The sequence below is a fragment of the Lemur catta genome, chromosome 2, assembly GCF_020740605.2.
Source record: "Lemur catta isolate mLemCat1 chromosome 2, mLemCat1.pri, whole genome shotgun sequence".
NCBI classification, from domain to species: Eukaryota; Metazoa; Chordata; class Mammalia; order Primates; family Lemuridae; genus Lemur; species Lemur catta.
In genome coordinates, this window is record NC_059129.1 from 58,345,767 (window position 1) to 58,417,855 (window position 72,089).

The 72,089-nt window shown below is 40.7% G+C and overlaps 1 protein-coding gene, 1 long non-coding RNA gene and 1 pseudogene across 3 annotated transcripts; 1 reads left to right on the plus strand and 2 right to left on the minus strand.

The window, feature by feature from the left end:
* Window positions 1–6,710: 6,710 nt before the first annotated feature.
* Window positions 6,711–20,870, minus strand: LOC123632054. Its single transcript, XR_006733280.1, has 3 exons — window positions 20,481–20,870; window positions 20,340–20,385; window positions 6,711–6,722 (listed from the first exon to the last, which is right to left on the minus strand). It is a non-coding gene; the product is annotated as an uncharacterized LOC123632054 (long non-coding RNA).
* Window positions 20,871–23,191: 2,321 nt separating this feature from the next.
* Window positions 23,192–51,672, plus strand: TFAP2B (transcription factor AP-2 beta). 2 transcript variants are annotated; one of them, XM_045543722.1, is made up of 7 exons: window positions 23,192–23,499; window positions 27,774–28,232; window positions 33,007–33,067; window positions 40,119–40,338; window positions 42,032–42,150; window positions 44,262–44,403; window positions 47,196–51,672. In XM_045543722.1, exons 1-7 carry the CDS (start codon window positions 23,419–23,421, stop codon window positions 47,494–47,496), a joined length of 1,383 nt encoding a protein of 460 aa, XP_045399678.1. In that variant the 5' UTR covers window positions 23,192–23,418; the 3' UTR covers window positions 47,497–51,672. The 2 variants fall into 2 exon arrangements, with proteins under 2 accessions (XP_045399678.1, XP_045399680.1); XM_045543724.1 differs by lacking the exon at window positions 23,192–23,499 and adding an exon at window positions 26,236–26,546 and having other exon boundaries at window positions 47,196–47,836.
* Window positions 51,673–65,675: 14,003 nt separating this feature from the next.
* On the minus strand, window positions 65,676–67,175 carry LOC123632093 (annotated as a pseudogene).
* Between the last annotated feature and the right edge of the window lie 4,914 nt (window positions 67,176–72,089).

Below are 72,089 nucleotides of genomic sequence, written 5' to 3' on the forward strand. Positions count from 1 at the left end.
TGTTAGCAAATGAGAAATAATTTTTTATTCTGATTTATAACAAGAATTAATGTAACCTTCCCTTTTTCTATAAATTTTTTTTTTTTTTACCAAAACTCTCACATTACTCTACCTTCAAACATATCTGAAATATGTCCATTTCCTTTCAAAATACCAATTGTAATTCCCAACACCTTGGTAAGCTACAGAGTGTATTCTACTGCCCTCTGCTGGAAGAAGGGGTCAGTTTCTCGTTCATCAACTCGATCTCTGGAGCAAGTGGAGGAAATGGGTGCTCCCTTTGTAATGCATTTAACAGCTAGTTATTTATCACCTGTCAGCCAATGTACCAGATGATTGATTGATAGATTAGATAGATAGACAGATGATAGAGAATATTATTGACAGACAAAACCTGGTATCTATACTCTACAACTATATTAGATCTATTACAGGACTAAGTTGGGCTTTCACAAACAAACCTGCAAAATAAAAGTAGGATAACACTTTAAAAATGATAAGCATTTAATGAGTAGGGAAAATGGAAGGGTGGTTCCTAACTAATATGCAGATAATTAATAAAATGAAGCTGCTCAATATAGGGATGAAATCTAGGTTAGAATATAGAAAAATTGCTGTCAGATAAATAAAGAATAAAGGGATGGGTAACTAAAGCCTTTATCACAACATTATAATTCTTTTTTACATTTCTCTATCCATTTATGAGCTTTTCTGGATTGTAAAGTCCATGAGAACACTTAATGCAACATTCAGCAAATAATTTCACTACTCTGTGCCTTAGTTTACTTAACTTTAAGGTTTTAACTCTAACTTTATAAATATACTAAAAGTGACAGTGCGTGTTACTGTGTATGCGTGAATTTTCTAGTAATGTGGATGCTATGCTTTAACATAGCATGACTTTATTTGAATCATGGTTTTAATTCAAAGTTTCCACAAATTGTATGTGAAATATAATGGCTTAAACACTTAATCAGTCCTAGTTTGGGAACATGTTTTATCTTCCCTTGCCAATTACCTTTGATATTTATTTTTGAGTCTGAATGAGGTATCTTGACTCACTGGGTTTATTTGGACTCAAACACTAGCTCAGTAATTTTATTTCAATCCCTGAGCTAGGAATTAACATGGGTTCCAGATTCAAACAGTTTGAGTTTGAATCTCAGCTCTTACAAAGCATTTACTAAGTGTTAGAGCAAACACTCACATAATATGTACCATGCATTAACAGCTCCTGAGGGAAGCATTATTATGATCGTCATTTTACAAATGAGGAAACTAAGTCACAGAGAATGTTAAGTACCTTTCACATACTTAGTCACAGAGTTATTGAGTGATAGAGTCAGGATTCAAGCCCAGGGCTAAAGACTCTGGAATTTCTGCTCTTAAACTCTACATTATGCCGCTTATCATCCCTGAATCATATTTTCATAATTTATAAAATGATAATAAAGAAATGTAGATGGCTGGGTTTGGGGGAGTATTGGGGAAAATACATATAAAGCATAAAGTGTAGACCCTGGTACTTAGTAGGTGCTGAATAAAAGTGTTGCTAGTATTTTTTCCCTTAACAACTTGGTGCTTATGGATTACCTGACATTTACCCAGTTTCTAACAGCAACACAAAGTCATTCTGCAGAATTCATCTCTAGAAGAGAACCAAAAGGCCATCTTTCCCACACCCTTCATTTTAGAGGTAAAAATAATGATTCCCAGAGCACTTCAGAGATCTGCCCAAAGAAACATTAAAACTGGACTCTAGAAGCCACTGTTAGATGGGTTTGTCATTTCTATAATGCTGTTTGCTCCTAATATAACTTGCTATCTGATTAGCTCCACCTCTTGAAAGTTTTGTGAGAAATTCTGGACTCATTATTTTGTGAGCTCAGATAATCCTAAATCTAATCAAATCACGTATGTCAGTTGAAAAAGCACAACAGAAAAATAACTATAGTATATCTCATCTATTAGGTTATTACACATCATGACAGCTGACAGATAAAGGTTTTTCATTCCTTTCCTTGACTCAGACACTTTCTTTCTCCCTCCCTTGTCAAAGTAATTAGCCCTGAATTCCCAGGGCTAATTGGAAATGGTCATATGATCATACTTATTCAAAAGGAAGTTTCATGCATGTATTCAACACCCCCTGCAAAATTTCACAGGACCACCTGACTCTGAATTTTCTGAAGTCTCTGTTAAAAGGAAAATCCCTAGACCCTACTCCCGATTTGCTGAATCAACTGAATTGGTACTTCTGAAGACGGAGCGTGAGAATTTGTATTAAACTTGTACTCCCTGTTAAAGCATCTTAAAGTTTGACAACTACCACCTTAGAGCAGAGAACTAAAGTTGAACACAAAGGGAAGATTCCCAGGATTGAGTTTATTCTGATTGCTTGATTTTCTTTTCTGCTCCCATTCCCTCCCTCCTGCCCATAGTGTCTGTCTCTCTTCCTCCCTCCCTCCCTCCCGCCGTCTCTCTCTCTCTGTCTCTCTCTTTTGCCTTCCCTTCTTGGGAAAAGTGAAATCTGTGTAGGCTAGAAAATGCTTATAAATTTTAGAACAGTATTTGTGGATATGTAGATGTGTATGCTAAGGATTGTTGGTTTTGTTGTGTGTGGTTTTGTTTGTTTGTTTTTGAGACAGTCTCCCTCTATTGCTCCAGCTAGAGTGCAATGGTGTCATCATAGCTCACTGTAACCTCAAATTCTTGGGCTCAAGCAATCCTCCTGCCTCAGCCTCCCAAGTAGCTGGGACTACAGGTGTGGGCCACCACATCTGGCTATTTTTTTTCTATTTTTAATAGAGACAGGGTCTTCCTCTTACTCAGCCTGGTCTCTAACCTCTAACCTCAAGTGATCCTCCCTCCTAGGCCTCCCAGAGTGCTAGGATTACAGGCATGGGCCACCACATTGGCTGGATTGTTTTAATCACATTTCTTAATTTATTGCAGCATATTTAGATTCAATATCAAAATTACTTTCTAACACTGGCAAAATCTCCATGGAAATCACTAGACAGTTTCCCCCTAAAGAACACCTCATCTGAGATGAGGTAATCACACAGAATAAGGTCACCTCAGGACCTCACAGGGTTAGTGTATTTCAAAGAATCCTCTTTGATCAGTCTGCTGAGAAAATGAATCGGAGGAGAGAAAGAAGCATGGAAGAGCATATCCATATCTTTCAGGTAGCTCAAGCACTACCAGAAAGTTCAGGCTAAAGGAAGAATTGGTTGTGGGGAGGAGATGGGTAAGCTAATTGAGAGGATGAAGGAGGTCCATGAAAATGTGACCAACTGGGAGAAAATGGAATCTCACTGGAGCATTGAAAAGGAGAGAAAGATGCCCTTTCTTCACATGCCCCATGTCTTCCCTAGCTCTCCTTTTTTCTCACCTATCCATGACCAGGTGAGTTAGATGAGGCCTTAAGATGGCTTCCTCTTTTCATACCTAACTGAAATTGTGTACACAATCAGTGTGGATGTTACAGTAAGGTTTTTCTATCTCCATACTCACACTTTAACTTACGGGCAATCCCAAGATTTACCTAGACCTGAACTCAGATTACCCTGTTTGAACTTAATATTTAATGTATGAATCTATATGTGCCAAATACATAGAATAGTTGAAAATCAATTTATTCTCATGGATCATTATTTAGAAGCAATGTAAAATCCAGAGACCACAACGTATTAGAGTTGTCGTTCCTGGCTCACAGAGCTTTCTTGGGCAACAAAAGTTGCCCTCCCTGCAGTTTCAATGACATTAGGAGAGATGTCTTTTGTTTTTTTCCAGCATGCCTTCAACCCTTATTATTCCATGAACCATTCCACAATGTGTCCTCCCATATAGAATGCTTACATCCCAGGTTGCCTCAACTATTTGATGTGGTTCCTCCAAAGAATCAAAATGTTATTCTTCAGATCTTTCTTCATGTGTCTGCTGCTTCAACCTGTATAAGTAAATAACAAGTGGGAAGCCGTCATTATTCGTGAGCCACAAAATTATATGGTTCATTCATAAACTCTCTGGTGAAATAGATTTTTATGACTTTAAGTTGGAAAATTTGAGGGGATTTCCAGTTAACCTCAGGTCATTTTCCATGGTACTAGTTAGTACTTTCCAGCTAGCTGCACGTGCTCTCCAATTTTCTAAAAAATACACTGAATTCCTATCCCAGTAAATATTTCCATCTGGGAGTGCCATCATCTATCAAGAATGATGAATTATTAATAGAGGCAAAATGTTTGTGGAAAGTTGATAGGTAAAATAATCTAGTCCTCATTCCCTGATTATCAGTTTGCTGTACTCTAAGCAACGTGTCATACGAATATATAAATTTAGATGGCAACAAGGTTACACTATAGAGACTTCTTCACTTCTCAAGATAAACTGTTTTCCTTTTAAAAAATTAACTCTTTTAATGTTTAAAAATGTGCTTAACTTAACAAATATCCAAAAAAGCAATTTTACTAAGCTGTTTATTAAAGGCTCATTTTACCTGCTAATTAAGAATATGAATTTTTTTTAAAAGGAACATGAAAGAAATAGGTGCTTTATATTTTTGTATGAATACATTTCTGTGTTGTAAACATCCTTCTATTTGTATGTTTCCCACAAATAGAATAAAACTTCTTATGATACCTTTTTTTAAAGTTATTTTATTCTTAATTGACACACAAAAATTATACATATTTATGGGGTACAGTGTAGTGTTTTGATACATCTATACATTGTATAATGATGAATTCAAGGTAATAAGCTATTCATCACCTTAAACACTGATCATTTATTTATTTATTTGTGGTGAGAACATTCAAAATCATCTCTTCTAGCTATTAGGAAGTATACAGCATATTATTGTTAACTATAGTCACCCAACTGTGCAATGGAACACTAGAACTTATTCCTCCTATTTAACTGTAAAATGCCTTCTTGAAAATATGGGAAAATCAGCTTATATGCCCATGGTCCTTTTTAATAAAGAGCAAAATTTATTGTTTAAGCTTAAAAATCCTCATTCAGTTATTCAATAAGTATTTACTGAGGACCATACACTCTTCTAGGCATGGGGATATATCAGCAAATAAAACAAACTGACAAACTTGCCCTCATTGAACTTATATTCTAATTTGTGTTACCTAACAGCAAGAGGAAGATCTAGGAAACATTAAGATTTGGGCTCTAATCTTTACATTCCAGCTTATTCCCCTATTACCCATTTTAACTGTCTTGGCTTCACAGTTTTCCTTCTTATTAAATGATTGTTTTTTACCCACCTCATTTAGGTGTATTGACATTTAATTAGCAGTTTCGATACAGAAAACCATGTATGCAAAAGCATGTAAGAGGCATATGTGGGGTACACTGAGAGATAAGCCTTAAGGAGGTCTTAATCTTGCCCAGGGAGATGGCTGAGCTATTAAATATATAATGATGATAATTGCTGAACTGTGCAATTATCAGTTAGTTGAGTCTAACTACAAGAGAGAAATCAATGAGCACACTTGCCTGAGGGATGATTCAAGGAAAAGGTGAAACTTGGGCTGGTTCCCAAGTAATATTAAGATTAGGCAAGTAAGAAAAGTTTAGAGATGGGAATTGAAATGATGCAACTGGTGTACAATGATGAGGATTGCTTAATAAGGAATGGAAGAAATAATCAGCCAAGGAAAGGGCATGGAAAAATATCTGGGAGGCCTTAAAGTCCAAACAGAGGCTTTACAAAACATAGAGCCAGTGGAGGTCTCAAGCATGAAGGATAGATGCTGACAGTGCTGTCTTAGGAGGCTCTGTACTGGATGCCGATTTCCTGCAATAAATTTCTCTTAAGAATAAGCATGTCCTCAGGGGGATGGGCGGGACATGGACAATGTTTATAACCTGAACTTATGTACCCCCATGATGAGCTGAAATTAAAAAAAAAAAATCCATACCAAAAAAAAACACAAAAGAATAAGCATGTCCTGACATTGTCAGCCTCTTCTAGTGATCAAAAGCCTTCCCTTTCCAGACCTAGTGAACTGCTAAAGTCTTGGCAGAAGGGGAGAACCTACATACCAGAAGAAACCTATCATCATTGCACCTCTGGATCCTCCACCTGTACTTGTCAGGGAAGATCCAAAAAGTAAAACAAAGCTTTTTTCCCCTTTTTAGAGACAGGGTCTTGCTCTGTCACCCAGGCTAGAGTGCAGTGGCACAATCATCGCTCACTGCAGCCTCTAACTCAAACTCCTGGCCTCAAGTGATCCTCCTGCCTTGGCCTCCCAGAGTGCTGGGATTATAGGCATAAATCAACATGCCCAGCCAAGCAAAACTTTTAATTTAACCTTCCTCTTTCAAGCTAAAGACGAATAGCTTGGTCTTCAGTCATATTGTCATTCCATAAGACATGCCAAACTTGAAAAACTATGAAAATATAATTAATATATATTTGATACTTTAATATATTAGGTGCTTAGAGAAACTATCTTACCATATTTAGACTCAGAATAATGTGGTCAATCAGTTGGGAAGAGGTTTAACAGAAAATTCAAAATATAAATGACTCACATGAGCAAAAGTTTATTTTTCTCTTATGTACAAGAAGCCCAGAGGTGGGCAGTCGATGGTTGGTGTAGTGACTCCAGTCATCAGTGGTCTGGGCTCTTTCCATCCTTCAGCTCCACCATCCGAGAACCAGCTTCCATCTTTAAGGTTCAAAGCATGGCCCAAGACAGCTGCATCATACATACATTGCAGACAATAGGAATGAGAAAGGGGGAAAAGAGTAAATGTATCCTTCTCAGCTGAGTCTGCTCCCTTCGAACACCCTTCCTGAAGTCTCACACTGCACTGCGCTTACAGTTCACTGATTATGTGACTGTGTGACTGTCCAGGACTGGAAAAAGTAGACTTTCAGCAAGGTTCATTCCTATTAAAACTGAGCTCACTAAGTCTATAAAGCAAATGACTTTCAAAGTCTGAATACAAACTCTTTACAAATGGGAACAGAACAAAGTGAAAAATGCTAAGAGTGATAGTTAAAGAACAGGATCTAAGTATTTTCCCCAGGATTAGACAAGAAATCAAAATAAGAACCAGCTGTCAGAACTAGGCCTTTTCTTTTGCCTTATAAATTGCTGAAGTGTGTATTAACATACGCTTTACCCAGATTCTCCAAATATTAACATTCTACATCATTTGCTTTATATATCCATCTGATAATAAATTGCAGACATCATGCTCCTTTACCCCAAAATGCTTCAGTGTGTTTTTCCTAAATGCAAAGACATACTCTTATATAGCCACACCACAATTTTCAAAATCAGAAAGAGAAATTTAGTATTGATAAAATACTATATATAATCTACAGCCTTATTTAAATTTCTCCAATTACACCAATAACATCTTTTATAATAAAAGAAAATATCAGATCATGCCTTGCTTTTGTCTTATCTCTTTAATCTCCTTCAATATAGAATGGTTTCTCGTTCTTCCTTTTATAATATTGACAGGTATTTTGTAGTATAATTCTCAATTGTATTAGTTCTGTATTCCCTCCCCACAAGAGAAAAATAATGACTTTACAGTGGAGACAACTATCAGACACCATTTGACCAAGCAAGCAACATTAATACACTATTACCAGTGATGGCACAAGTTGAAATGATTTACCTTTTGATACAATGCAATTAGAACACCTAATTCCTGTCCTATTCCTGCCAAAAATGCATAACTGAATCTAATTTCATGTTTATTTCTTATAATATGATAAAACCATTCAAACAAAAAGACTCCTTTTTCAGACTTCCCTTGTCTATCCATTGTAATTGAAGGAGGAACCATGTGTGATTCTATAACGAGTACTGAGTTCAACCACCTTATTTACTTCAAGATCTAGATCATTTCCAAGAGAAGGGTGAGTGCTACGAAGAAAATGATGCTAAGTATTTTTTTCACTCATTATCGCATCTGGTTTCTAGGCTTTCTTAATTTCCTCCACTCTTTATATCTAAACAGTTGTGTTCTCACTATTTCTTTGTATGTAAAAATGTACACCCAGAATCTGAAAAGCTGAACAGGACATTTAGTTCCCATCTACTGTTCCAGAATTTGAAAAAGAAAATATTACTCATTGCATTATTTTTGAACCAATTCCTAAGGTTGATTTACACTTCTTCACTCTGATCAAAAGACAAAAAGCAGATTTTAAAGTATTCATTAAAATAAATTTTCTGTCTCTTTTCCCATGAATGCCTAATGGATTGTATTGCTATTATTTGCATAGAAAATGAAAGCGAAATCTTCCCCATTGTCTGATAGCAAACTATGCCAAAATTCAAATTTTCAGAGCCATATGAAGTCTCATTCCTCATGAAACCCAAGCTACATAACAGTGAAAAGAAACATGTTTACTGTATTGACATTTATTATCTTCCTTCATCATAGTTCATTCATTTGTTTCACTTTGTATTTGATTAATCTGGAATGTCTGATTTTAATTACAGATTTCCTTTATACACAACTTTTAAAATATTATGTTTAATATAATTTAACCCTAACTTCAAATCCTGTGGACAGAGAATGTCAACAGCTTCTATTATAATAATTGTCCTTTTACAGATTATATGAATAATGATCTAGCAAAGGGGCAAGTGAAACCCACTGAGAAAAAATAATCAAAGAGGTAAAAGCCAACATAAATCAGTAAGTAAACATAGAGCCAGCTGGACTTTCTTCCAAAACAGCATAGTCTACTCCCAAATGATAAAACTGATGCCTCTCACTACATGGACTTGAGATAGTCCCCTAACCCTGCCATTCTTCCCATTTTCTCTACTTAACAAATATGATAACCAAGCCTCTCCTATATTAGTTCAACTAGATGTAATTCCCCACAAAATTGTTATGGGAAATCAGTAGAATATATTTTTAACATATTTGTAGTGAACCGCATATGAAATTTCATATCCAGGCTTTAGGATTTTGTGACAATTTCTCTAAAATATTATTTTTAAGTAATTAAGTGATAGTAAAGCAAAGGTGGTGTTTTGCTGCATTTTTCATCAGCTCATTCTATACGTAATATTTGAGTGAGTTATACTTCTTAACAAAAAATATTTGATTAAATCTGTGGGCTAATTAATCCATCATCCTATGCACATTTCTGGTGACCCAGGAAAATAAGTAATGGTTTGTTATTTTCTTGTTGCTGTTTTTTAATCTCCCACCAAATGAAATTATTGGCTCACTGAAGAAACTACTAGATGCCCTTTGGAGGTGTGGACTGACTCCTTAGAACCAGCCTGAAAGGGAAGATGACAAACGTTTCCACGTGTGGGGAGATCCCCAGCTCCTCTGCTCAGAGCCCCTCCTGTCTCTGGTTGCCTCCCCGCTGGCTTGCACACAAAGGCTTCAGGTCCCGTGTTCAGGTGGGTCAAGCTGAATTCAATTCACCTTGAGTAATGTCACTGGTTTTAGAGCTTTAGAATGTAACTATGGAAAGTATCAATCAAACACATATTGCAATATCATTAATATGGTTTCTTGACTGCATTTGGGCAGGGCTTCTTTATTCTTTCGCAATGCCTGGCACCTATTCTTCCTGTGCCTTTCTTTGTGTTTTCTCTCTCCTCTGATTTCTCTCAGTTTTAGCTGTACATTTGCCTTCTCCTAGAAACCTTCTCTGATTAAAATCATGCTCTTACTAGTACTGGCTTTCTCTCCAATCCATTTCCCTTTTAGGCTGGATCAGACATTTCTATATATAAATGGGTTTCAGCCTCACATGCATTGCTTCCTTAATTAAATACATATTCCCAAAGGACAAAGGAATTGGATTTAGACTTCTTATCATCTCCAGATCCTACAGTGGCTGGTGCAGCACATGAATTCATACAATTAACACAAACACTTACACCATTACCTGGCACAGAGAAACACTTTGTAAGTATTAGTTATCATTGTCACTACCTAAGGTGCTCAATACAAGCAAGAGGAATCTAATAAATGTTTGTATATTAATACAGTTTATTCATATATTTGATTTTAATTGTTGAGATTTATTCTCCCATGTTTAAGTAATAGGAAGTTAGACATATTTGAAAGCTGCATGATATGAAGAGAAACAGTGAATTCATAGTACTACTACTCTGAATTATAAAAGTTCACAAACTACCATCATGGCAAAATTATAATCTGATTCAATCAAACACAGTACTTCATAATCATTATGTTTCTGTCCTCAGAAGAAAGAGGAGATACTGTATCAATCATCACGAAACTTTTAAGAGAATCTGTAAATTTTAATGTGTGTGTGTCAGAGTGTTATTGTATCCTTTTAACCAATACACCTGAGAAATTAAAGAGAAAGATGCTGAAGTCATTTCTGATGGTGAAAGTTAGTAGGAGATTGCAGAAGCACGTTGTATGAAGGGAAAGAACTAAGAATTAGAAGTAGAAGAACCGTGGTTTTGTCCCAACCCAGCCATTCATGACCTTAGGCAAGTCACGTCACTTTCCTGAGCCCTAACTCTCTCCTATGTAAAATGAAGGGCCTGCTATCATGATTCCTTATGTTCCTCCCTGTTCTAACCCTGGGCTTCTATAGTTCTCACACAGAAGTTAGAACTAATTGTTCAACCCAGTTCTGCTTTCTTAGACTTGACTGAATTTAGTTGAAGGGCAATCTGTATTGAATAACATATTCAATTTATACTAAAAATATAAAATGTATCACTCTAAAACTACATTATATAATTTTTTCTCTCAGATATTGCAGGAAAAAAGAGAGAGAGATTACCAGTACTGAGTCTTCTTTCATGTTCTTATGTACCCTAGACTTGACCAAAGATTATCATTTAAGGTCTCTTAGAAAATTACAAAGTCACTCCAAAAATATCCTTTGTTAATAGTTGTTGGTAGCTGGGGAAGGTTAGACAAGCAAACCCTAGACCGGGATTTCTCAGCCTCTGCCCTGTTGGCGTGGTGATAGTTCTTTGTTGTGGAAGCTGTGCTACTCACTGTTTAATGTCTAGCACCATTTCTGGCCTCTTCCCACTAGATGCCAGTAGCACCACCACCACCACCCCCAGCCCAATTGTGACAACTAAAAAATGTCTCCACACATTTCCAAATACCCTCTGAAGATCAAGATCACCCACCTCCATGTCAAGACCACTGCCTAGATGGAAAGGCAACAGCCTGCTACATGCTCTATGTTCTTCTCTCTTTCAATTTTTATACTTTCTCCATTCATCTTTCTTTCCTTTCCTCTCCATTTAATTTCTTTTTCCTCCTCTGTTTATTCTACTTTTTTGCCTGTCTCTATTGCATGCGATTTAGTTTGCCATTGTCCAAACCACTGACCTGTGGAAATCAGAGAAAAGCTAACTCTGGGCCTTGACAATTCCCCATAGAATGGCTACAAGGCTGAGAAGACAGATTTGAAGTCAAATTTAGGCTCAAATCTTTTTTCTGTCATATACCAATTCTATAACAATTGATGAAAGGTGCTTAATCTCCTTGGGCCTTGGTTTCCTTATCTGAAAAACTGTAGTAATTGTGCCTTTTTCATAGACCTTGTGGAGATGAAGTTAAGTGAGCTAAAGGATTGAATGTGCTTAGTTAAGGGCATGGGATATGATGAGGTCTTACTAGGTGGTAGCTAATTATTTAATAATATTAGGCTACCAGGGAGGAGGAAGCTATACTCCAGTCACAGTAAAGAGATTTTCGGAGTAGAAGAGCCCATAATAGAAATTAAAGCATTGTTGTTAGCTGTCAAAAAAGGTAGACTCTAATCAGTCGAAAGAAAATAAATGTGGAGCAAAGGACAGAGTTAATGATGATGATCCTGTGTGCCTTTCTGCCCAGTTAAATCCACAAATTGCTAATTTAATTGAAGTATCTGGAATGTGACCATTTCACATTGGAGCAACTGCATTTATTCTCAGATATAAGTTGATATTATTAGAGAATATTAATATAATGATCATTCCAAAAGAAATGTTGTTCTTCTGTTAAGAAAAGAAAACAAATGTTGCTTGGGAATAATAGTTTAATCACTCAATACTACATGAATAAACATTTTAAGACACTCTGATTTCAAAAGACTACAGCTGATATTCTGCTTTTCTTCAGGTTTAATGTGACTAGAAGGCCCTGAAACTCTGGTCTCCTTTTTTATCCAAAGTCTTTATTTATTTATTTATTTTTAGTCATTTGAATACAAGGTCACTTTGGAGCCAATAACATCACATTATCACATTCTCTAAAATTGTGTTCCTCATTTTCTAGTACTGTCCCCATAACTGGAACTGAAATGAAAAGTACTTGCAAAAATATCATCAAGGTCATTGATAAGAAAGACCCATTACCCCTAGATACCAGGTTAAGAATAAACCATGGTCAGACTTTCATTGTGAAAATCAGAAAATTTTCTGCCAAGTAAAACTAGAAGTTCTGGGACAGATTCTTTCCAGTATCTCCAAGTAGTTGACTAGCTGCTGCCTGATGCCGCTCCCTCCCCGAGCTGTATTTTCACAGGAAGAGGGATTAGAAAAGTAGTCATTCAACATGCACAAAAACTCAGTCACAAAATCCAGCCTGTGGATTCTGGGTCTCAGAACAAATAGAACCTCCCTATACACACGTATATGCATTTAATTTACTGTTCGCTAATCACAATTTTATTAAAGAAAAACTACTAATCAAAAAAAGCAAAATTTTTCAGAACTAGAGCATCTAAGCACTAGATAGACTGTAATAAGTTACTTAGGCTTTAACTTTGAAACTAAAATATGACTAAGTATAGTTTCATAGTCAAGGTCACAGACTCTTCATATCCTGTAATGTTTCATTTCCTTTACTAAGACAGTATTCTTTCTGAGCAATTTCTTTCTCTGATTCGTCTTTTTATATGCATAATGCATTATAAAAAAATTAGGCACTTTATACATATTGAGAGAATGAGTCCCACAAAGATATCAGAAGCTGCAAAATATGGCCTAACTCAAGTTCCAATTTCCATTCCCTGGAAACTTTCAAATAGTTTTCATGCGGAAAATGTCATATTTCATGTATTCACCAAAATTCTCAAGAAAACCAGTAAGAGAGGACAAAAAAGTGACTGCCCATGCTTAGTTGGATCTTAAAATAGTTTTTTAGTTTTTGTTTATGTCGTGGTGGTGAAGTTAATAAAAATATTTTATAATACAGCAGGAAAAGATCATTCTTCATAATTTCTTTACAAATGCTAGTGAAAGTTTTATAAAGAATCTTCACATTCCTCTGCAATTAAGGAGAGACTTGGAAAGGATTGCTTCTCTTGAGTTGTATGCTTATTTAAATCACTTAAAGATTTTTGAAACTCCTTCAAATGGAGTCTAGCTTTGACTATGATCATTGGATAAATCTGCAAAGGATTTATTTCTTTTAGGGAGCAAACAAATGTCCCCCCAAACATGATTGCAAATAAAAGCCTAAAAGTCCCTTCATCCATACCCTAAATAAATTTCCTTTTCTTCATTCTATAAAGCCAACCACGGAAATCCTATTAAATATGGAAATAAAAGGTAATAATGACAGAAGCAAAACAGAGACTGACAGACCAATAAAGCTATTGAGTATAATTACTGTGATGTTGTTCCTGCTAATAGAAAGCGGGTAATTTATACATTACATGGACATGGGCCCAATAAAAGTGTACAACTCCTCAACCAGATAATACTTATACAGATGCAGTAATAATGGAATCTTCCACATATGTCTCTGAATGCCAGTCCTTTACAAATGGTTAATCAACTGAACTCACAATGCAATAGCAAGCTGAGCACCTGTGGTAGAATCCCAACATCTTGGTGTTGTAAAGGACCTCCTGCCCAGTGTTATATAGTCAGACCTCCTGCCTCAGCATTAGCCCATCCTGGACAGAGGTCATCAAGGCTCTGCTTGCATCCTGCGGGGGCTGGCAGTTCACCACAATCAAAGCTTTTTCCAGTACTATGAATTTTTAGAAATTTTTTTCTCACACTGAGTTAAATCTGCCTCTTGGTAATATCCCTCTATTGATCTTATCCTGTATCTTTAGAGCAAAAGAGAATGATTTCACCTAAAATTCTTTGAAGACATTTGAGCCAGCCATTTTCCTATATACTGACAATATATTACAGCAGTGAACAAGACAAATGCTGACTTATTCCTTAGTCTACTCCTCCTTCCCCAAGACCATCATCAAATACTGGAAGACAGCATTCACATCCCCAAGTTTTCTCTGTTCTAGTGTGACAATCCCAGTCTTCCCAACTCTTTCTCCCTGGGCATGACTTCCAGGACTTTCTTTAATCTGATCGCTTTTTTTTTTAAAGACATTTTAGTTTGTCAGTGATAGCCTTAAAGCAAGCTGCCCCAATTGGATACAAATCCCAAAATTCAGTTTGAATAGCATAAAGACCTGTAGGATTGCAACTTCTCTGCACTTGAACCAGGATTGCAATCTGGAATTTCATGCACTGTATAGGTCTATCAGTCTCAAAAAATTGTAGGGAATAATGCTGATGTGGTTACTATGTTCCAGAAACTATAAGGACCCTGAGTGTGGAAAACTATGGGTACTGTCTTGTCTTCTTCTGTCAGTCTATTAGCCCCCTTCACATACGTATTTTCGTTACTATTATCTTTGTTAAAGTATAACTTTTGGAATTTATTCCAGAGTATTAGCCTATCAAAATATTTTTGAATCTTCATCCTATAATCCAATGTATTGACTATTCTCCCGAATGTTTAACACCTTAAAATATCTTCTAATTCTTCTTCCAACATTCTTCTAACATTTTTTTTAATATTAGAAAGAATAAGACCAAGGGCAAAGTCCTGTGGCAAACTAACTATTGAAGCTACTGACTCAAACTTGTTTTCATTAATTAACAACCTCTTTGGAAGAGAATTACTGAAATAGCTGCAAATCTGATATGGAAACACTAGCTATAACATACTGAGTGGTTGCCCTGTATGGGAGGTCATGATAAGCATTTTTATATATATTATCTCATTTAATTTTTATGACCATTCCTATGCAATGGATATTGTCATGTACATATTTTGTATAAGGAATATATTTCATATAAAGAATATATCCCATGTAAGGAAATATGTTTCATACAAAGAAATTGAGGCTCAGGGGGGTAGGTAATTTTCCCAATGTCCAAGAAAGTAAGTGGCAGATCTTACTTTCTGTAAGTACATATCAGTACTACTCCAAAGCTCATGTCTTAATCAGAATGCAGGACTGCCTCCAAATACCAAGATGTCACTCAACCCAGATAGGGGAGACAATGAGAAACTTTTGAAATATTTCCACGAGCTACAGATACATTGTGTTTCCAATATTCAGTCTAGTAAATCTATAACAAAAGAAAATGAGAACACATAGAATGATCTGTTCTTCCTGAATCCATGCTGGTTCCCAGGGATCTCTTCTCTCTCTACCAGAGTTTTTGACAAACTGCCCTTTGACAACTGAAACTATCATTTTCCTGAAGAAATAATAGTATGATTCCCCAAATGTAGTTTCTAGTATCCATATTTTCCCCCTTGCTGAAAAATTAAGTGTTTTCCAGCCTTTGCTATTGGACATTGCTTCCCTTCTGCATACTTTACCAAAGATTACTAACCATAATTTCAAGATTACAAATGCAAACTCTTTTGGTTTATTAAGATGTAATTTTTCTAGACTTAGCTGATCGAATCTCTCAAAATGCCTATTAAGTATTAGCTATTAAAATTATTTCCTCTTCCCTTAAGTTATATGCCATGGTCTGAATATTTGTGTCCCTCCAAAACTCGCATGTTGAAATCTAACCCCCAAAATCTTGGTATTAAGAGGTGGGGCCTTTGAGAAGTGACTAGGTCATGAGTAGATCCCTGGTGAATGGGATTAGTTTCCTTATAAAAGAGGCTGGAGGGAGCTTGTTTGTCCCTTTTGCCCTCCTACCATGTGAGGACACCATCTATCAGGAACAGGCCCTCACTAGACACTGAATCTACTGGCTGCTTGACTGGGACTTCCCAGTTTCCAGAACTATGAGCAACAAAATTCTGCTTTTCATAAATTACCCAGTCTAAGGGACTTTTTTTGGCTGTACATGTGAACTTACGTTTACTGTGAACAAACAAAAAAAAAGGGAGGGAGAAAGGGAAAGAGAAAATAGTCAGAAACTATATATAAGGTTAAAACTTTACAGTATCTTATATTCTGCCTTAATGGCAGCATAATTAATAGGAACAAATGGCCGTCTTGCTGCCTGCCACAACCAGAAGGCATTTTTGCAGACGTATAAGGTATTTTGTTATAACAGACCCAACAAACTATATTATTTTAAAAAATTTTTTAATTTCAAAATATTAAGGAAGTACAAATGTTTGTGTTATATGGATGCCTTGTATAATGCTTAAGTCAGGGTTTTCAGGGTGCCCATGACCAGAATAGTGTTCATTGTACCTGATACGTAAGTTTTTACCCCTTAATTCCCCACTCTTCCTGTTTCTTGGTTTCCAGTATCTTTTACACCTCTTTGCACTCATGTGTGCTCATCATTTAGCTCCCAATTGTTAGTGAGAATATGTGGTGTTTGTTTTTCCATTCCTGAAATATTTCACTTAGGATAATGGACTCTAGTTCCATGAAAGTTGCTGCACAAGACATTATTTCATTCCTTTTTATAGTTGAGCAGTACTCCATGTGTATGTATGTATGTACCACATACATACCACATTTTTTGTCACCTCATGAATTGATGGGCTCTTAAATTGAATCCACATCTTTGCAGTTGTGAATTGTAGTGCCTTTGGGTGCAGGTGTTTTTTTGTTTTTTTTTTTTTATTGTTGTTGCTGTTGTTGTTTTTGTTTTTTATAAAATGACTCTTTTCCTTTGGGTAGATACCCAGTAGTGGGATTGCTGGATTGAATGGTAAGTACATTTATTTCTTTGAGAATCTCATTACTGCTTTCCATAGAGGTTGTATTAATTTTCAGTCCTACCAACAGTGTATAAGTGTTCCTTTCTCTCTGCACCCATCCCAGGATCTATTGTTTTTTGACTTTTTATAATGGACATTCTGATGGGGGTAAGGTGGTATCTCATTTTGGTTTTAATTTGTATTTCCCTGATGATTAGTGATGTGGAACATTTTTTCATATTTTTATTTGTCATTTGTTTACCTTCCTTTGAAAAACTTCTGTTCATGCATTTTGTCCACTTTTTAACGGAGTTGTTTGGTTTTTCCTTGCTGATTTGTTTGATTTCTTTGTAGATTCTAGATATTAGCCCTTTGTCATGTGTATAGTTTGCAAATATTTTCTCCCATTCTGTAGTTTGTCAATTCGCTCTGTTGATTATTTCCCCTGCTGTGCAGAAACGTTTTAATTTAATCAAGTCCTATTTATTTTTGTTATTACTATATTTGCCTTTGGGGTCTTAGTCATAAATTCTTTGCCTAGGCTAATGTCTAGAAGAGTTTTTCCCACATTTTCTTTTGAAATCTTTATGGTTTCATGCCTTACATTTAAGTCTTTTATTCATTTTGAATTAATTTTTGAATATGGCAAGAGATAGGGATCCTGTTTCACTCTTCTGTATGTGGCTATCCAGTTTTCCTAGCACCATTTATTGAATACAGCTTCCTTTCCCCAGTGTATGTTGTCTCCTTTGTCAAAGATCAGATGGTTGTAGGTAGACAGTTTTGTTTCTGGGTACCCTATTCTGTTCCATTGGTCTATGTCTCTACTTTTATACCAGTACCATGCTGTTTTAGTTACTATAGCCTTGTAGTATAATTTGAAGTCAGGTAATTTGATGCTTTCAGATTTGTTCTCTTTGCTTTAGATTGCTTAACAAACTATATTGTTATCCTTTCTTTGTTTGTTTTCTTCTAAGGTCATATTCTTAAGAATTTCTCTGTGATGAGCATTTATCAAAAGATTGGGGCTAATTCTCTTAAATTCTTCTGCAGAGGGTCTCAGAGAGCTAAGATTTTGCTGCAACATGTTCAGAAAGAACACTTTCATTTAATTTTTTCATTAGTTACTATTTTATGCTTTCATAAATGCCATAAAGTCCACTTTTAAGAAAAAGTCTCAAATACCATCCAGTAAATTTTCCTCATTTTGTAAATGAGAGAATTGAGAACTAAAAAGGTCAAAGGACTTGCCCAAGGGAACATAGCTAGTAAGTGAAAAAACTGTTCTGTGTTAATGAAATAAAAGTCATAAAATGAACATCCTCCTCTATTTTTATCAAAATGCAATATTGTGAATTTTAGGAAGCAGTTCCAATGTAATGCTAATTTCTCCCAAATGTCCCTTGTACTTATGAGACACTTCAGCTCTGATGTTATACATTGTGTGTGTTTATTCATGCTTTAAAGGTTATATTTCTGCTCTACATCTTTCCAAGTCTTTATTTGCAAATTCTTTTTTCCCTCACAGATGTGTATTGGTCTATTGGTTGCATTTTGAAACCAAATTGTTTAGTGTTCTCACCCTTTGAGATTGCTCCTTCTTAAAGCAATAATATGGAAAATGTACACAGTGATGAAAGTACCTGTCCTCTTGCATTAGTCATGGCAGAGGAGTTACACACCTCTCACATTTTGTACGTGAAATACCCACTGGTATTGAAAACAATATGGCTGTTTGCATCATTTACTTCAGCCCCTCATCTTCCATTCCTTAATCGAGTTATCTACAGGAGATAGAAATTTTAAAACTGTCTCCTTGACCACTTCATACCTCCACAATTAAATGGAAAATCCTTAGTACTTGAGAATATCTAAAATATATAATAAAATTACTATTGCTCCTCAAAAGTCCAAGAGAAAGGAGAAGTTTTCACAGTTACAGTTATTTTTATTCTCACAAATGATTTCAAGTTGGCATCGCTATACAAATTCACAGATGTACCATTAGCCACATATTATGGTTAAAGTAAGAAATATTGTTTCCTTTTCAGGACTTGCCTCAACCTGTACAAATATGAAGAGTCAATCCAGAGATAACTCTACCCACATTTACTTTTTAAAACACTCTTGTGCAAACATTAGTCCCTCCTATTTTGTTTCCTCGTACTGAGTCATTGAAACCTATGTGGTATCAAAGCCCTATAAATCTGAGGGCAAGTGCTTGAACTGTAGTTTCACACATTCGACAGTAATTTTTCTAAACTGATGTTAAAAATGCATAACAAAGCTTCCCCAAAAATATAATCATGAGAAAGCTTCAGGACAGAAAGGTGGTAGGAAAATAAGGAGTCAGATGCCACAATAAAAGTGTTGTCATGTCTTGTTAATCAACTTGGTGGACAAATAATGCTTTTGATGCATAAGAGATGGAGCAGTATCTAAGTTTGTTGAAGTCAGTCAGTGCTTCCTTCTCTCTCTCTCTCTGTTTTCCTTTTCCTATTTATAAATCCAGGGCAAAAATAGCCCTGAAAAACTTAATAATTCAAAAATATTGCCTTCTTAATTTCAGAAGGAAGCAAGATAGCATCATGGCACTGTGGGAAAGTGCTGAGTAGACAGAAGACCTACATTGGGGTTCCCGCCTCCACTTTCTAACCCAGAGCTTATGCAAGTTCCTGGTTGATGGAAGCCTTCATTTTCTTGACACTTAGCTCAGTGTTTCGAGATGATAAGGAGAAATTAAATTGTTTACAAAGCAATAGCATCACATATATTCTTTCATAGGTGTTATTTTAATGAATTTTCACAATCATTTCCATGTCATAGCTCAGGACACTGAACTTCAGGCTATTACATAGAATGGGAAGAGCCAGGGCCCAAAATTAACACAATAATCCTAATTTTAAGTCTTGGCTTTTTCTACTTTATTGTTTTTGTGTTTTGAGTAGATAGAAAAGGAAACCCAAGGAGACTATAATGGAAAAAGAAAAGGTGGTCCAGCAGGCATCTACAAGGGGATCTAGCTCATGAAGCCTTAACCCATAGATGCCAAGGTGAGAAATAGTGGAAGCAAGGAAGTCAAAGAAATTTAGATAATTCATAATTAGATTTTTGAGAGAAAGGAGAAAGAAGACATGAGCGTCGTAATAGTTGACCTTGATTTAATGTAATGATATTTTTCTGTAACATTAAAAAAAAAAGTCATAAACTTAGTCCGAAAACCGCCAGCAGAGGGCTTCATGCTGGCTGAAATGCTTTCGATTATTGGCTCGTACCCTTATTGAATAATATCCCCTCTTTCTGAGGCAAGAAAAAGAGAAGGGTACTAATAACTCTCTTCTTTGCTGTTATAAGCCGAAATAAATACATATGAAAAGGGAAAATACAATTATAACTACCTGGGATGTCTCAGGTTTGGTTCCACCTAGCGAGCGTGTGTGAGTCCTGAATAAGAAACACGGGCAGAAGGCAGAACGCAATGATGATGAAAATGCCATTTTACTCGTTTAATTCCCTTCGAAATCCAGAGTTTGTTTTACCTTTGCGTTTGCACTGTATTGAGTTCTTGCGGGAATCTTTTCCTGTGTCACGTGATTGGGTGTTACCGCGAAATGCACTAGAAAGTAAGAGCAAGAGAGGCCGGCTCAAGTTAGTAGAGGCTGGGCATTTATTTGTACATTTTTTTGAGGCCTTTAAACATTTGGGATGCTGAAACAACCGTTTCTAAAATGAGTGGATATAATAAGAACTGAACTTTTCAAATGCTCTTCGTAGTAACAGGTTTTGGAGAACCGAAAGAAATCCGCAAAAAAAGAAAGCGAGCGGCCGCGCGGAGTTTGCTTCTACAAAATCCCAACAGAGGGCGCTGTTGCCCGTTCAATGACTTAAGGAACTCTCCCTGGGAAAGGTTTACCTTGCAATTTTTAGGATTTTTCGAATAATGCCCACGTTAAAAAATTAACTAGGGCTTTAATTATCCTTATGTATTTTGGGGGTATCTCTCTATATATATACGTGTTTACGTGGATATAATTTTAGGTTTATGCTTCAATCTTAATAAAACCAGATTTATTCCGTTTTCCTAAAGAATTTAAATAAATGTTAACCAAATATTTTACGTTTCTACTTTTAAAAATACCTAATATTAGCATAAAATAAAATTACATATGAAAAATTTAAATTATACATATATAAGGCTATAAAAGTCATACTAACACAAGTTTTAAAAATAGTTTTATATTAATACATAAAATTATCCCTCCCGGGTTGTTTTGTTTTGTTAAACCTTAGGGTTTGTTTATTTTAGACTAATAAATTATTTACCAAAAAGAGATTTTAAAGTGTGAAAAGCACTTAAAGAAAAAAATAAGATTTTTCCAAATGCATTTTATTTGGGTTGTAGTGATCCTTAGGTAATAAAGATAATAGAGTTATTGATTTGAAAGGGAGAAGATAATTATTCTCATTAATAAATTTGTGTCTGGAGAATCTGAATTTCAGAGTCTATAATATTTATTTTTCAATGTATAGATCTTGGACTGGTTTTAGTTCTAGAAGGGGGGGCTGGGGGAGGAACCCATTTTAAGTCCTACCACACAATAAGGTCAGGAAGAATGCCTTCCTCCCATCTCCTAACTAGCTCTGGGGGCAAAAAGGAAAATCTTTGCTCTTGCTCCTGGTGGAAAATCTGTATAGATTCTGTATGATTTCAGGTTAATATTTAAAGGAAAGGAAGAATGGAGGAAAGGAAGGGCGGATGGAGGGAGAGAAGAAGGGAGGGAAGAAGAGAGGGATGGAAGGACGGGAGGGAAGAGGAAAGAGGAAGGGAAAGGCAAAACCAAAAAAATAGGACTGGAAATGAAAAAAGGGTTTCTTTCTGAAGTTCCTTCTAAAGCACCTTCTTTGTGCTCATTTGACTTATCGTTAAAAATAAATAAATTAAAAATCTGCAGAATCGTGCATTCTGCACTTCGCGAAGTGTCTCCTTGGTTTTCATCGAATTGGAATCCGCCGCGGTTGGCCAGAACCCTCTGCTCGCGTCCAACCCTGTTCGCACACGGCAGCTCGAAGCGGTCGTGGATTTAAAGACAATCGCCTTTTGCAGATTCACTCTTACCAGGTTTAATAACTTTCACCCCAAATTGTCCAGGTACCTCCTCATTCCCTCCTGCCATTTATTTGCTGCCCCAGGGGCAAAGATCCTCTTCTGGGCTTCTCTTCTGGCTGTGAGGAGCCCTCTGCACCCTGAAAGGGAGTAGAAAAACACAGGGGATGGGAAAAGGGGAACAAGTGAGTAATCACTTAGTGATGAAATTCAGAAACCCTGTGTCATAAAGGGTGCCCATTTTCAAGCTTTGGTTAACTTTGGTTGTTTATGTTTTCCTTAAAAAAAAAAACTATAAAAATCACCTTATTAGGGGAAAATACACTCACAAAACCCTGCACACCCTAAAATATTTTTCACTGTCTCTTTGAAGAATATTCTGCATAAAGTGCTTCTCAAAGATTCAGGTGACCATTTCTTGACTCTCCACTATTATAACCACTTACAAGTTACAGACAACAGATGCAAATATAAAATGTCGTGTGCCTCTGCAAAAAGGGCTCAAAATTAACATTGTGTGAATGTGTGCATACGTTGCCTCCAACATCTGAAAAAACTTGATAAAATGGAGACTCCAGCCAAGAGGAATGGAGCATGGAATGGGTTGGAAAGGCACACAAACAACCCGTAAAACAACAAGCAGCACAGACTGAGGTGTATTTAAGTTTCCAAATGTGTTGGGCAAAATGACCAGAAATATTGGAAATGGTCACCTTGGTGGCTAGCTTTTTTGTTCTACAGTGACAGAGATAAAGTTAAAAAAAAAAAAGTTGTGTAGCCACCAACACAGACAGATCGCCCTTAAAATCCCCACTTCCAGCTTTCAAAATACCCTCCTCCTGAACACACATGAATAGGAAGCTTTTGTGTTTAGAAATGTCTTAGTAATGGTCCCCCTTTTAAAATCTACATAGAAAATAGGGGACTGATGGCCCCTGGTTTCTCATTATGAATTGTAAAGACTTTAGTTTGTGGCTACAATGATTTATCATTTTCAACACAGAGGTTTTAAAAATGTATGTTTATATTAATCACCCTGAACAACTATCACTCCTTTAAATGCACGTTTAGAGTCTGTAGACTCTGTGTGACCCAAGGGTGCTTATATAACTACATGTGGGTGTCTGGGTGTAAATACGTGTTTATGATTTTTATAATATATATGTCTGTGGGTTACATCTAACTCATGCGTGTGCAATAATGTTTTTTCTCTCTGCTGAAGCTTACTTGTCCAGCCTATTGTTTGAGACAACAGATATAAGTTGCGATGGGAGAGGAGCGTCGGATTTGGTGTGTATCCCCCATTTCCAATTATAGATGGATCATTACAGACAGCGGAGTCCTGAGAAGCCAGACATCTGCTCCTCACATGAATGCACTCACCTCCTAGAGACCAGGCTGCCATCATGCTCTGGAAGCTCGTGGAGAATGTCAAGTACGAAGATATCTATGAGGTGAGCCGACACCCCCAGATGCATCTTAGAGCTTTGCAGATAGAGGATTTGAGCTTCTTGACACCCCAACTGATATATATTTTTAAGCTATTTGCTCGTAGATTTCCGGTCGGTTTTCTCAGCTTTCTTTAACTTTTAGGAAAGCTGGCTTGGGGAGACTTCGCTATTCTGAAAAGGGACTTTAAGGTTGAAATCTGGCAACTTTAATTTAGGAGATTTTTTTCTTTTATTTTTCTTTCTCTCTTCCTTGTCCCCCCCCCCTTTAAGCTCTGATGGGGAATGTGGTGCTACTGAATGTGGGCACACTGGCAGAGAAAATAGGGATTACGACAAAGGCAGGGTCTCTCCTTGTTTTCCGTGTGGAAGAGAATTGGGTTTTCAAGCCTCATTCGTAACAGAACTCGAGCTTTTTTTATTTTCAATAAAATTTCTGAAATCGATAACAAACGGATCCAAGGGGAGGACAGAAAATTAGAGGGAGACAGGTAGATAGATAGATGGATGGATGGATATATGGATGAATAGAGATGATCTAAGGAGCCACAGCAGACAATTCGTTATTTTCTGCTTTCTTGTGTTTTGCTTCACGGAGGGTCAGTGCGTCCAAGCAGAGATCGAAGCCGCCCCATGTGTTGGCGTTTTTAACGAATTTTTCCGCCCGTGCTCGGTGCGCACGGTTCTCCGGCGCTGAGGCTGGCGCAACTCTTTCGGGCAGAAGTTGCGCCCGGGCGGGCGGGTGGCGCTGGGACCACGCTCGCAGTGCCCTTGTCGGTCTCGGGCGAGCACTGGCGCGGCGGCCGGGCGGCTCCGGGGCTCGCGGGCGAGGCGGGCGGCCGGGCGGGGCGCGGCGGGCGCGGCGGGCCGGGGTGGGGACGGCGGCGGGCCCGCAGGAGCCTCGCTCCGGAACCCAATGGCCTGGGCGAGCCTCAGTTTGGTGCAAGGGGAAGGGCGAAAGCGAAGGCTCCCGGGAGACGTCGAGGGAGGGAAGAAAGGCAGAAAATCTTCAAAAACGGAGAAAAGTAGTTGGGGCAAGGGGCAAGTGGAAGCGGGCCGATGGAGACTGCACGGAGGAGAAGTTGGCGAGAAGAGGCAGGGAGAGAAGCAAGCTCCCAGCCGGTGGGCGAGGGCTGCGCTCGGTCGGAGTTAGCGGTCGTGGCGGAAGCACTGAGGCTCCTCACGGAGCCGAGAAAGAAACGCGACCTCGCCGCTCCGGGGTAACCCCAGAAAACCCAGCGGGAGTCGCCTTACGGATGATACGAACGGACGGCTCACCAAAGCGTCCGGCAAGTTCCTCCAAGCCGCTCGCCCAGTCCTGCAAGACCCGGGCGCCGACGAGCGTCCCGCAGGCAGCGCCCGGCGCCCCCCAGCCCTGGGCAGCCCTGAATCCTGAGTTTGGGGTGTGTGTATGGGTGTGGGTGTGGGAGGAAGTGGGGGAGAGAGAGATTCGTTTTTTGCTGAATGATGCTTGGGGTTTTCCTTTCCTCTCTGTGTAACGAAGAGCCGCGCCTACGCGCCTGGTGGGGTTTGTTTCGGTTCTGCCTCCTATTCTTTCCTTAACAGGCGGGATAATGGTAAAGCCGAAAGCATTAGAACTGTCCTAAAGAATACGAGCCCCCAAACTGGGCATGACATTGACGGGGATGGGGCTATGGTGAAAATAGTTCGAGGTATACGTAGAAGGATTTGAGTGGGTTTCTAAAAAGTAATCAGGGTAATACTTGTCTTTATGTCGAGTAAACTGGCTAAATAAATGGGAAAGGAGGGAGAGAAAAGGAGGGAGAGAGGGAGGGGTGGAGTGGAAGGGGGAAGAGAGAAGAGAAAAAAGGGGGCAGAACAGAGATGAGAGAGAGGAGAGAATATTAGAGGTATTCCTGTCTGCCTAAATTTTCTGCACACACACACACAAAAAAACCCACCAGAAGAACCCGAAGCACAGTGGAAGGAGCCTATTTAAGTCTGGACTAAGGTTGAACTTTAACAGAAATGGCAGTCAGGCCAGTTGAACGGGTTCCTGAAACATCCAAAAAGGTTTTCTGTTGCCCCTGGCTTTGCCTGGAAAGGATAAGTTTAGTGTACTTGAAGATTGATTGCGTACGCTTTAAACCGAGGTAAAAATCGCAGACTAGGTGAGCACTAAAGAGGAAAAGGCTGCACAAGGGATGAAAAGCCCCCATCTTGCCTCTGTCCTTTAATAAATTATCATAATCTTCCACATTCAGTAAAAGTCTGCAAATGTTACTGTAAACAACCGGGCCCACCGGTTTACTTTTCTTTCCCCTCTAAATAATGAAGCAAACCTCTTTTTATTTTGTTTTTTAGTCTGCACACAAAGCACCCCGGGCGATCAGTTCTTCCCATTAGGAAAGTCTCTCTTCAGGTACAAGGACACCTACATTCTTTTAAAGACCCCAGAGCTGCTCTCCCACACTGCCCTGTCCAAAGGAGCAGGGGCTGCTTTATGCGTGTCCCCAGCTCAGTCAACTGAAGTTCTGCCTCTTTCCTGCTAAACTTTTTCCCCAGTCTGCCTTTGCCAGCCCCCTCGTCTGATTACATCTAGTAATTCTCCACTGAATGAACGTCATTTACAATAGTAGGGGAGCTCTGCGCTCGCTGCTGCTTCACGCTCCATTTGTCCTCCATTCTCCCTTTAAAGTACTCGTGTAATATTAATAGTCATGAATATCAATTATTATGAGGCGGTGTAGGCAAGCGGAGGGAGGAAGGGGCGCCCGAGCAGTCTGAGCCCAGCTTCGGGTGGAAGAGGACTGCATCTGGAGCCCCGGAGAACGGCGGAAGAAAAGAGGCCAAAAAGACAGCAAGAGATAGATGAACAGTTCTGTCTGTGTGTGACAGGCATCACCAATCTTGTAGGGGGGGGTAATTTTTTTTTTTTTTGATGGCTTGTCCTGGAAACACCTCAAGCTCAGCTCCTGTGTCCAGCTCGCTTCTCTGCTGGACTCCTTGATTTTTTTTTTTAAACATTGTCTGATTTTGAGCAGTAACCAGGCTTTTTTTTCCAGATGTTAGTCCACACCTATTCATCCATGGTGAGTTTGGATTCACGTGTTAACAGAATTGCATGCTCCCTCCTCTCACTGTCTCTCTGTCTCTGCGTCTCTGTGTGTGTGTGTGTGTGTGTGTGTGTGTGTGTGTCTCACACTCTGTCTCTCTCTGTCTTCCTTTGAGCGCCTTTGGCTTGGTAATTTAGCACCATAATTGGACGAGGCTGCAGCTGCTTCTCTCTGCATTGTGTGTTCTCCGTCTGAGCTCCATGAGTCAGCTGGGAGGGGGGAGGCCGAACAGAAAAACTTTCTATTTGCCATTGCAGTTTGGAAATTTAGGTGACTATTTCTGCAAAAAGAACCATGGGGACTTTACTATGGCATTTCCACAGAGGAGAGGGAGAAACTTAACCCCCCCCCCAAACGCACACCCCTCCCCCTCTTTCACTTAGTTTACAATTGAGATAGGACCACGAATAAGTTGTCTGGGCTTTTTGTTCCTCCTCCCAACTTCAGGTCCTTCATTTTTAGACCCTGGAGTATAATAGTGTTAGATGTAGAAAAACAACCTTAGAAATAACTCATGTGAACCACAACTCAATTTAACATGGGCTTAGGATATGGTTTCGAATGAGATCCATTTCAATCAAACACTATTTAAGTTATTTAATTTCTCCTGGAGAGGGAGGGTGACTAAGAACTCAGATCTGGCGGATTCCTCGGAACTCCTGGAATTATCAGGTTGTGTGGAAAGCTCCGGATCAGCCAGCTGCACTGCAAGTGAAGGCAGAAGTTGCTTTGACTCGGAGGAACAGTGCAGCAAATACCATGAAGTTTTATTTGTTGTTCTTTGGACCTCTCGAAGAGTTAGAAAAAATAGTTTAAAACACCCAGAGGAGCAAACACCATATGTAAGGCTCTTACATTTTTAATTAAGGCGTTTAGAATCTCCCTCCATACACACAGTTCCTTTACCCTCGCCCCTTTTGCCTGCTTTCCACTTCCAAAAGGCGGCTCAAATGCTAGTTAAGTGGGTGATCCGTTCCCCCATTTTCTCCCCAAAACCTCGCGTATGGAATTGCTGAAATCATGTGGCCCTCTGAGTCAACTTAGGGGTCTGAGTTTCAGACTCTTGCTTCCCCTGTCCCGGGAAGAGCGTACGGAAGCCGGGCTTCTCCATTTGTCGCTTGTATTTTTTTTTTTTTTCTTCCTGTCACTCTCTCTCTGGCTCTCTCTCTCCCTCTCTCTGGCTCTTTCTCTCTCCGCTCCCAGGACCGGCACGATGGCGTCCCGAGCCACAGCTCGCGGCTCTCCCAGCTGGGCTCGGTGTCCCAGGGACCTTACTCGAGCGCTCCGCCGCTGTCTCACACCCCGTCGTCGGACTTCCAGCCGCCCTACTTCCCGCCCCCTTACCAGCCGCTGCCCTACCACCAGAGCCAGGACCCCTACTCCCACGTCAACGACCCCTACTCCCTGAACCCACTGCACCAGCCCCAGCAGCACCCCTGGGGACAACGGCAGCGGCAAGAAGTGGGTTCGGAAGCCGGCTCTCTCCTGCCCCAGCCTCGGGCCGCCTTGCCTCAGCTCTCGGGCCTTGACCCCCGGAGGGACTACCACTCGGTCCGCCGGCCGGACGTGCTGCTGCATTCGGCACACCACGGCCTGGACGCGGGCATGGGTGACAGCCTCTCGCTGCACGGCCTCGGCCATCCCGGCATGGAAGACGTCCAGGTAACCACAAACAAAATAACAAACAAACAAAAAAGACAATGAATAACGAATGCTCCGGGAGGAGGAGGGGCAGGTGTCTCCTTTTGGGGGAGGTTGTCCCCATTTTTAGAACAGAACTAGTTGGACAGGACGTACATAACTGTTTGTGTACGTATGTATGGCTCTAAGTGGAGGTTTCTAGAGGTCTAATTATGAAAGCCAGAGCCACTAGAAATTAAATCTTGAAGGAGAAAAAAATACGTGTTTTGATAGTTTAAGATTATTAGAATCAAGGCTATTATTTCTGTCTTGCCTCAGCTACCAACTCGTGTGTATTCCACAGTGCTTTGTGGGAGCAAGCTTAGTACCCTCCCTTCACCAACATGCACACCCCATAGTGGGCCTGTCCCACTGACTTGTCTGGGGAAGACCTGTGCCTAGGAGCTAGGGCTCCAGCACCACGGTGCAGGGGTCTCTGTATGCTCTAGAGGTTTCTGCTGGATTTGTAAAGATTTGTTAAGCATGACAATGCACGCTGGAAGAAAGATGTGTTCTGCGTTCGTCTAAGCCAGGTCTTGCTTTGAATGTCCCATAAGTTACAGAGCCATTTTCCAAGATACGAGTTCCAGTCCTCATCTGAAAAATAGAATATCTGTTGGGGAGAGACCCAAAAAGCCATAATTTGGTTTGGTAGTCCATGAGGACAGATATCATTTTGGAGATTCTTTTCAGTGTTCCGTCCATTAAATGACTGGACTAATATTCGCAACCTCCCTGTCCAGCCCTCCCCCCCTTCCATTAACACTTCTCTCCTCGATGCCCACCATCCCAGTAGAAGAGGCATCACGTGTTTATTTCTTAAAACAAAAGGCTTAAAAACACTCCCCCTATCCACCCACTATCCCATCTGCAGCCTACACAATGCAGCTTGATTTGGTTGAGAATACTTGGTTAAACTAAACAAAGAAACATCAAAGAAATGATTCCTAAAAACTGTCTGGGTGATCCTGAGCAGGTCTTCTTTTTCACCTTAATTAAAATAGTCTCCAGAAAAGATAAATATGGTTGAAAGGTATTTAACTGACACTTTGGTCTCATTGGCATAGTACTATATATTATGTATCCTTTTAGACATACCTCTGAAGCAAAGGAAAATAAAATGGGAAAGAGACAATGGTACATGAGTCATTCTTCTTTACTTTGCTGAAAAATTATATTTTTAAACAGTTAGAATGTGGTGACAGTATCAAATGCTGCCAGTGTGAGGTCTATGATGGTTTATTGTTTTAAAAGAAATTCAGTTATTTATTATTTCCAAAAAAGATGGAATCACCTGCTTTGTGGCTGAATTTACCCATAGTAATAAGAGTGATGGTTTTGTTGATTTAACCGAGTTCAACTGTCCATGTCTGGAGATATTGCTGATTTCAGAATATCATATGAGAAAGGAAATATTTAATAGTTTTTTTAATACATTGGGGTAATATGTGTCTCAGGAGGAAAAGTTTTTAAATTAACCTTTCTGAGTACGGTTCAAAGTGCTGGATAATGAAAGTGGATCAAATCCTCACCGTTGCTGATGATGCTAACTCCTTGTCACCATCATCTTGCAGGCTGAGTGGCTCAGGTGATAGAACTCAGCAATTTTCCCCCCAAAATAGGGAGATTTCTTTGGCTTTAGATGTTTTAAATGACCAAATTGTGAGAGGTTTTTTTTTTTTTCTTTTTTTCTTTTGAGTGTTTGGTGAAATGCAAAGGGTGAGAAAAAACGGCCAGGTCAGTGTGCATCTAGGAGAATACTCTTGTCAAAGCGTCAGAAAGCATTTAGAGCATTTGTGTGAACAGAGCACTGGTTGCTGGTGGTAATACAGACTGCAGGGGTAGAGAGCCAAAAGAGAAAGGAATAGGACGGGACCCTCGCACACTCCCTGCTCCATCCCACTCCTACCCTGTTCCTGCCCCAGCTTCATCCCAGCTCGTTGTCTGGGGAGGTGGGGAGGCCCACGGGACCTTCTCCGGACGACCCTCAGTGCAAGGGGTCTTAGGGAATACACTCCGCACCTGTCCTGGAGGGAGACAACAGGGGCAGGGATGGCCTCTGTCTCCAAGGCAATGACAGACCTCCTGAGGCCAGGGTGAAGTTGACGTTACTCATTATTCGGGGCAGGTGACAAAGACGGGGCGGAGATGTTCCCGGGCCCAGAGTGTGGAATCCAGAGACTGCTACTCATCTCCTCTGTTAGGAAGAATCCACTTCCGAGTTAGGGATCTGAAGCTGGGGGGCTAAAGTTATGGAAGACAGTTGGGGTTTCAACATTCCCTGCAGCTATGGAATGGGTTGACTGCACCAGTCTGGTCTTTAAAAGGGACCAGAGAGCGCCTCAGCCTGGACCTCAAAGTCTTTTGCTCGATCTCAAGGGCCTAGTGTGTGTTCCAAATGCCCCCCAAGCCATGGACCAGACCAACCCCGAGGGCACTGCCTGGCCTGTGGGTCGAGGGTTAGGGAGATGTTGTGCGACCCAGAGGCACACATGCAGGGCCACCGCCCGGACCATGAGAGAAGAGATAGAGGAGAGCTAATTAACCAAATGCTTCTAATATTTTTTAAATGAAACTATAAAACCCTGTCAATTTCTATTTCAATTTACTCACAGGGGCTATTAAACTAGCAAATCGCTGTTTGGGTTCTGGGTATGCTACATTTCACCCATTGTGTGTGGGGGGGGAGGCTGGGGGTTACAAGTGTTAAAAACTGAGAAAAACAGCTACAGAAAGAGAAAGACAGAGTGAGATGACACCTAGTTTGGAATTTGTTTAGTTGCCATGTACACCTCTTTCCTTCTTGCCTTCATTGCTGTCTAACCTCCCATCACCTCTACCACCCATGAGCATAAACATATAAGGATGTTAAGTCAACCCCCCTACAAACACACACCCACACTCAAACACACCCGAGTGTCTTAAAGCAACCCCTGGTATCACTTTTAACTAAAGAAGTCTAGTAATTACGAGTCTGAGTTGTTTTTCTGCGCTTCCGCATGCAGTCCTAATTAAATCTTTACGATACTCCCTGTGACGATTAAGCGCCAGCATGCTGCGTGAATATCCTGTACAAAAACCCAGCAGGCGGCCGTAATTAGATAGAAAATCAGACAAGAGCCTTCTCATTAACTACCACAACTACCCCACGTCGCTGATGAGGCGTTTATACATATTTACGTACCAACATGAGGGTGAGGTGTGGGGGCTCATGGGTCCAGGCCCAAATGAGGGTCTGCCTGCCCATAGACACAGGCGAATATTTCTGTCCTGTGTGGACACATTGCCACTGTAGATACATGAGTATAGAAAGGCAAGAAATGAATCGTATGTATGCACGAGTGTGTGTGTGTGTGTGTGTGTGTGTGTGTGTGTGTGTGTGTGTGTGTCTGGGGTCCCCTGAGGAGTCATGGACAAATTACATTAAGTATTTTTACACAGCTTTTTACTATTTCTTAAGATGTATATAGCATGTTGCAACAAGGAAAACAGTTCCTAAGGAGAATAACAATTTTCCTCACCTTTCAAATGAGAACATAAGAGTGACTATTAAAAATGAAAAGAAACAAATTAACATGCCCCCTCCATGATTAGATCATCTCATTTCTAAAGTGCTACTTGTTTGGGGTAGACAGTCTTTTTCTTGTGATGAACTCACACCCTGTCTGGGGATGCAGCATGAGTGAGTGGGAGGTGCTATGAAAACACCACTTCACCCTCAAGCCCTGTGCTTTTTACTTCTCTATAGAGTGGGTGACAAATTGGTCCAAACTTGTGTTTCTGAGGGTCAAGGAAAATAGCTGTACATTTCAGAAAGACCTAGCATTTCTTTTCATGGGGGGTAGGAGGGAAGGCATCTACTGCTTTTGGATGCCCTGGAATGCACAGCCAAAACTCTGTTCATGTGCATCCTGACAGTAAAGAAACTCGCTCCAACGGCTATTTCCCCTCAGAAGTGCTGCCAACGCTCAGAGTTGAAACTTTCCTTCTCTGGGATGAAACTTTGGCACAGAAGATGAACATTACGTGTGATTACCTAGGTGCTGACTGGGAGGATCCAGGCCTTTGTGTGTGTCTGTAGTTACTGCCTTCCTAACAGGTGTGCTCCTTGCTGGGAGGCAGCCTCAGGAGGGTTGGAAGGAGGGGTGAACGGTGCAGGCTCCTCGGAGGGATTGCCATTGTGCAGCAAGAAGCTCAGAGCTCACAGGGACGTGTATGGACTGCAGTGGGTGTGCGGTCCTGGAGGCTTGCAAACATGTTCCTATGTGTTGCTGTTTGCATTCCATTCCAAATTGCTCAGACTTTAATTAAAATCCCATAATGTAAACTATTATGTATTTGTAAAATGGCTCTGGGGTTAAGATGCAATGGGATAGAATGGAAAGCAGAAATTGCTCTTACTAATATTGGTGAAAATATTTCGCCTGTTGCCAAATTTTCACAATTCATAAGAGCAAATAATATAAAGGTTTATCACTCTATGTAATATCTGTGTTTCGTATAATAACTAAACCAATATTGCATCCCAGATGTCTCTCACAGTTTCCTTTTTCCTCTTCTTCCATTGGAAGAATTTATAATTTCAGTGAATTTCATTTCTATGTCGATTTAGAGGTAATAATGATAATAATAAAACCTCCCTTTGTGAATTAATATAAATGGAAATAACAGAAACTCCAGTTTGGAATGACATGATTTATGTGTGCAATTCTTTAATATCCAGTCAATTTGAATAGTGATGTTTTTATATTCACAGTCAGTTGAAGATGCCAATAACAGCGGCATGAATCTATTGGACCAGTCTGTCATTAAAAAAGGTACGGCTTATCCCCCCCCAAAAGTAAGCAAAGTTTTCCTGTGCATTAATGTCTTTATGATGAGTTTTCACTTTGGGGGAATTCATTATTTTATATGTCACAAATGTTTGTCCACAATCATAGGACAATGGCTGTCAGCCTAGGTGAAAGGGCATGTCGGGAAGAAGGAAATGGGGCAAGGGGTAGAAAAAAATCACAGACAGATACTCAGATGAGAGAGATAGAGGGACAGAGACTATTGCCATTTTTCTCATGATACATTTGGTAGCCATTCTAGACACATCTTAAATAATTGAGCTATCATCATGTGTGGAACTGGCTGGGAAACACTGGCTTCAAAACTGTGCTATAATTATTTCATTGATAACTGGAGTTTGCTGAGCTACACCCTATGTCATTGAGACAGCTCCTTCTTTCCTTGTTTTTGTATTTGATTTTTTGGTGGTAATTTTGTTCCCAGTTCTCTGTGTTTTATGAGTTGTTTCTTTTATTATTATTTTTAATTGTGCCAAATGTGTTGCTAAATATGCGCATCCTGAGAAGCTGAGACAGCCTATGCACATTTCTAAATCTTCCTACATATGCATTCATGATTTAGTGTGACTGTGGAATCACCCCATACTGTTAAAGGGCATGTGATATTAACAAATGTTTGCAGTCTCTTGTACAGCTGTAAGCAAAATAATTAACTAATTAAACTAATTAAATGTAATTACAATAACTCATTTCGGGCGTATTGCAGCTGCTTAATTTTTTCTCCTCTTCTCTGACAGTCACTGAGAGAATGCCTGGAGATTAGTGTGGCTGCTGCAAGGCCTGAATGTCACTCACATGCCACAAATTTAGGAGCTTAAATGTGTAAACAGTGCAATCTTTAATTATCACAGGACCCGGTATTTGAAGATACAGTTTTAACTACTGTATCCCTTTCTTATTGATACTGGAGAAAGCTTGTCCTTATGTTTGGTGTCAACAATCCCCAGCTTCAGTCATTTATGATTCACTTGAGCCACTTGACATTCACAGAAACAATTAAAAGAAAAGATGCTTTGGGAAGAATCCATCCAGAGTCAAACTGGGATAGTAGGAGGGTTGTGGAATAGGCATTCCAAACAGGGTGAGCTATTCTAAATTTTCTTCTTTTACAAAGGCAGGAAGAGTAGCTTAGAGAAGTGGGTGGGGGAAGCAGTACTTGAAATGGTGCCCTTTGGCTTTGAAATGAATGTCCTGAAGAATAGTAAGGTTTGGGGCAAAACTATTTATTTTAAGTGTTTCTCCAAACATCTCTCCCTCTCTTCTTTAGATAATATCGTTTCGGTTTTGAATGCCAGCTTCTGGATTTGCTAGGATACCCAGGCTCCTTGCTTAGACTTGCCACTTGCTGACTGACAGCTCACTTTCACCATTTTCTCTTGGGTCTTCTCTTTTGGTTAATTGCTGGTTGATTGGAGTGGGGTGGGGGAGGAGCTTCTCATTGGCTTTTTTTGTTTTAGTTCCCACTCCATTTTCATGGAAAGCTACAACCACTCAGCTAAGGGTTCCGTATCCGAGCAACATCATTTGGGCTGGCAGTGGGACATGCCCAACAGATGACCAATCAGAAATGTTATTAATAGTCAGGCCAATAAAAATATTTGGAACTTAGCTTGCCTAGCAAAATGGAGCTGAAAATATTCTTAGAAGTGAGATGCTTTGGTTTCAGACCTTGTATATGTTTGTCAGTGAAATGTGAATATTTATATATACATTTATCTCCAGGAATAAGAAAAGGAGAATAGTGACTAAAGTAGCTAGTTCTGTTTTTGGAAACATTGGAATACCTTTTATGTTTTTAAAAAATTGTACAGCTTAAAAAATCTAAGTAGCACCCTACTCACTTTAATTGATTCAGTGGGTGTGGTATGAATATGAAATTTAGGACAATTCCATTATTTAATATTTGAGATATTTGCTTTATTACACGAAGAAAAGTTCATAATATCATTTTTTATCTTGAGAGAGCCATAGGCAAAATAGAAATAAGTGTTGATTACTTGTTAATAAAAGTCTGGCAACTGGTCTGGGTTTAGGGGTCTCTTCTCCTGTGTTTATAAAGCCAGAAGACTTGGACATAAATAATATATGTCTGTATCTCTATGTCTCTCTCTCCAATTATGGCAAGGCCCCCTCCTAAAACTTAACCAGCCTAATTTTTCACCCGTGTTGATATCACCCCATAGATTATGGGCTCCCTCTCTTGTTATGTTTGCTATCTGGGCTTAGCTGACATTTCTGAAGTAATTTAGTTAAGAGGAAATGAGTTGTTCCCAGTAGAGAGAGCAAACGAGTGGAGTGAAGGTAGCCAGCGTGATAAATGGCTCTTTCATTTGAAGATCTCCAGAGCTCGTTTACGGCTAATTTTCTGTATTGGCCCCCTTTGAGCTATTAATGCAATCGGCAGGGACCGTGGCCCCTCTCCTCTTAGCTGCCCCATTAGAGCTCCCATTAAGCTGCCTAGTCTCAACTCCATGGCAGGAGTAGGGGGGAGGAGTAATGAAAGGTGCTTTTTAAACTCTCCTAATCTAAACCGGCAGAGGGTGGTTAATACGATTTGAAGGGGGCTGGTCAATGAGCAATCAATAAAGTAATAATGAGAAGGATTCGGTACATTAACAGTCTAAAAATCCAACGAGACATTAAAAAATCATTCTTAACTCTCAGTTCCATTAAGATTAGGAATTTGGGCGGGGTGTGGAGGTGGGGGAGAGGGTGTGCCCAGCTAATATAAATGATCACTGCCACCATCATATTGCCTAACTAAAAAAAGGCTCACCTAGGCTAAGTTTTTGGTGCAATCAGAGGACAATATGCAATCTGTTTAACACCTTAGACAAGAAAATATGCTAGGATTTCTTGGAAAGGCTAGCGTGGCTGGAGTCCAAGGTTCAAATATTATGACTGTGGGGCATTTTCATTGGTCTTAAGGATATCCTATTTGGTTAGTTTCAGTTCAACCTCCGTTCTCTCCCACTTTCTTTCCCGTTAGTTCTGGCCTTGTCCCCACATAAACACTTTGATTGGTGTAGATTTTCTTTCAGGGGAAATAAAGAAATTGCCAAATTTCAATTACAATGGGTTCTGTCAGGATCCTTCCTTCTGACCTGCAAGGTAAAAAGCACTGAGAGTCTGTCAGAGCCTCTGGAAGGTGTGCGTTTCCTCTCAAAGGCAAAGGTTTGCATTTCTAGAGCTGATTTGGATACCAATAGCTATTTATCCATTAGAGACCCTGAAATACATTCCAGCCACCCCAGGAGTGATCTGTGTTCACAGAGTTTCAAAGGTAGAAAGGTTAAACAGTCTTCTTCAATGCCCTAAGTGTAGAAACTGAGACACAGAGAAGATAAGTGACTTTCTCAAGGTCTCACACACCAAGTAAGTGGTAAGACCCAACTCAGTTTCCAGCCTCTTAGACTCTGTCCCTAAAGGATGCCAATACTGGATGTTTGTAGTTTTTTATATCCTAGTTTTCTTTGTGGGAATTCTTTAATTTTTTCCCCACGATTTCAGTGCTCACACTTATATATGTGCTATACTTTTGGAATAAAATTTAACCCTCAGGCAGATGAGAAATTATGCAAATTTAAGGAAAGGGTACTCTGCTGGTGAGCTGTAACTATTTCTCTTTTAGGGACCACTCTAAATCAATGCTAAACCTCTTGGCGTTTCTCAGTGTAGGTTACATATCAAGAGTGACTTTCAGAGGGATTTGTCCCTTGAATCTGTAAGATAAGTTCATTTCTTCCCATCTCCTTAACCAGCAAATCCAAACACAAAGATCTCAAAACTGTGATTTCACACTTAAGTTTAAAAGGTAGAGATTAAGCACCAGCCTTTTAACCCTTTAGCTTGGTGTAGTCGGCTAATGAATATTTTTTCTAATCATTTTTCCTTCTTCTCTCTTAAATAAAACTCCAGTCACTGTAATGAAATATTGATCTGTTTTTAAACCTTTTTTTCCATCTCCCAAACAAAATGCAGGGAAAAAGGGAAGGAAATGATGTTTGTGGGTGTTTTATCCAGAAGTTGCTCATGCCACCCAACTGAAAACTAAAGAGGAAAAAAAAACCCACCTTTAATATATGCACAGAAAATTGTAAACATGTAAAGAACTGAAAGCTTCATGCTGAGTTTTGCTATGCCCCATTTCCTTACCATTTCCTGCTGTTGCTTTAAACCTATCTCAGTCATCTCTGGGTTCCATGAGCAAGAACAGTGTGCTCATAATTACTAACAAATCAACCGGGCCCTGTTGCTCTCTGGGTTTATTGATAAGCTGGAGGAAAGCAGAAGAGAAAAGACAAAGAGAATAAAATATGGGGTTAATCAGCTGAGCTACGCAGGTGTGAGAGTGAAGGGGAAGGTAGATGATAACAGAACTATGGACCTAAAGGAAAGCTGGAACAAGAAATGTGCAGGATCTGGTCTAGGGGAGCAATACTAAGCTGGGGTAGGAAAGAGATTTAGAACCTGAGAATAGGAGAGTAGAGGGTGGGAACACAATTGTGATACATAAATTAGAAAATGGAAGTATAATCTGAAGCACATCTGCTCACATTGTTTGTGTTTTTGGAAAAAGCAAAACAAAACAAAACAACCTCCCTCCCACAGCAGTGTGCTGAGGAAAGCTGACTAGAATGGGGTTGTTTAGATGATAATGTATATGCAGAAAGGTACAGCTCATGGGAGGGATACATCCCCCAAAGGAAACAGCTCTTGTCTGGCAAATCAGGCAATTAACCATAGTGAAATCATAGAGCAGGTTATAAAATATCTCTAAAGGCCTGGCTTTTCAAGAGATTTGGCATCTGGGACTGAGAGAAGCAGGTAAAGTTCCAATCCTCAGGAGATATTCAGTTATCCATTGTAGTAAGCAGGAACTGAACTTACTACTTACTCTCAGCTTATTAGGGTTTGTGGTGGTGGTGGGTAAATTATTCTTTCTAAATAGTATTTAAAGATTAAAATGTTACTGAGTATCAAAGGTGAGATTTTTATATAATTTATTTCTATAGCCCACATCATGTTAAAACTACAAAGAGCCATCTATATTTTGGGAAGTTTTTCCAAGTTTTTCTAATGCCAATTCCCATGATCATAAATTATTCATTTATAGTGCCTTCAATGTGAGTCTGAAATATGGAAATCAGGATAGTTGTGAAGAATAAGATAGGTTAAAATAGATGTGGATATTGCATAAGAAATTAAATGGGAGAGTGTTCCCACCCAAATCAGTAGTCACACTTCAACATTTCATTGGTTTACTTTCAAATGGGAAGCAGATTCCCTGATGAGAATATGAGGGGAACCAGAAGAAACTCCTCTCTATAACGCCCCAACCCCGTGACAGTGCAGAAGATCCACCCTGTTGCCTAACATCATTCATCCACCTGGGACAATGTCTTAGGCTTTGTGGACAGATCTAGAGATCCTAAAATGCCTACCAAGAAGTAGCAAAAGGAAGTGGTTTAGTTCCCCCATCCAGTCCCCTAGGAAAGCTCTTTTCCACAAAATGTTTATAAGGGGCCAAATGCAATTCACATTAAATAAAAGATTTTGGACCTACCTGGCTTTTAGGAGTCTGTAAACAATCATAGAGGTTTGCTTGCTGGAATCTGTGGCAAAGAGAATAAACTGTTACAGAAATACTGACTGTTGGTTGGTCTGTCCCATACAAGGGAAGTTATGCATTTTGTTTGACACATAGGGTTCTAGGCCCCATGGAGTAGAAAGAGTATATATTTCCCCTATTAAAATTATAGGGTGAGATAGAGTCTATCAAATAGATAGGGGTGGAAACCTTTTTTCACAACATATGTATATTTCGATAAATTCCCTGGACTGGTGATCAAAAATACTGTGAATATTTGGGGGCTTCATATCCCAATGGAAGAAGCAAAGGTATAGGGCAGGTCAGAAGTTGAAATCACCTATCCAGGTGTCACCTCTAGAGCCTGTGACAAGAAATGGGCTTGAGCAGTGTAGAAATCCCAGGGGCAAGATTGTGAGGGAAGTGGGAGGTTGAATGCTCCTCATTCCCCGCCTTCTGGTTCCACTGAGCCCAGCCTCTTTCTGATGTGCAGATGACACTGAAACTCAATTAAACAGAAATACAGGCTTGAGAGGCTGAATGCGTCAGGGTAGCAGTGGCAACCAGCTGTCAGGTCTTATTAACTTCTGCATAAAACATACCTTGAGTGCGGTTTGTTATCAATTACTTGGCAAAATGAAACAACTGGGGCAGGGCAAGACCGCTGCTCATATGAATTAGAGTGATTGGTTGATTGATCAGGGCACCTGTTGTAAATCATAACTGCTCCAAACAATCACCAGCCGGTGCTTTAATTTGTAAACAAAATTCATGTCACTGCAGAATTGCTTTCACTGGAGATGTGCATTTGGGTTCGTTTCTAAATGAATCTGTTGTTATTATGTAGGGAAAAAATGGGGCCCACTTTAAAGACATGAGCAGCAGCTCTTGGAACAGCTCTTTCCAGCCCAACTCCCCATCTCGATGATATTATGTCTGTTCTTAGGCACCGCATCTGATGGGGGTTGATCTTCTGATCTTCTCTGGTGATGACCACACATTTGGGTCCAACAGGAGAGGAGGGAGGAGTTCCAATTGGTATTACTATTGTATCTGAGGAAACAGATTCAGAGAGGTTTAGTGAGGTATCTGAGGTCACAGAGATAGGACTTGATGGAATAGGATTTGTTTGGGGTTACAGCACAATCGAAGCTCTGGGTTGTATGTCTTCTTGATTTGTGTACTGACTGGGGCTCTGGCGAGGGACACTAATATACATACCTGGAGTAAGTTTCCAGAATAGTGATGGCTTTTCCACCTGTTCACAGCGCTCTGAACGCACAGCAGCGCCGCTGAAGCAAACAGTTCCTCCCCAGCTTTCCACTTAGCATCTGTCCTGTGGCCTCACGCAGTGACACATTCTCCCAGCCGGTCACCAAGATCGAAACCCAGTCACCTTTATGGCAGTTTTTTCTCTCTTTCTAGTTCCGGTTCCTCCCAAATCTGTGACTTCTCTAATGATGAATAAAGATGGCTTCCTAGGAGGCATGTCCGTCAACACCGGCGAGGTGTTCTGCTCGGTGCCCGGCCGTTTGTCTCTGCTCAGTTCAACTTCAAAGTACAAAGTGACTGTGGGAGAAGTTCAGAGACGGCTCTCGCCCCCTGAATGCCTCAATGCGTCTCTCCTCGGCGGCGTCCTTAGAAGGTAACCCACCCCCCCAAACCAGTTTTTACTGGGGCAGAAGGGAAGGGGGGAGAAGGCTGGCGCGGAACGCGACTGCAAGTCCGATGCGGTTGCTTAGCAACCGGACAGCCTGAGCAAAGCTCCCGCGTTGCGCGTGCGGAGATCCGCGGCGGCCACGTGCTCGGGGCCGCGCGCGCAGACGCCGCCGCCCCGGCGCCCAGAGGGGCCGCACCGCGCACGCGCAGCCGCACTCTCCCGCCGATTTTGGGGTCGTGGGAACCGTCCGCTTTCTTGGCCCTGCTTCTGGCACCTTTTTCCTTCCGAGTCCCAAAACACCTCGAGGGCATTTTCTAGTCCAAGAGTACGACCCAGAGCCTACACACACAGACACACACAAACTTATCTAAAACAGAAGTTTCATGAAGCAACTGCCTTCATGCCTTCCGTTTCCTCTGATACTTCTTTCTGTATTTTACTGTACGTTTTACAATGTAGTTGGCTACTGGCTAAGCTGGTTTTTCACCCCCTAATGCATTGTGCCCCACAGTTTTAAAAACTCTTTTCTAGATTTGTGACCTCCTTCCTTAAATAACACCAACAGCAATAATAACAATAATGCCAATTTAGAAGTATTAACAGTTATCTTTTGGGGCCGTTCAGGTGCTTCCCAGTATTCCTACCCATAGACTGTCTCCTCCTCATGGAAATGGGGGAGGAGGTTGATTTTTTTCTTAAGATGTAAAAATTTCCCCAAAACACCTTTGGCAGTGTCCTGATACGAAGGTGACTTTGTATGAGATAAAACGTTCCAAGTTTACCCATTTTGGAGAGTAACAATCCTCTTCTTTCCTAAAAGTGGCTATATAAGTAGCACAGCAAGAGAAGTTACAGTAGCTGCAGTTTTTCTTGTCTTTTTGCCTAGACCTTAGCACATACAGGAAGAGCCTTGGGAGAAATTAAGGGTGTGGCCAAGGAACTTTCTCATTTTGAATCCTCTGGCTCTGCCCTACTTTGATTCAGTTTTCAAGTGAGTCCTTTGAGCCTCAGAGTGTGGAAGTCTTCAGTTACCACTTAAGCACTGAGCATGTGTGTATAAAACTTGCTATGAGAGGAAGTGAGATAATCAATATAAAGTGCTTATCACATAACTAAATTCCCTAAAGTGTGAGTTTTACTGTTATTATGATCATCATTATTAGTTTCATATTTCAGTCTTCCCTCCTCCCTTTTTAACACAGTCCCCTTACACAGCAATTTTTGACCCCTTCCTCGCAAAGCCCACCTGTTCCCACAAGCGGCTTCTCCTCTCCAAGCCACCTGGCTCTTTTCTTCTTTTCAACAAGGTTGTGCTTGCCCAGTTTCTGTTCACCTCACTGGCTCCATGACAATGAAGGGATGTATGTGTAAGCACATGTGCATCTTCTACCTTCTCTGGACCCACAACCTACATCCTAAGTATTCCCATCTGGTATCATTTTTTTTTTCTCACAAGATAAAAAAAAATAAAACTACCCAATTTTTAAAAAATTCTCTCTATTGCAGAAATTAAGCAAACCTCAGCATACTATCAGCAAATAACCAAAAGGAAGGGGGAAAATGTGCTAACCTCAAGTTAAAACCTCTTCAAGCTCCACTGGGCTTTAGATTGCTAAGTCTAAACTTTGTTTCAGGAACACTCTGAGGTTAATAAGAATGTTAATTCTTGCAATTTCAGAGCCAAATCGAAAAATGGGGGGAGATCTTTGCGAGAAAGGCTAGAAAAAATCGGTTTGAATTTACCCGCGGGCAGGCGCAAAGCAGCAAATGTCACGTTACTCACCTCCCTGGTGGAAGGTAAGCAAGATGTGTGGCCATTTCACGAAGTGGCTGAGCTTAACTGTCAGCTGGAGGCTGACATTTTACATGTTTCATGATTAACTGGAAATCATTGGGATTGTTGTGCCCTTATGAGTTGGATGTCAAGCGGCTGCTTGAGAGAGGTTCAAAGGTCTTTTTACTTAAAGGGAGCCAGCGGTTGTAGAGAGGCCAAGAGAAGTGTGTGAGAGTCCCTGTGCTCTGAAGAGGGCTTAGTAGGTCCAGCCCCCTAGCCAAAGCAGAGGTTGTCTATTCTGCCAGGTGGGGGACACCTTCTGTATGAACTCCTGAAAGAGTAACTCTGTAAGCAATAATCTATTCTATACCCTTCTCCTTGCCAGATTTTGCCTCTGAATTGTCAGTATTAGAAAACACATTGCATCCATGACCTCTAATGGTTATTTTAAAACTCTTGTCACTCCCAGGGCCAAATCTGCTGCAGATTACCTAGGACTTATTGTTATTTAAATATTGATAGCTTAATGAGGCCAATGATGCCTAGGAGAAAATTGGGGAGAAGGGGTGAGAAAACATGTAGGAGAGTCAGGTATGATCTTCATAGATTCACCAATTGTGAATTAAAGGGCCAAAATTGTAATAAGCACCTTCCAATTTGCTCATCAGTTTGGCTTTGAGGATGATATTTATGGTACATAATAAACAAGATCATCTACACAGTCTAGAACAAGAGCATCTGCAGTTGAATTTGTAGGAAGGGATAGGAAATATAGCCAGATGGTCTTAATGGAGGAATATGTAGAATTTTCTGTAGAGTCTAGCTTATAGGTCTTGTTTTTTTCTTCCATTTTTGTGGATGTGATATTGGGTTTTTAGAGGAGGGAATCTTAGACTATTTGAACAGCAACCATAAGTCATCACAGTCATAGGCCTTGTACTTTTCCATCTTTAAAGCAAAGTTGCTTGGTCCAAACACCCTCTAGAGGCAACAGTTACTGAATTTCCAGACCACATTTATTAGGGGTTGACTCTCAGCCTGGGGGTTTCACATTTTGCCCTTCAGGGAATTGCTAATCACCGTCCTCGTTTTGAAAAGCAGTCAAGGTAATCTCAGCCCAAGATAAGGATTTTGGTAGAGAAGGGAGGAAATTGGAAAACCCAGTGAAATTCTAATATTTGGTTGGCACTTTTTGGTTTTATGAATCCTTGTAAACACTGTGCCTGAAGTCTTTTGTTGTTATTATGATTATGATGATTAAAAGTAAGTCATGCTCCTTAAAAATAATGTAGCTATGGGATAATTCAACATATTATCTTTTTCATGTTTGGGATCTTCCCTTGAACCCCTAAGGCTGTGCTTTAAAGAGTAATAATGCTTTATTTGAAAGGGGCTTCCACATAAGCTAAGGAATATCTTAGATACCCTAGTTTTCTATAGCTGCCTTGTCATCTTTGTGCAGTGAAAAGTCCTTAAGTAGGAGGATGATGACAGGAACCTCTGAAAGGGAGAAACCTGAAACCTGACTAGCAGGAAAAATGACAAGGAGGATAATTATTTCATTGCTGGATAGAAATACTCTTTGTATATATATTTTACATATATTCTTTAATATATGTGAACCTATACACACATGGATTTGTTTATATATATATTAGTTATTAATAAGATTTTTCCCTGGAACAATTATAGGAAGATGGTGATGATTTTTAAATTTTATTTGAAGCAGGTGTAACAGATGCTTCAAAAAGAAGGGGGGGGGGCGGAAATCTGGCTTGAATATCCAGCCAAATGTCTAGGCTCAATTGTAAGGCAGCTCTTGAATATATTGGCCCACCTTTCCTTTAAGACAAAGTGAGTGGGGTGTGGGAGACCCTGAAGCTATTCAGGGGATGTCTAGCTAGGACTTGGCTCAGGCAGAGGCTAGTAAGAGAGGTAGGCAAAAAGTTGGTCCCATCAAGTTTAATTGTAGCTCGAGAATCATTTTTACTTTGGGCATCTGTCTCACCTTTGCTTTTAGCTCCAACAGCTGGCCTCCTCTGGAAATACTAAGAGAGTTGACCAGGGAGCAGCTCCTGCCCTGGGATGTTTAGGGACTGGGTGCTGATTATTACCTCCACTACTGTCTTTTCAGGAGAAGCTGTTCACTTAGCTCGGGATTTTGGGTACATTTGTGAAACAGAGTTTCCCGCCAAAGCTGTTTCTGAGTATTTGAACCGGCAGCACACGGACCCGAGTGACCTGCACTCCCGAAAGAATATGCTGCTGGCCACCAAGTGAGTGTCCTAGGCGCCCTCCTCCCCAACTCCCACCCTGCTGGCCCACCCTGCTTGGGAGGAGGCCGAGGGGAGGGGTAGAAAGGGAGCTCGGTGGGTTGTCTACAAGTAGCATTTGCAGCCTGCAGCAAGTTGGTTAGGAAGCCATCCCAGCTCCCCAGAGGTGGGCAGAGTTGATGGGCTATGGGTTTGCCTCAGTTCTCTTCTTTTTCTCCAAGCCTGGGGAGAAGAGCTTTGTTAATTTGAATCCAGGCGTTTTACAATTCTCTTCTACAAGCTTGGGGATGTCAGGCGGACCTTTTCCGGGCGGGTCCTTGTTCCAACTCTTCTCTGGATCCCTAGGTGCATATTTCTGTTGGGTTTGCACATCTAGCTGCCTGTCATATCCACGCAGCCATGTGTGCTAGCTCAGGATGTCTATATGTCACCCACGTGTACCCATCTCTACCCACAGCTCTAATTACTCCGTTTCCAACATTGCTGTTTGTCATCTTCCACAGACTTGTAAAATTTACTACAACTCCAGAGGGGAAAATAGTAAATCTCTGGCTAAATTTAGGTCTAGAGCTCATTTGAACTTTTACAGTGGGTTTTCTATTTATTTGATTTACTCCTGTCTTTGGCTTCGGTGTCATATTGTTGGTGTTTTATGGCCGGCTCAGGCCTGCAGTGGGCGGCGCTGCGTGCGCCCGCACGTTTCTCTCACAGGCGCGGCCCAAACAGCGGCGCTCATTTATTTAGTGCTGGAGGACGCGGTTTGTCCCGTTGACAGCGTAATTTAAAGAAATATATGGAAGGCTGAAAAATCATTTGCTCAAATTTGTCCAGATGTTTTTGAGACGTGATTGGAATTTGATTGCCCCTTTCCGCAGGGTCAAAAAATATTAATGTCCCAGAACTTTAATTGCTTACAGACCCTGGTTTGGGCTTTGAAGATTTAAAATGTTTGACTCTAAGCATTTGTCCTCCCCAGTTCAGAATTTCCTTTTTGGCACTTTGGTAATGAGTACAAACTTAAGGAAAGACTTTAACCATCTTTCCCAATGATCAAAACCTGGCACCCACTCTCTTTTTAGAAGGTTTTCATCTGCCGTACCAACTAGCAATATAATAGATCTTTGTGCCCTGGTGTCTGGTGGAGGAGGACCTGTTGTGGTTTATAAAAGAGGAAGGGTACTTTAGGGAAAAAAATAAAACCAAGCTGTATAAATCAGATAACAGGATTCCACAAGCAACTCTGTCATTTCCTTAAGGGATGCTTATAACTACCAAGCCACAATGCTTCACTTCTCTTAGGGCCAGCACTTCTTAACCTGGGGTGAGTATCAGCATCACTACCGATCTATCCCCAAATCTTCTGAATTGGAATCACTGGAGGTGGTGGCCTAGGAGAGTATATTTGAGCCCCACCGGGGATTCTGAGGTACCTCTTAAGAGCTTAAGAACTGCCCTCTTTTGGTCAGAACCATTACTATTTCTTTCTGGTTGTGAGGATGTGTGCGTGTTTTCATATGGAGAAACCAGAGGGTGGAAAGAGGGAGCCTACTAGTGCTCTGTTACCTGGCTTTAAAACTAACAATCTTTCAGCTGCTGCGAGTGGGTAGTATTTCCTGTCTGGTTTAGCGGCTACCCCAAAGTGGCAGAACCCTGGGAAAGGATGCCCCAGGGGTCCTTTGAATCCAGTCATCTGCCCCGTTTACCTGTTGGCCAGGCCAGGTGCTGCCAAGTGTCTGTCAGCTAAGCCATCCTATTGGGGGTCTGGGACTGAAGTGCTGTATGTTTGCTTTTCTCAAAACCCTGCAAACCCCCAGGCTGGGTGGAGGCAGGCAGACAGGAGAAATCTGCCAATCTGTGAAAGGCTGTGGCCTTTGGGATGCTGTGCCTCTGCCTGCCAGCACAGCCAAGCCATTTGACCTTCAGGGCTAAAACCCTCCCATGCAGCTCCTATATTAAAAATTTCTCAAATAAGCTCAATCCATAGTTAGGCACGCAGGATTTCTAGGGCTGGGAGATTCCTCTAAATTGTAGGTGCCTTGAGGAAATAAAAACCTTCAACAAATAAAAATCTATCCTCCCTAGTGTTTTAATAGTCTACCTTTAGGTTTTATTTAAACTATGTGGGAATCCTTTTATATTGACAACAATCCTGTTATACAAAGATTGTTAGTAGCCTACACTCACAAGAAAGAAAGGGTTGAGTAAAAAAGGAAGAAAATATCTCCCTCACTAAATACTGCAGGTAAACAGGTTTTCCTTTGAATGGAATCAGCATTCTCTCCTAGAATAAACAGTTTCTTGCCCTGGGCCATAGAAGGCTCCAGCAATCTGCTTCGTGCCAGGGACAGGCTTGTGGCCGAGGGGCCTAAATCTTTCAGGGCTTTTTGTGCCTGATCACCAAGAGGTTGGAGAGGCAGAAGAGAGGAAGGGGAAATAGCTCAAAAGAAATGCCAGGTAAGAGCTCAAAATTATTGCATATTCAAAATCAAATGCTAAAGCCTGGCGAATTTCCCAGAACAGTCCAGCGATCTTGGAACGAAGGGGTAAAGATTGAAAGGGGAAAAAAAGTCAAGGCTTTGGGGTGGAAGGGGTGGATTATCTCCCCACCCCCGCTTTCCTTCCAGTCCCAGCTGCTCGAAAAGGGAGAGCTCTGGGAAAGGAAACAGAGCGGAATCGCCCACATTAGCCTCGCTCTTCGGTGACCGGGCGCCTCTGGGCTTGTGTGAACGTCTCCTTTCTAATGCCAATGACAACGACACTGAGGGTGATTTTCTGTTCCTCCCCCACCCTTTCAGGCAACTTTGTAAAGAATTTACAGATCTGCTGGCGCAGGACCGGACACCGATCGGGAACAGCCGACCCAGCCCCATCCTGGAGCCGGGGATACAGAGCTGCCTCACGCACTTCAGCCTCATCACACACGGCTTCGGCGCCCCGGCCATTTGCGCCGCGCTCACGGCCCTGCAGAACTATCTCACCGAGGCGCTCAAAGGCATGGACAAGATGTTCTTGAACAACACCACCACTAACAGGCACACGTCTGGGGAAGGCCCAGGTAGTAAAACTGGCGACAAGGAGGAGAAACACAGGAAATGAAAAAAAAAAAAATTTAAAAGAAGGAAAAATGTTTTAAATACAAAAGGAAAAACAGACAAAAATTTAATTTTAGCTTTAAAATATTGGATTGGCTTTGGAAGAATTATATTAGGTAGAATACACATACAATCAAAATTTTAAAAAAAGAGCTAAATAACTTAAAAAAAAAACTGAGGCGTACAACGGAGCAACAATATCGGTTCTCAGTGTCTATTTCAAGATACACTTGGAGACAACCGTCCGGATTTCCCACTTCGGTTCTTGCGAGCTTAGTAATACTGATAATAAAAGAAAACCATGATTTCCCCTCCCCCTTTGGAAAATAAACATAAGACTAAACGGGAGAAAACGCTAACTTATTGGAAGAAAATCGGAGAAGCGTTGGTGTCAGTGCTTTGAGAGCTGGTTGACTGAGACGCACGAACTTTTTAATTTTAAATATTTTTTTAGGAAACTCTCTCGCAGTCCCATCCCTCCACTTCACCTCACCCCTCTCCCAGCCACCCTTTTCTACGTTACCCTCCCTTCCTCACGCTGTTACGAGAATCTTCTGGGATGAAAATGAGTGTGGTTAAACCCTTTTGCGTTCTTTCAGTCCCCTCGGTACCCCGCCCCGCCCTGCGTCTTAACTCACCGAGGCCCCGCTCCTCGGCCCTTTGCAAACTTAGGGAGGGCGAGGGCGGGCGGGGCGGGAGGCCTACGGGGATGCAGGTAGAGGCTGCAGCTTTCGGTGCCGGCCGGCCGAGCAGGCTCCCGAGGCTGAGCAAAATCCGGACCAATAAGTTGATTCAAACTCATCATCAGTTCCTTTCAGAAATGTTACTAGATCCCAGACTTGCCAGCATCAGCATACAGAAAATCTTGCATTTGTTATATTTGTGTCATCTACCAATTTTAAGAACTATAGTAAAAAAAATATGAATACATTGATTAGTATGTAATTCCTTCGGAGGGGTATGTACCATTTCATTCTCTTCTGTTTTCCAAAGCTTTGCCCGCATGGTTTATGAGCTTCTTCAAAGAGGACTTGGGCTTCCTACACAATCTATAAGGTACAGAGAAAAAAAAAATCCGATCCCTTTTAAATCAAAGCCTGTGTGTCAGAATTCTGCAGGTGCACTTCTTTAAAGAAGCTCAAAGGGAATAATTTAGAAAGTGGCCAATATGCTAGAAGCCTCTTTGAATCTACAGGCTAACATACCTCAACATTGGAATTCCGGTGGGGGGGGGGGGCTGCAAAATGAATTTTAAGGGAAAAGAATAAGGGTTCTTGGAGCCCTATGTTCTAGCAGTATTGCCCTGCATTTAAAATGGATTTGATGTCCCTGGGTTCTCTGGCGATTGCTGTTTTAACCGGGAAAGAAGCAGCTTTGCGAGTGGATGTTGGGAGGAGGGTGGCGCAAGCTCCCGTGTTTCTGCAATTGCTTTCTTACGAGATGCTTTATGAATGAGGCATTTTTCCCTCCCAGACGTGCACTTGTTTTGGTATATAATGTTAAAATAATGCACAGTGAAAGGAGATGTATTTCAGCTTTGAATTTTACAGTCTGGATACACTAGGATTATTCCCAGTGGATAAAGTTTCATGCATTTAATATTTCTCACTTCTGGCAGCCCAGCTTCTTTCTCGAGCTTTATCTTAGCATTATCATGAAATAAGATCTGGAACTCAATGTCCACACCTTCCCCAAAGCAGTGAGAAATATCCCGAGGGTGTGGGTGGGTGGGTGAGGTAGTTCTCTAAATTTAGTGTAGATACACACACCTATTTAAACAAAGTAGAAAGGACCTTTGCAACATCCCTTGAAGATAAAACTCCGGATATCGTTCTGCAGGGTTTAGTTAGGACCCACTCAAATCCCTCAGACTCTAAGTTTTGCCCCCCTCCTCCTTGGCCTTGGGGTGAGAGGATAGGACTGGGGGGTCTTAGGAACCTGCTGAAAGCTTTGCCTATTTTTTTCGGGGGAGGAGGGAAGTTAGGGAGCTGGTTTAAGGTCACCAAGAATGAAAAGCAACAGTTAAGGTCACACCGCAGCCCATCTGCTACCCCCACCTCCTTTGGGGGAACTCTGGCTCTTTCAGGCCCAGCCCTAGACTTGTTGAGAGGAGCACAAAGGCCGGGAACTAGACGTTATGGAGAGCGTAGACCCCAGCTCAGAAGCCCTTGCCTTTGTCCGAGGCCCTGGCCGCTTGTATTAGATGTATTCTGATTGCACAAGGCCAGGAGAGACCACACTGAAAACCGTCGTCTCCTTTCCTTTCAGGGCAACGCGCCCCACGCGTGTGACGTGCGAGAGACGCGATGGACGCGCCTTGCTCTTACTGTGCAGGTCCCGAGAGCGTGTGGGCCACACGCGCCCAGTCGTGTTGAGGACATAGAATCAGCCGCTGGAGGGGCTGCCGGCCGCGCGGGCCCTTCCCGCTCTCGGTCTCACCCTAAGGGCTAAGGCGACCGAGAAAGCCCCATTCTCCAGTAGGTAATGGGGCGGCGCTCCGCGGGTTGCAGGCGGGGAGGGGTCCCAGCGCTGCCAGCGGCCACCCGGGCGCCTGCTCCGAGGGGGACAATGGCCTAGAAAGGAATCGGAAGCTTCCCCCCGCTTCACCTCTGCCAGGACAAAAACTCACCCACCCTCACGCTCCTAAAGGGGGGAGATGGGATGGGAATTGTCTTACTTGGCTAGGCAGGCTCCCTCTGTTGCCCTACGCCCTCATTCGTGCGTTCCTCCGGTGCCCCAGCCACACAGAACCTTTGCACGCCTCCCCCGCTCCCATCACGGGCGTGGAGTGAGTCCACGGCCCCCGCCTCTCCTTTCATGTAGGACCCCCCGCCCCCTCCTTTAGCCAGGCCCGCTACGTTTATCTGATAATTGAGTTATTAAACGATTTGGTTTCCTTGGGCCTATAAATCAATAAACAGTAGGATTAACGCAAGAGTTTGCCTTTTAAGTCAAGGGAAACGTTTAAGGCAAGCCCCTTTGAGCTTTGTTTTCAAACCAAACAGGTGAGTTGCAGCTCTCCCCCAACCCATGCAGTCTTTAGACAGTTTATCCATGGCGCTCGCCCACTCCTAAATGCTCAGTTCCAAACTAAAATAGCTAGATAGAAAGGAGAAGTCAGGATGTGGCAGTGCTGCCTTTACACTTTCCACTTTGCCAGTTCCTTTAAAGGTTCTAAAGATCTCCAGACCATTCTCTGTCCAACCTTGCCTCCTCCTACATGTATTGTGGGTCTCAGAGGAGCAAGAAATGTGCTATTCTGGGTGAGGATTCCATCATCAAAAGGATTTTAACATAGCCCCCAAACTGGGGGGGGGCGGGTAAACTTTCTCTCCTCCTACTCTCCACCCCCAATTATCTTGCATTTTCTTTCTCTCTTTCTGGCTTCCATATCCTTAGTTTTCTCCATACTCACATAAAGAACCGAAGATGCTTTCAAAGACCTGGCTATTTTATTTTCTTTGGCCAAGAGAACCACTCTCTCTAAAGCAATTATTTCATAGCCTATGAAAACTTTGGTCAAATGGAAAACCCCAAACCCCGAACTTATCTACGTACTGTTCTTCTGGTACAATGCATTCCTAGTTAGAGTGTTTATAGAGAATTTGTCATCACATCTGATGTCCTGTTCATGTAATACATTACGTGGAAAGGGAATAATAACCTTAAACCATCTGATGTTGCCTCAAGAACCCAACAACATTTCCCCTCCTTTGCCGGTGTATGTTAAATTATTGGCATAAAAAAATCGAAATTCGTTTTGTCTTCTTTTAAAAAATGGAACACTATCCTTCTTTAAATGCCAAAATTGACTCCTCTTTTGAGTTGGTTTTGAATTCACTAACATTGTTTTTACCACACAATCGTGAAATATCAATCTATTGACTCTTCCTTCACCAGAGGAGCTCTGGAGGGTATTCATGTTAAGTTTGTATATATTTATTTATGCTTAATTTAATGGGAATGTGTAAATATGGCGAGCAAGTAGTTTGGGATTATTTATCTGTGAATCTATACCTCTGTGAATGGGTGGTTAAAAAAAAAAAACCGCTTGACCCTAGGTAGAATCTTATCTGAATTTTTCTGTTCTTTATAAACAAGCTGTCATGGTAATGGGTAGAAATTGGTTTATTGTTCCGTGTTGATCTGTTTTACATAAATAAAAAGATTGTTGTGTTTTTGTTGTGTTTTCATCTTCAGTTCCTTAAATATGGCTATTGTTTAATTCTACAGACAGAAAAAAGTATAGCAAGAAGCTTTTTTTCTTTGTCCCCCCTCACCAAAGTATCCACATTGTTTTTGTTACAACAGAAATAAATTTTGCTTCTCAGAAAAATGAACGTTTGTTTTCACTAGGAGGTGTTTTCGATTTTCTAAATTCCAAATTGACACTCTTCTCTCCTAGTTCTCACCAGATTTGCAATAAAAGCACGTGTTAACTGCATCTTTTGACTTATTTTCCCCTTTAAAAAATGAGTCAAATTTACTGCCCAGGTAACTAAAGGACTCTGAGTACAAATCAAATAAGAAGCTCCCCTCCCACTGTTAGTCTGGTTTGGTGTTCTCAGAAGGAGATGATGGAGGAGAGACATCTACAGGGCTGGATGTGGGCCCCTGCATCCCATGATGTGGGATCTGGAGCAGTTAACTGGCCCATTTCAGAATTGAACCTGACCCTGACATCCTTTAACAGAGCAAGGCCCTCTATAAAACAAACGAGGAAAAGCTCCTCTGTCCAAAAAGATGCAAGAGGTATAGATGTCTTAGGAGGATGGCTCTTACCTTAAGTTCAGAGGCTGCCTAGAAAAGCCAGAGCTTTTCTCACTTGGGTTAATGGGCTGCAGTGACCAAACATCATCTCAATTTGTATTTTATCCCAAGGCTTGAGTGTCTTCCCTGAAGCCAGGGAAACAAAGCCATACAAGATGTTATACAGTTGGGATGAGTCACTGCTTCTTTTGGGGCCTCCAAGTCTTTATATGGACCTCCTAAGGTTCTTTCCTACATCAACATTGCCTAGTTTAATTATAAAAAGCAGAAACAGCAACATGTGTATATATTTAAGAGAACTGGAAATGTTAAATCTTGATGATCCCAAATTATATGAGTGCTTAGCATATATAGTTTGTGGTCAGTTAATTAATAATGTGCCTCTCATGTCAATTTTCTGTTTTTAAGGTGACTCTTTTTCAGCTCAACTTACCTATATGGCAAGGCGGAAGGGATAATGGAATGTGCTTTATGTGAGATTTTCCCCTTCCTGTCTTATTTATTAATGAAAGGGGGGAGTATCGTGTCTAGAACTATAAACAATGAAATCAAAGAAAGACAAAAAAAGGTAATAGAAGAAAGCAAAGAAAACCAAGGGAAGTGTAATTGTGATGGCATTCAATCCATCTATCTAGAAAGAAAATAGATGTATGTCTTAGTTCAATTGTTATATTGAGTTTCCCTTTCATTTGCTTTGCAGACTGTGGAGTTGGTTACCACTGGGATTATATAAAGGGGGTGGTGGGTAATTTCTATATCCTATGGCAAATTTACCTACAGAAGGTTAGCACCAGCCCTAGATAGGCTGACCTGCAATCTGTTATCCCACAGGTAAGTTCCAGACCACCCCACCCCTCCTCACCATTTGGCAAGGAGAGGTTCTGACACAATCACCTTTATCAGGTAAAGGTCTTTAGGAGCCTAAACTGCGGAAAAAAGAACTGGAGGAAAGACCTGGAAGGAAGAACCCGAAAAAGGGAAGAAAAGGGGTTGGAAGCTGGAGACAGCCTTGCCTAACAAAACAGCCTTGGGCTGCTTGTCACAGCTCCCTAGCCCCTTTGTTACTGTCTTGAGGTTGTGGAGCGAGCAAGGAAAGAGCAGTAGTTAGAACCGCTAGGCCATTAACCGGCCCAGGGACCCTAGGTGACCTTGGAGGAACACTCATTGCTACCCTGCCTGCCAGAAGACCGCCAGCCCAGGTGTGCGGCTCACGGTGTCTCAGAACTACCAGCCGGCTCCTATTAGCTGGTTAAGGGCTTGATTAAACATAGTGCTAGAAGGAAGACCCGATTATTTTTTTATGAAGCTGCATTCTTTTTCTTCATTTGCAAATACCTGTTCCATAGGGGCCCCTCCCCGGGGATGCCGGACGCCGGAGCTAGTAGCCACCAGAGAGAGTGCCTGCCAGGCGCGACTTGTCCCTTCCTGCGGGCGCTCACGGCTCCCCCGCGCAGGCCGCCTTCCACGCTTGTACTTGGAGGGCGGAGGGCGGTTGTCTGTCATGTTGAAGCCTCAGAAATTAAACGTGCACCTCGCAAGTCCATTAATTTTAGCTTCCCATTAATCTATTTATAAGTGAACCAGAGCGGGCTCTATAAATACAGTCCTATAAAATTGAACTCCTTCCCATAAATCTTCCAAGTTGTTTATTTACATCTATTCCCTGGTCCTCTAACGATTATCGCGTAAACTTGGGGAAGACGGGGGCAGATCGGGACCCACGACGCGGCGCGCTCCCTGCCCGCCACACTCCCCCGCCCCGGGAATCGTGGCCTCCTAGGGGTAGGAGGAATTGCGCGCGGGCGGAGGAAGAGGGATAGAAAAGGGAGGGCAAAAAATCATTTTTTCTTCTTGACTTTGTTTCCTTGTTTCTACCCCATACTCGCAGTCTCTATATTTCCCATCACCAGCTCCAGGTTGATTTATATCGTCATAAACAGCAGTCTTGGGACTGTAGCTCCCGTCATAGCTTGGGGTGAGCTGCTTTTTCACTTTCCTGGCACCCACTACTTTCAAATCAGGCCTCAGAAATAACCCTGTGGGCTCCCTTAGGACGAGGTCAGTCAAACGTCTCCCGGGCCCGGCTTGGGTCCCTCCAGGCTCCTCCCACAGGTCACATGTTGCAGCACCCCCACCGTCTTTCCCCTGGGTGTCCAGAAGAAAACCGCCGACGGCAATTCGGAGGCTGGGTGCGTGCGTAGAGATAACACTGAGCACCGAGTCCGCGGGCCCACGCACCGCGCGGGCGTCAGCCTACGTGGAGCCGACGCACTCGGCGCTCGCTGCTCGCGTCTAGGCACGCTCTCCAGGTTGCCGAGCATGGCGGCAACAAGGCGCACGCGCGAATGCCCACGCACGCACGCACGCACGCGCACGCGCCGTGGCCCCCCGGGGCGTAACCTCTGCCACCGCCAGAGCCCTGGGCGCGGCCCGCCGGCGGCGAGGTTTTCTCGTGCGCGACCTCCTGATCAAGGTTCCCGGTTTGCTAACGACAGCGGCGTGGGAAGCATTTTTTTCTTTTTTTTTTGTAAGCTGCTTATGTTCATATTGAAGGAGCAGTTGCAGTTTTGTTACACAAGTACAACACGTTCCACGCTGGTCACAAGCTAGCAAGGTCAGGCAGTGATTTTTCACCCACTTGCTCGGAACATTTGTTCTTGCCCAGCCTGCACGTCGCTCTCCTCTCCTATCCGAAGGGCGGCAGCCTGCTGGAGCTGACTCAGGCGAGAGGCGTCCAGGCCCAAATAGGGGTCACACCTGCTGCCGGGAGAGGCCTCTGCATAAAAATGCTCTTTAAATTTTTTAAAAAATCAGCATAATGGTCAATGGACTTAACAAAGCGTGACTTGCCCAGTCTGCATGGAGGGTAGCTCTGGCAATCATCTGTAACTCGACCAGTTAACGTCCCGGACGTGCTTGTTCACAGAGATATTAGCAAGCGTTTCAAGGATGTGGCTGTCAGATGTCATTAGCCAACGTTTGCTCACCCAGCCATTTGCTTAGCTGGGAGGAGGGCATGGCCACAGCATATATGCGTAGAATCGGGTGGGAGAAGGAAGGTCAAGAGTTTTTCCCCTGTAACAGCCAAATGTCCCGAGCTGTACAGACATGTATCCGATGGCTGGAGAAAAGAAGCTGGCTCACGAGCAGTGGGTACAGAGACGTGGGAAGGGGAGCTTCTCTGGGACTGGGTATGCAAGTCTTCTCCGGGATGGAAACTCCCAGAATCTGACGGGTCTACTACATAGACCTGGGTGGAGGATTGCGTCCAGCCCATTAGGACTGGCACTCGCCATGTGAACCGTAAGGTTCTGAACGCTGGAATCCAGGGTCCAGGCGACCAATTAGAGGCCCCACAGCTCAGCTCTGAAGCACCTGATTGCTCCGAAGGGCTGGCGGCGGGCAAAGAGAGTGAGACCTGTAATACGAATTTCTGAGGAAATAGGATTTTAGACAGTTTCTGTACAGCGGTGGATTTTACTTCTGAACTGTCGGCCACTTATTCTAGGTATGGAAAGGCACAGGTAGGTGTTGTACAAAATACCTGGGAAAATCCCAGCCAATGCAAAGAAAACAAATATAAAACTAGACCAAACCTCAGTGCTCCGTTAGCCCTCATCAAACAAACAAAAAACAAACACATGCAAAAAATGCCAGCTCTAACTTTTGAGAGCAAAGCATCACTCTTGGACCAGGATGGATCTTCTGTAAATGTTATCCTTCCTGATAAATGATTTGCCAAATGACTAGATGAGAGATCATTTTGGGGGACTGTAGTTAGGGCTGTTCACTCACACATACACACAATATCACGATATGGGAATTCCCCAATATCTGCACTAAATAAAAACTAGCCACAACAAAGCAGTGTTTACCAATGTGAATTTTCTTTGCCATGAGAGTCCCATATGTTAAGAAGGAATTTCTTTTTTCGTGTATTCAGTTTTAAGGCTCTTGTTTTCAAGATAGAACTTTTTTGGCTAGGCATTCTTAAAGATAGGGAACTATGAAGATTTGAGGCAAAAGCAAGGCTTACACCTTTTATAGATTGTTTCACACATTTTCTCTTTGTTATTTTTAGGGAGGCAAGAGAGGGGGCCACAGGTAAGAGCCTTTCCAACAAAATTGGTCCACTGAGTGATGTATTCACTTTTATGTTCAGTCTAAAGATTCTTTTTTTCTTTAAAGATGAGGACCATTCAAGGCAATGGTACCAAATAATCCAAAGATGGATTGAGGTGATCCAGGTCCCTGTGACCTTTACCCTTCTTTTAATGCTCAGTGTTGAACATCTGTGTTTGGTGGGCGATGTCTGAAAGTAATAAAGACAATTAGAGCATTTTATGTTTTCTTAGTTGAGGGAAGGTTGGGTGCCAGTGCAGAGAGGTTAAATCTTAGTCTATAACCCCGCTTTGCAGGATGAAACTAGGGGAATAATATTCACTAAGCCTTGCTGCTTAGCAAGCTCTGAGGAATGGAGTATAGTAATTAGATACACTGAAGCTATAGGTAATTCATATTGCTCCTTTCTTCCCCATATTCATTAGTTTGTGGGCGGGCTTTTTTGTTTGTTTTTTACAATTCTATCATTTGCCACCTTTATACCAGGAAAAGAAGATAATGTTCACCTCTCTCCAGCCTTGTTCTGGGTTTATTTCCAGCTGTGAGGACTGTTAAATTAGGCTCCTGAATGCATTGTCACTCTGGCACCAATTTGTGAAAGGCTTTCTCTTTATTTCAGCTAAAAACAAGCTAAAATCAAACCAAACCCAAAGCTGACAAAACACACTCACTATATGTTAATTTGTTGAAAAGTGTTTCACCCTGCAGTATGTGAAACTGCAAAGTCTGCTAATCAAGCCCATTTGAAAGGGTCAAAGATCTAAAAGAATAAGATATTCCAGAGATAACCAATTAGAGAAATTTTTCTCCAAAACAAATTTCAAGAGTGAAATAACACACTTTCTCAGTACATGTTGTTCTTAGGATACTGTGCTGTGGGTTTTTGATGAACCAACATTTGTTTTTTGGAAAGGACATATCTCTGATCTTGAATGAGCAAACCATTACATATGCATGTATGAAACTAGGTAACAATTTAAAACTCTTGGGTTAAGGTTGAAAAGTGGCAAAATATCTCTGTATCTGTATTTCTCCTTGTCTATCTCTGTATATCGCCTGGAATCACAATTGCAGTTAAACTTTTTCCTAATGGAGGTCATTTGGAAAAGCCATCCTATTTTTAATGTTCTAAAATTTGTAGAAGGGGGTGTGTCAAATAACCAGAGCATGAAACCTTAAAGTAAGGGTAGAGTTTTCCTGTCAACCAGATACCGGATGGCTTCCCTGCATGTATGTCATCATTCCAACATGGGCACCAAAACATGAGTTTGCAGTTGAATCATTCTAGATTTAATCACAGATATATGCGAGCACACACAGAAGACTGTTTTCACTCATCATTTCTCCTTGATGTTAAACATGTGTTGGGAATTTTGCAACTCTGACTTCTCCAGATCATATTTGTGACTTTGTTCTTACACATGCAGGTTAGAAACCTACAAGGTGATAACTAGGTTATTCTTCCTCTCTCTTCCACCTTTCTTTTTTCTTTTTGCTGTTAATAACTCCGTCCTTACTTTCGTCTTCCCTACTGACTCCCCCTTCCCCAGCATTCTGTCAAGCAATAGGCTGTAAAATAGTTATCCAGACCAGCAGCCAGGCAAGTGCCGTTTGAGAGTAATTTCTGCCCCAAGCGTTTAGCCCAGGGCAAAGCAAGCGTGCTCTCTAACTGATCAACCTGGATATTTCATTATTCATTAATTTACTGTTTAACCAAATCCCACTCATTATCAGAGGCAACGCTTGGCAGAGCCCAGCGAACAGTAGCAGTTGGTGTCAGGCGTGGAGAATTGGCCCATTTGATCCTGGGCTGTTTTATTATTCAACACCACTGACTGAGAAAAAGGTCCATGAATAATAAAGAGCCAAAGCGTGTTTGAACTGAGAAGCATGACACAGCCTTACAAAACAGCAGTTAGAAAATTAAAGGCAAGGTGGCCCAGACTTTGCATTTTTTATCTTGGCTGTGGGCAGAGACATTTATATCCCTACATTGTTTTCAATGATTTTTTTTAAGTCCTTAAGACAGAGGCATTTGTTTCAGTTGCACCCTTTCAAAACAGGCCATTGAAGAACTTAGGAGCAAACTTACACAGCAAGAAACAAACATGCCTCCAGATGGGAACTTGGAAATGTAATTTCTAACCTTATAATCAGTTAGGTCCTTTGTGGCCCTTCTCAGCTATGGGGAAGATTTGGGTGATTTTAATTCTCCTTTGGACCTGCCATCATCCATACTTGCTTTAGTAATATAATTCATGATGCCAATCAAATGCGTGTTATATTCCTTTTCTAGTCAGCTGATTCCTTGACAAGTCTTTGGCTCCATCAGCACCTGGCCACACAGGGCTTATGGCAATGGGTTTATAGACCCCGTAGGTAATATTTTAAATCTCATTAATATGAGAGACGGGACTATATGTAATGGAGGAGGAAGCAGTTTATGTACCTCAAAAGTACATTTTCTGAGTTTACACAGGCATTAGTGGTCATGAATTCTCTTAGACTCTGGTTAGGTCTGTAAGTGTACAGTTGAATTGATTACACCAGTTGGATCCATTGATAGTAAGCCTGAAAGTATACTGTCTTTAGGACTGACCTGTCTTGTCATTCATTCTACTCAGGTATCTTTTTTATCCATTGATTTATAGTCCTTGAATAGGGATTATGGGACCTAAAACAGTAATGATAACAGTACCTTTTGTATGTTTCCTTCCACTGCCTGGCAACCTCCTTATTTTATCCACACACGGTCTTCCTTAGGCAGTGAAATAAAGCACATGAGCTATGACTCTTTCATTTAGATAAGCAATAATGGTGTAGGAAAAATTTCCAGGGAGCGATAAAGTCCATATGGGCTACCTATACTCATAAAAAGTAATATATATAATCTTTCAAAATTCTTCATAATTTGGCCAGGTAGAACTGCCTCAGTGATAAGATACTTAGAGTGACACATAAAAGTCCCTATCCAAAATTGGTAGTAGTGAAATCAAACTTCAAGTTTTTTTAATGTTGAAATCTGTAAACAAAGGTTGAAAGCACTAGGGAAATGCTTAGCATTTTCTTATCTCAGGATATACTGTTGCTTGCCTTGGATACATTTGGAAACTGTTGTTAATATGTTGAATTTAAAATAGGATAAACAGCTAGCATGGAAGGGATTCTTTTAACATTATCAGTCTGCTCACTTCATTTTACAGATGCTCAGAGAATGGCTTGTCCAACCTCATGCATGTAACCCCTGGCAGAACTGCAACTGCAACTTGGCTCCAACGTACTCTTTCCTCTACAGTAGACGTTAGAGCTTGGGTTTTTATTTTAGATATTAGTGTCACTTTTTCCCAATATATATTTCAATAGTTTTGAAGAAAGAGAGCTTAAAAAATTTCTGATCCCGTAGGACTGAAATACAGTATTTTAAAAACAGATCCTTTGCAGTGGATAATTTTGGTATCATAATTTTTGGCATTACTTGCAAGAAGAAGGCAAAAATTGTTCCTTCAACTTGGTTTAGATTGGAAGGTCAAGACAATAAGATAAAGAACTCCATTGCTTCCCTTTCCAATATAGTGGACCAGGTTGTTCACTAATTATTATAAATAAAAGTTACTATAACTAAGTGTGAACATGACTGAAATTTATAACAGGAAAAGATAATGCTTTGACTTCTTAGACTTAGATCATATGAGGCCTCATTAAATCATGAAATTCCACAGCCTTCACACGTGTGAAGAACTCGTGAATGAAGAAAACTAGGGAATATCAGACAATTCATCCATTTGGGAACCACAAGGTCTCTGTTCTTTGTTTTCTCCCAGACTTGCTGTAGGTTGAGACATTGAATCTTCTAAGTGAGGTATAATCTGGGACTTTTAAGACTCTCATACGTCGCTTAAGTCTTTAGGATTTAGAACTTCAAAGGTTCAGGAAGAGCAGTGCATGGGAGGAACAGGTCTTCATAGTCCCTGAAGAGAAGATACTCTGTTGAAAATTTGGAAGGGGAAAAAATTTAGCATTTTGGGGACTTGGTGAATCATAGAGATTAACAGGCCCAGTATAAATATCACCTCATCTGAGAAAACTTTCTTCCCTAATTCCTTTACTTCCTGTTATAATTATTCCTTTTTAACTTCTTTGTCCACAATTCTTGACCTCAGCTGCACATTAGAATAACCTAGGGAGAGTTTAAAAAAATATTGATCTCCGCACCCCATCCTCAGATTTATTTGATCTGGGGCACTGGTATTGCTTCAGAAGCTCCCCAGGTGATTCTAATGCGCAACTGGGATAGCAAAACAATGCTTTATGTTCTCAGAGCACTTTATTTCAAAATATGGTATTTAACCCATTGTCCCACAGTTCTATAAAAGTCTGTCTCTCTGGCCACTTCATATTACGAACTTTGAGTGTAAAAACTATGTCATAATCAACGTACAGAAAATATGGCATATAGTAGTTGTTGCTTGCTCATTCAACAGATTCTTACTGAGTAGTCACTAAGTTCTAAAATCTGAGGAAACATCAGGAAACAAGACAGACTTGGTCCTTCACCTTGGGAAACTTACAGTATTTTGTCCGTGAGAGCAAGTATGTTGTCCCTGCATTTGCAGATCTATCTAAGCTTAGCTGATAGCTCACCAAAAGGCATCAGAGTACAATAAATAATAGGACCTGACTAACTTAGAGCAGATGAACCAGGTTGCAGGGGACTCTGTTTGGACATACTGTTTTATCTGCCCTTTGGCCCATCCTGTGTTTCCTAAACCTTGTACATTTGTGAGATTTTCATTTAAACTGCACTTACTGACACAACGAATCCCAGAGATCTTTAAAATATAAAAGATTTCCACAAATTGCTAAAATATGTTATGATTTCAATTCCTAACTCTGCATTCTAGATGGTAAATAGAATGAGTAGGTGTTTATAGATTGCTTCAATTTCATTTACCCTAGTTTAACCCTAAGGTAGGACATAGTATATTCTTCAGGTAAATTAACTTGAAATGTATATCTGTATATTTTATAATAGTATGGTGTACTTCATCCACATTTCCTTCTAAATCAAAGATAAGTATCCATTATCTAGAGAAATAATTATAATATATTTGCATGTTACTTTACGCCAAGACTGAGAGGTAAGATGGGTATAAAAGCACTTCTCTTAATTTCCCAGGTGAGGAAACCTAGGCACAAGTTGAGACCTAAGCTCATCTTGCAGGATAGTGGCAGCAGAGCTGGTAAGTTCAGTGTTCTCTCTATCATTCCATACTGCCATACTTATATTATCAATGTAAATATGCATCCATATATGTCATACATATATGCAAACACCAAGTTTTGTTAAAGTACTTGAAAAGCAAAAACAACAAATCTAGCATGTTAACATAGCATAATATATATTTTAACAGCTTGTTAATTTATATTAGCTACCGAAATATGTGCTTACATTTGTGAGAAGTTTGAACTATAGAATATTAAAAAAGGATGTAGCTTTATTTCTTTCAAGTATATAAAAGAAGTGGACCTACAGTAATTAAAGATTCCTTTTAGAGGTCCTTAGAACGCCTACTTTGATTAATACATAAGAATGCTTTGTAATTATACTCTCAATTATCTGTGTGTAAATGGGTGCTCCTCAAGTGCTTGAGGATACTAAAAACAGTGTATTCTCTTAAACAGTTTATATACTGTCCCTGTAATCTTTATTTACAGTAGTGATTTGTTCAGCAAGTCTTTTCTCCAATATGGTAAAGGCAGACTTCTGCTTAGGCAGACCTTGAGTAGATGAGAAATTCTGATTTAAGTACGTCTGAATTAACAAAGTTTTACGTTATTTGCAACTTAATAGGTTCTGCACCATATATTTGCCCTTACATACATGTATAACCTTATTAATATATATGTTTTATACATTTAAAAGTATTCTGCAGAGCTACTGACTTATCAATGAACCTGAGACATTTCAAATTATTTTATAGCTCCTTAGCATAGATTTGCCTTAGTCAATCTGTAGCTGTGGAGGAAAAATTCTGTTTCCTTAAGTCCTTTTATGAGGGTGCCAAAAGGTATAAAAATATGAAGCCATTTAATAGCTAGGCTCTTTGAAACTACCAAGCACACACAGTGTGCATGCTAAGTTTAATCACAGTGATGGATTTACATGTAATGTCTCAATTCCAGACTCCCTCATTAGTGCAGTCAGTCTTGAAGTTCTCCCCAGTGAGAAGGGTGAAGGTGACTTCAACACCCGTGAGAGGATGGTTGGATACTGACAACACTCAGAAAAAGACAGTGGGAAAAAGCTCTACCATATGAGGCTATAATCCTAGCTGTGGTCAATGTGTTGAAAGCTTTATGTTTCCTGACCACAGGATCTTTCTATAAAATGAACAGGGAGGAGGGATATTCCCAGGATTAGCCAGCTGGCTATTCCTATATGCTTATTAAAATTTCTGGAAGAAATGGTGTGGCTTTTAAACTTTTTAAAAATAAGATGACTACATCCGTTTGAGAAATCATAAGCATTCCCCTACCCCCAACTGTTTTGTGTAAGAGGGCAGAATAAAACATTTTCAAACTTAAATTTTGACAATTGCAATCAAGGAATGGGAATATAGAAAATGGTGGTAAAAACAGCAGCAGTAGCAGAAGCAAGGAGAGAATCCAGATGTCACCTTTGTGGGAAATCTTTTTCTCCTCTAAGGACCCGCAGGTCAGGCTTTTTAATTTTGGACAAAACACAATTTTATTCCATCCCATGTGGAGTGTGGAGACAGCCTCGTCTTTTGGAGGCTGCATTTGGAACCTGCTGCCTCTTTGTATTCAATACCCACACGCTATTCCCCTGGCTTGCTGAGTGAATCCCTGCACAATAGTGGCATTAAAGAGAGCAAAGCACAGGCAACGCATTTGGGCTCTTTGTTTAGGGGGAAAAAAAACCCAAAAAACAAGCAACTTAACACTTAACATTCATCAAAAGATACTAGGTCATCAGGAATACTGCAGAAGTAGCATTTAGAGTTGGGTCTTTTTATAAGAAATCCTTAGAGTGTTTAGTCAGAACTGCCAGACCCAGGAATATTCTATTTTATAGTCTTGTTTCTTGTTCTTCTTTTTTTGAGAGAGATTTAACAAGTGAAGCCAAGGCACATCCTCTCTTTTTCCCCCTTTCCTCTGCCCGCCCCAACATATGTCTCTCTCTCTCTCTCTTTCTCTGACTATGTACATTATATATAATATATATATCATCGTCTCCTTTTTTTCTCCTCTCCTTTAAGCAGATCACTGAGCCTACCAAATCTTCATTTTCAGAGGTGGGGCTCCCGGGATATACATCGAGGACATCCAGTGTACTTTCAGTATCTTGAAATTTTATCATTCCTTTAAGACATTGTTTTTTTCTTCTAATTGGTGTTTTCAGAACTAGTGCATAAACATGCATATTCACATTTGATTGGGTCCTTAAGTGAACTTGAAGGAAAATCTTTTTTTGAAAAATATAATGAAAACAATAGTTTTTATTTGTCTAGCTTTTTTATGTTTTCTAGTGTACCTTCACATATTTCATTTTATTTAATTCCCCACAACAGTTTCTTTGGATTATTATGGGCTGTTTAGAGTCAGTTGAGCAAAGGAAAGTTAAGAGGTGTGTTTAGTGATGACAAATAATTAAAATAAATTTAAAGCTGACTCTCTGGAAGTTTTCTAATTGTCAGTGGACATCCTGCCACAGCAGAGTCCTGTAAATTATAATAAAAAATGCACACGTATCAATTTGACTATAATAATTTAGGTGGATCATGAAAGAGTGAATTAGCTTATTTCTAAAGGGGTGTGTGTGTGTGTTTTCAATCTTCTAGTACCTGGGGGGTGGGTGGTGTATATTCAGGTCAAGGATGGTAGTATAGAAGGAGGAGAGGACACAGTTTTTAGAAAGATCTCTGCTTTCTGTCAATTAATCATCAGTATTTAGAAACATAGAAAGATGAAGAATATGTTAAATGATTGCCCAAGGGAGTAATGAATGAAGAGAACATTAAGGATGGGAAAGAACGCAAGATAGAAGGACAAAATGAAGAAATAAAGGAAAGAATAGATTAAGCATTGGGGAAGTAAAGGAAACAGCTAGTAATGTCATTATTCTTTCTCACTAAAGGCCTAATATTTGGGACCCTACAGTATTATGTTTAAATTGAGTCAGCCAGGTCTTTAGTAAGATTTTGAAACAAGAAAAGCCTTTCTTCTCCCTAAATGTCTCTTTCACGTTATTCTTTTTCTTATTTAAATATCTTTATGGGGTATAAATGCTTTTTGTTACATGGATGAACTGTATAATGCTGAGGTCAAGGCTGTCAGTGTACTGGTCACCATAATAGTATACATTGTACCTGATAGGTAGATTTTTATCCCTCATCCCACACCCACCCTCCCCTCCTCTTACTTTTCAATGTCTATTATAATCCTTTATGACTATATACCTCATTTAACTCCCACTTGTAAATGAGAATGTGTGATATTTATTTTTTCATTCCTGAGATACTTCCCTTAGGATAATGGTCTTTAGTTCCATCCAAGTTGCTGCAAATGCCATTATTTAATTCCTTTTTATGGCTGAGTAGTACTCCATGATATATATATACATATATATATATGTATATGTGTATATATATATATATATATATATATACACACACCACATTTTCTTTGTCTATTCTTAAGTTGATGGGCACTTATCTACCTGATTTTTTTTTTTTTTGGGACAGGGTCTCGCTCTGTTGCTAGAGCTAGAGTATAATAGCAACCTCAAACTCCTGGGCTCAAGTGATCCCCCTGCCTCAGCCCCCAATAGCTGGAACTACAAGCACATGCCACCATGCCCAGCTAATTTTTCTATTTTTTTGTAGAGACAGGGTCTCACTGTGTTGCTCAGGCTAGTCTTGAACTTCTGACTACAAGCAATCCGCCCACCTCAGCCTCCCAAAGTGCTAGGATTATAGGCATGAGCCACCGTACCTGGCCTCTACCTGATTTATTTATTTATTTATTTATGGCAGAGCTAGCTGAGGATTTATTTTGGAAAAAGCAATTGAATTGGTTTTTAGTTGGGAGCATGAGTAAAAGGGGGTACCCCAGGCAATAAACTTCCCCCAAGTGTGAGCTGAAGGCTGGGGCTGGGGCTGAACCTCAGGTGGGTCTCTTGTTCCCTGTGCTCCTGGGCACAGTTGCCTCCCCCAACAGGGTCTGGGGCAGCTGCGTGAGGGGGTAGGCTGGAGGGGCCTCCCTGGCTGTTCACTTGGGCAGGACATCAGAGGATTCAGATACCAGTTTCCCATCATGGATCTCGATCTTCTTCACAACCATGGCCCTGGAGGAGCTGGTGTGGCTGGAGGAGCTGGAGCCACCATCAGAGCCAAAGCTGGCCTGGAAGGAGCTCAGGCTGTAGTTGAGGCCAGGGCTTGTGAGGGCCCTGTAGGCTGAGATCTGCCCACCTGAGTAGCACTGGTGGCCTTTGTGTGAATACTCATGTTCTCCAGCTGGCTGTCCTCTCCCACCAGCAGCTTGCAGTAGGTGGTGATCCCGATGTCCAGGGCCAGCTTGACGTTCATCAGCTTCTGTTACTCGTGTAGCTGCCACACCATGGCTGCTTGGCTCTCTGCAGGGCAGCATTCGGTTCATCCACCTTGGCACTTGCATTCTTAATGGCCAGCTCTCTGTGCTGTTCAGCATCTGCAATGGCAGCCTCCAGGGAAGCCCTCTAGCCTTTAAGACCTTTGATCTCAGCCTGAAGCTGGCTGATATTCCTGTTCATGTCAGAGATCACCATCTTTGTGCTATGCAGGTCATCCCCATGCTTCCTAACCAGTACCTGCAGCTCCTCATACTTTGTCTGGTACATGGTCTTAGCTTCATCCGGCTGCCATTGGTAATCTCCTGGTACTGGGAGCAGACCTCAGCAATGATGCTATCCATGTCCAGGGAAAGGCTGCTGTCCGTGGACAGAACCACAGATATGTCTGAGATCTGGGACTGCAGCTCACAGATCTCCTTTGCATTCACCTGCCTGAGGAACTTGCTCTCATCTGTCAGCCCTTCTAGGCAAGACTCCTGCTCTACCTTGTTCATGTAAGCTTCATCCACGTCTTTCTTGATAAGCACAGATTCATTCCCCATATCTGTATGCTTATTGATCTCATCCTCATACTTATTCTTGAAGTCCTCCACGAGCCCCTACATGTTGCTAAACTCTGCCTCCAGCTTCAGCTTGTCCTGGCCCAGTGAGTCCAACTGTCGAGGAAGGTTGTTGATATAGCTTTCAGACATGCTGTCCATGTTGCTCTGAGCTGTCTTCTCCTGCTGCAGGAGGCTCCACTTGGTCTCCAGCATCTTGTTCTGCTGCTCCAGGAACTGCACCTTGTCAATGAAGGAGGCAAACTTGTTGTTGAGGGTCTTGATCGCCTCTTTCTCCTGGTTGTGCACGGCCTGGGTATTGGGGCCCACCTCCAGCTTGAGGAGGCTCAGCAGGCTCTGATTCACTGTGTTGGTTGTGATGTACCCCATATCACCAGCCCCAGCATAGCTTCCACCCAGACCCATGTTGATGCCCAGGCCACTTCTAAAGCTGCTGCTGTGGCCCACCTGGGAGAAGCTCAAGGAGCTGATGCAGCTACTGGGTTCCCTGGTGTATGAGGGGCTGATGAAGGCCCCAGGGCCAGAGGTGGACACCTTGTGGGACTTCTGGGTCACCCTGGTGGACGTGGTGGAGGCTGGAGTGGAGGCAGGCAGGGCAAATCAGACAGAGATTCAAGAAGGAGAGAGAAGCTGCTTTTAGGTGGGCTGGCCTCTATCTGATTTTTGATTCCAGAAATTTTCTTGGCATGAGGCAAAGTTTTTCAATTCTCTTTTACAAATTAAAGATTTTAAAACACATAGGGCTGGGTGTGGTGGTGTAATCCTAGCACTATAATCCTAGGACTCTGGGAGGCCAGGGCAGGAGGACTGCCTGAGCTCATGAGTTGGATACCAGCCTGAGCAAGAGCAAGACCCTGTCTCTGCTAAAAATAGAAAAAGTAGCTGGGTGCAATGGTGGGTGCCTATTGTCCCAACTACTTGGGAAGCTGAGGCAGGAGGATTGCTTGAGCCCAGGAGTTTGAGGTTGCTGTGAGTTATGATGACACCACTGCACTCCAACTGGGGCAACAGAGTAATACTCTGTCTCAAAAAAAAAAAAAATTCTACAGGTAAAATAGTACATTAGTATGAATCATTTTTAGTCAATTATAAGGGATGATTTCAGCTCTTTTTCTGTTTGGGTACAGAGGAGATATTCATAACAAAATATTCTTTGTGTTTTGGATAATAGGGTGGGGTTACTACTGAGCTGAAAATGAATAGAGAAAGTCACTGGATACTGTAAAGATATCATTTACTGATTTTACAATTTGCATTAGATTATACTGATGTAATTGCATATGGACAAATAGCATATTCATAGAGATACCTTAGTAAATGTGATGTATCTAATAAGACAAAGTCTACTTTGAAGTAGCTTTTCTAATCTCTCAAAGGTATAAATCTCAGATACACAGATAATGGTTTTTTTTCTACATAACAGAGAAATTCCACACCCTAGAGAAAGATTCAGAAAACTCTACATCTTGCTGATAAATATTTTTATAAGCCTGAGCAAATGATTCAATTAATTTCAACATAGTTAATAAACTGCTACATAGAAGGCAATGCACTAGATGCTGCAGAGGATATAAAAGGTGAAGAAGAGACACAGCATTCTATATCCAGAGGAACATAGGGTTGAACTAAGGAATGTGATGCCATTTCTTAGGTTGCATAAGTTGATGAGAAACAAAAATTAATATATTAATATCATTTAAAGCTATGTTAACTTTCCCTTCCCCTCTATCCCTTTCTTTTCCTTTTCTCTTCCATCCATCCGTCTGTCCTTTTTTTCCCTTCTTACATATTTGTTTCCTTGGGTATCACTTTTGTTTCTACTCAGAGCAAGTCAGCAAGTCGGGCACACATCAATTTAGCAGAGATGATCCTTAGTTCCCAGAAAGGGTGGTCTTTTTGCTGTAGCCAAATCTTGAAAGCAAAGGGCTAGCATGCCAGGTTCATGCATAAGTCAATGCATCCAGGTAGAAGAGGGCAAAGGCATGAATCTTGAAGTAAGAAGTACTAGGTAATTAGAGATAGGTGACTTTACTTGAAATTCAATTACTGGCTACTTGTGGCTTTAAGGGACTGTGTCTAAGTTTATTCATTTATAAGATGGAGATATTTTATACTAGCCTACTGGGATTGTTATGATCAATCAAGCACCCAGAGGATTCTAATATACACTAAATAAAGTTCCAGACCCACTGTTTGAACGTTAAGGGAAACAAATTTACTGAACCAGAGCTCATCATTTCTACTTAATGTCTGCCTGGTTGTTTTATAGAAAAATCTCATCTTAATTGTAGGCATGATTGATAGAAACTTGGCTTCAGATATTGCTAAGAAAACTTTCATTTGAATGTCCTTTGAGGGAAATTAGCTCTAGAAATCAGATGATTTTATTCATAAGATAATGAATAGATCCTAGAGGTAGTTTATGGTTTAATTTGAGAATGACTGCCTAACAAAATATATTAGATTTAGGCCAAAATTTCTTATTTTTCCTTCTCTCTTTAAACTGGAACTTAAGTTGGAAGAAAATTCTTTTCAGATTTAATGAATTTGTTATTAACAGTGTTCTAAAGAGTTATAATTACCCAGACTTATTTGAAAATAGAAATATTTTCCCTCTCCCATATAATGTCAATGGCTAATACACGAAATAAGTGTTCCCCAGAACACTAAGTGTTTTTTAAAAAATTATTAGAATTTTGCCTAGTTAAGAAGAGACTTTGTTAAAAGAAACAGCTTGAGGGGCTCACGTTGGCCAAATCTGGCACAATTTGCCTATCAAAACGAGTAAGGATAGTAATGGGATATAACCTATAGAAAATATTAGAATTGATGAGTCAATACTAATAATCAATCAGTTGATAAATAAATGCAAGGGAAAGAGAAGAAAGCTCTTCCTGATAGTAGGATGCCAAGTAATAAATGTAGAAGAAATGATAGAGCTTTAAAAATCACTGTTTTGCAACAATCATTGTAAAAATTGATTTGGATAAGAATCATCAATGGATCATAAAACTAATGAGTATAATTTGATGAATGACAGGTTATTTATATAATTTCAAGGCATGTCCCCACTGATTACTTATTGACTGCAAAGAAGAAAATTTTATCAGTGGGGAAGCCTAGCTACCACTATCTTAACAAGTACTGTATGCCTCTTAATGTGATACCCTGAGAAGAAGCCACCTACTTTGTCACTATGCTGTTTGACATTTTGCAACAAATGCAGAACCTAAATTTAATCACAAAGAAACGTTAGATAAACCCAAATTTAGGGACATTTTACAAAACAAGTGGCTTGTACTCTTCAAAAATATCAATGACATGAAAAACAAAGAATGGCCAAGAAACTGTTTAAGATTAAAGAAGACTAAAGAAACATGCAATTAAATGCAATTCATGATCCTGGACTAGAACTGGATCTAAGAAAAAAATTGCTATAAGGATTTATTGGGGAAATTGATGAAATTTAAATATGGTCAATATATTAGAAATAATATTGTATCAATGTTAGGTTTTGTGATTTTAAAATTATACTTTGATAAAGAGGCATGATGTATGCAACTTACTCTTTTTTAAACTAATAATATTTTTGATTGAAAAATCATAATTGTATATACTTATAGGGTATAATGTTATGTTTTGATATATGTATACAACAATGTGGCGCTTATTTTTAAATATTTTAGGATAGAATGAGAAAAGTAGATGTAAAGGAAGAAAGGTAACAAGTGTGGTAAATGGTGAATATAGGTGAATATGGGAGTTCTTTTATCTCTTCTTACAACACGTATGTAAGTTTAATAATATTTCTACATAAAAAATTTTTTTTAAATGAAGAAAAAATTTTTTTTTCAGAGAGGATTTCCTGCTGCTAAAGAGAGAAAAATTGAATTACGCATTTGGGCCGTATTTCTACAACTAAAACTTTTCAGCTGTCACTGGTGAATAAGAATAACAAGCTTAGATAATGTCATATTTCTTTACGTTAGATGCAAACAGCTAGTCAGTTTTGGAGTTTGTGTTTGGTTAGACAGCATAGCTCACACATTTGTAATATATAATATGTTCTCAGCATAAAGATATAATGTAAGATCCATCTACAAAGGGCTAGGCCCAGGTTAGACATCATTTTATTTAACAGGCAAACATGGATGTAAAGATCTTGATCGAAAACATAATTTATAACATCTTAGTAGAGTTTTCTTTCTCTAGAAATGAAAAATGGAGTTAATTAAACTATTTATAATGATACTTTATAAAGATACCAGAAACTAAGAACAATTAAATGCTTTTGATAGAATGAAATAGATGTGTTTACTAAATCATGAAACTAAACACAGCTGTAGATAAAACAAACTCTAATATTTGGAAATAGGGACAGCATCGTTCTATGTTATTTTTCAATTTATTTTTGCCAAATCCAGGGAAAGCAGCAGATGTGGCTAGAAAAACGTCTCTGCTGAGGTTCAGGTTCAGACACTTGTTTTTTCATTGCCACCTGGCATCTACACCGGTCCATGCCCATGTTGATGTGTCTCATCTTACAGTGGTGCATACAGGCCTCTCACTTCCTTCTGTCATACTTATATATGAATTATGTAGAACTCTTTGTCTCTCTACCTGCCACAATGAAATTTGGCATTTGAAGTGCAAAATCCTTATCTACTGGTATCCATTTTCCTTATCTATTGGCTTTAACTATTTCTTCCTGTCTCCTACTATATGGATTCATGTTAATGCTGGAAATGTGATTAGCCTCCCATTTGATACTAATTTGGTTTTTCTTTAGCTGCCTAGAAATAAATGTATTTCCTTTGCTGTAGCAATGGAGAGGTTTTGAAGATATTCCTGGATTTTAGGGGTGGGAAACAGAACAAATTTCAGGCCGAGCACTAGTTTAAAAAATGTCTCCCCCACTACTCAGAAGTAATTTACTTTATTGTTACTTTCTTATTTTTTGCTATCAACAACCTCCCATGACATCAGCAGCCCTTGGTTAAAAGCTATTCACTGGATGCCTTGAAAGGCTTTTGCTGTTTAACTGTTTCAGGCCCCCTTAAATATGTGGTATATACACACCTCTCAGTGATTTCATTGGGTTTTCCCATGCCAAAGGTCCTAGATCTAATTACAATCTCTAAAGACACACCCTGTTTTTTTTTTAAAACTAGCAGGTTTAGAATGGAGCTATAGAAAAAAACATGGCAAGTGCACAGAATATGTGGAGCTTTCTTGAAATTCTTTGCTGTCAAACTTCCATCATAACATGGGACACAGCTGGATAGTATAATGGCAATGGGAAATTTGAGGATAGAGCAGGGGAACCATAGGGTTTTTCTGGCTCTGTGTAGGCATTCTGATCCCTGCCTTGTTCTCTGACAATTAAAGTTGTACAACTGTCCAAGCTTCCACCAAAGAGTGATTTCTGCTCTGTCTGACTTAGCTTTTGTACCAGCATCAGTCAGAACACTGCCATTGGCAGGACTTGTCACAAATGGGGGTGGGGGCAGTGAC

Excerpts from the sequence above, each read along its gene's own strand:
- TFAP2B (XM_045543722.1), top strand. The coding sequence starts at position 23,419 with ATGCACTCACCTCCTAGAGACCAGGCTGCCATCATGCTCTGGAAGCTC. Across the intron at positions 42,151-44,261 it reads ACTCACCTCCCTGGTGGAAG|GAGAAGCTGTTCACTTAGCT; the intron begins GTAAGCAAGATG and ends CTGTCTTTTCAG. Across the intron at positions 44,404-47,195 it reads AATATGCTGCTGGCCACCAA|GCAACTTTGTAAAGAATTTA; the intron begins GTGAGTGTCCTA and ends CCACCCTTTCAG.